The sequence below is a fragment of the Melopsittacus undulatus genome (assembly GCF_012275295.1).
Source record: "Melopsittacus undulatus isolate bMelUnd1 chromosome W unlocalized genomic scaffold, bMelUnd1.mat.Z SUPER_W_unloc_4, whole genome shotgun sequence".
Taxonomy (NCBI): Eukaryota; Metazoa; Chordata; class Aves; order Psittaciformes; family Psittaculidae; genus Melopsittacus; species Melopsittacus undulatus.
In genome coordinates, this window is record NW_022993946.1 from 975,191 (window position 1) to 1,047,279 (window position 72,089).

At 45.8% G+C, this 72,089-nt stretch overlaps 1 protein-coding gene and 1 pseudogene across 1 annotated transcript; both read left to right on the plus strand.

Annotated features, from left to right (window-relative positions):
* Positions 1 to 26,097: 26,097 nt before the first annotated feature.
* Positions 26,098 to 33,526, plus strand: LOC117438262 (zinc finger protein 276-like). The gene is given in 9 exon segments (XM_034073779.1): positions 26,098 to 26,108; positions 28,060 to 28,080; positions 30,989 to 31,069; positions 31,403 to 31,513; positions 31,587 to 31,662; positions 31,898 to 32,015; positions 32,269 to 32,304; positions 32,307 to 32,349; positions 32,757 to 33,526. Coding segments are annotated over 9 exon segments (783 nt in total). The 3' UTR covers positions 33,043 to 33,526.
* Positions 33,527 to 65,071: 31,545 nt separating this feature from the next.
* The window catches only part of LOC117438263 (ankyrin repeat domain-containing protein 11-like), a 103,679-nt pseudogene continuing 96,661 nt past the window's right edge, over positions 65,072 to 72,089 (plus strand).

The window sequence follows — 72,089 nt, forward strand, 5'->3', positions numbered from 1 at the left end:
GGTCTGAATCCTGCAAGATACAGTGGGTGTCTTGCAGAAAAGGTTTTGAGGATTTCAAAGGTATGTGCTGCATGAAAGTAATCTGACCATTCTGAATCAATCCATACTAAGCTGGGAAAACTGCAGGAGAATATGCAAAAGCTTAAAATTGTTGGAAGTGGATTGGATAAGGAGTTACTGGATGGTTCAGATATACTTAACCAAGGCCTTCTCCAGGTAACATGGATAGGTCTGTCATAAATAATAGAGTAAAAGAATTTACTCACTTTATAGAAAAAGGGGAAACTGATACACGGGTAACCAATGTACAGGGAGGTAATACAGAGAAATTGTATAAGGGAGTTAAAAGAATTCCTATGCTTAAACAAAAGTATTGTCTGTCCTAAATACCTGCCATTGCCATCTTGCCAAGGCATTGATTACTGCTGGAGGGGAAGAAGCAGATGCTAATTCTACTGACAAAAGCAGATGAAAGGTCCTGCTGATAAGCCAGGGAGAGGCAGACTGGGCGATCAAGCCTTAAGACCATGACAAAACCACAAATGTTTGGTCCTATTAATAAGCGGCAGGAGAAGCAGACTGGGCGCCGACTAACCCTAAGTCCATGTCTGAAGATTAAAAGGTGTAAAGGTTAAAAAGAGGGAGACTCATTTACTTCATCCTGAAACCCCTGCCCATGATCAGAAGGGGCCCTGCGCAAGTGCAAAGGACCTTCTGGCTCATTATAATACGAAGGGGGGATAGATAATACATATGTATAGGCGGATCGGGTGAGCCCAGGTTTTCGCTGTATCCCAAGTTTTGGGAGCCAGGACGGACCTGCTAGGGGGGCAGGTGAAGGGTAAGCGAACCCACCAGGTTTCTGCTGTATCTCAGATTCTGAGAACCGTGAGGAGAGTAAGCGGAACCATAGTGTGAGTGAGGGATCCCATGTGTAACTTTGTGTTTCTGTGTGACTGAGACGTAGCATAGCTACAAAGCGAGTGTGGAGTCCCGGTCCGCGGTTCCGTGTCTCCGCGAGGAGAGCGGCCGGAGACGGACGAAGCGTCTATATTTTTTTTGTACCTGTGTGTCCTGTCTGTGAGCGGGGGGGCCTGGCTGCCCCTCCCGCTGTCCTGTCTGTGTAACCCTGTGTGTGTCCTGTCTGTGAGCAGCTTAGAAAAGGGCGTAGGGGGAGTGTCCGGCTGCCCCTCTCGCTGCTTTTTTTCTGTCCTGTGCATCTTCTTGTGTGTGTACAGCCATTAAATTATAGATACCCAATCGGTAATTCTCTGAGAACAGAAATAAAATGATTATTTTGTGGAAAAAGCCACAAAAGTTCTGGGAGGTTAAAAAGAAAAATTGGGAAAGGGTTTGTAAAAAAAAAAAAAAAAAAAAAAAAAAAAAGTATCAAATAAAATTTGAAGAGGCATGATTGTAAAGGAAATTTTGCTGTAACCGAAACTATGATCTAACAACAGGGGAGCCGATCTTCAGAACCCAGAGATATTATTGTACTGACCCCCTTAAAAAATATCATACAACTTGTGTGTAGGTGCTCTCATTTTCATAAGTGCATTTGCAGAGCACTGGGAAAGAGAAGCTATAGAGATTTGTAAAAGATTGGCTGAAATGGGAGCCGGTCAAGACAAGGAAATTCTGAAGAAAAGCCCATTGGGTTACATTTTGGCACATTGGAAAGAACTGAGAGGGTTTTCTGGGGCCTCTGTAAACAAGAAAACGTTGGTAAAATATTATAACCAATGCTGACCTTCATATACTTTGGAAGATCAGGAAAAATTACCTAAAATGGAACTTTGAATTATTATACATTGTTATAATTAATGTTGTTTTTGAGGTGATAAGGAAAATGGAATGAAGTAATGTATGCAGATATGACAGAGTGCAAAATTAATATACCTCTTCCTGATCCCTTAATTTTGGATTTGGAAAAGGACAGGAAAAACTAAAAGCTAAAGAGATGTTGTTCAGATTGTGATACTGGGGAAAGATGTTAAGAAGTTAAGATGTTAAAAGGAGGAAGCTCGAGCAGCTCCTGTGTTTGAGCATGGAATGGGTGCCGGGATAGGCAAACAAATGGAAACAGACATGTTGATAGATGGGACTGAAGGGTTGTTGGATAAATGTGGACTGGGAGTAAAGGAGGAAACATGGAAAGTGGATAAAAAGAAAGCGGTTGCTTTAAAACTGGTGGAGAAGGAATGTTGAACAGAGGTGGGGGAGTAGGCTCTTCTGTGGAACCGGATCTGTGTGTGTGCTATGGGGAATCTGGACCCTGGAAGTGAGACTGCCCTGGAGGGGAGTGCCATGGGGCTGCTGCAGTGAATGAATTAGAACTAGAATTACATAAAAGATGAAAAGAAGAGAGTTTATCCCTGTGAAAAACTAAAGAATAAGGTATTGTTTATTAAGATATATGTTAGGTATATATATATGTTAAGCCCAATATAAAGGTTAGACAACAAAAGATATGAAATTGCTTATGCACACAGTTAACGGACACAGTTTATGCAAGATAAGGTAAACCACAATCGCTTACACCAATTAAACCAGAAACCGTTTATGCAAACATAAGATGACCACAAGGTGTTACAGAAACTGGCTTGCAAGATGTTCCAGGAACTGGCAGAAATAAGACAAACCACTCCATATAAGGACATAAATGAAGGGTCAACTATGGAACAAAGGAGGAAGACTTCTTACTTCGGCCTCACCGACCACCGAGAGGCAGAGGTCGACCCCCTAGCAACAGCTGAAGCATGCGCAGAGTACCTCAACTACGTCATGAACACGGAAGTAAAAGATGTATAAGGGAGGGCTTTTTGAACTGCTCAGCACGGCAGTAGGCGGAGCGCAGACTCCCCTGCCGTCCAGCGCTGTCTTTGCTCATATTCTACTTGCTATAATTAATAAAATTCTAATTGGATTATGATCCGTTGTGGTCTCAATTTATAACATCCCCTCGTTGGGAGGGACCATTTCTTGTTCTTTTAACTACAGAAACGGCGATAAGAGCTGCTGAAAAAAGGTGGACACATGCGTCTCGAGTAAAAGGACCCATAAAAAAAATGGAAAGTTGTGACTGAACCCAGAGACGCCAAGCTGACCCTCTAGAGGACTTGGATAAGTAACTGAGAGAATTCATATTGACTCCTGTAAATCTGATATGAGAAATGAAGATATAGTTGAAATTATTTTAAGAAACCATAGGATAAGGGCCAGTATTAGTCCATGTCCTCCTATATGCAAACACTGCAATTTGTATATTAGACCTAAGTGTCCCAATTGTTTGAAGCATATTATTACTCATAGGAGAGACCATGAACAATTTTTGAGAAATCAATTACAGTTCTTTTTGCATTCAGTGTGAAATTACCACCTCGTTGGAACAGTTGTTGTGGGTCAAATACTACTGTCATAGTAGCCGACGGGGAATATACCTTTAACCTACCAGAGAGGGCAAGACCGGAGGGAGTCGGTGCTGCAGCTGAAAAGGTCTGCCGAGGGCTGCAACCCCTGGGGCTGTGACCGCTGAGCACTATGATCCTGACCGGACCTCTTTTGGTGTCGGTTCTGATAGGAACCATATGAGAAGATGCGGTGGCTTTTAAAAACATTCACAACAACTATAGTTGAATGTATTACCACAACTAGATGAAGGAGAATAACCTCTAAAACCTTGGTATATCACACTGTTTATGAATGCAAAGGAACAAAGATAGGCAGTTGCATATATAATCAAACCCAGTATGAATTGTGTCAGGAAAAACAAGCAAAACTGTGTGTTATGATCCAAAGGAACTTCCAACCTTGTATTGGGGTAGAAATGAGAACAAATTCAGAAGAAGGGAAATTAATTGGAACAAGTGAAGTTATAACCAATTTGAGTACCTCACTGCCAATGATTTTTGATGCATATGATATTATAGATGAGGATTTAGATACTAATTGTGGAAGTCTAGAATGGAGGCAGTACTACAGTAGCCAACCAAAATATATTTGCCCAGGTGGATACCAATGTCATATAAATCCTGATTATGTACCTAATCAAACAGCTAGGTATCAGTCATCACACCTCTGTGGAAGAAAAGGATGGTCTTGTGTATGCTGGGATACTGCAGGCTAGGGATGTGATTATCAATGTAAGACTTTACAAGCTTCAATAGCAAGAATACAAACAAACAATAACTGTACAACCCGTGCCTGCAATCCAATAAATTTAACTCTCATAGATTTGAAAAAAAAAAAAAAATGGAAACAGAAGCAAGTAACTAAAATTGGACTTAAAATATATGGAACTGGGGAAGACCCAGGTGTGATTATTAGTATTAAGATAAAAAAAAAAAAACTGGAGTCCAATATGAAATTCTCACAGTTGCTAAAAATCTCCTTGTAAATCTTGCTGAAAATATATCTAAAGCATTGAATGTAACTAACTGCTATGTTTGTAGGGGAACTAACCAGGGAAAGAGATGGGCCTGGGAGGCAATGGAGAGTAATATAAGCGACCCTACAATCTGGAAAAATCGAAAAGGAAACAAAAGGAGACAACAATGGATCTTGCAAATGGGTATAATCGGAAAAAGTTGTTGGCAACATTTAGAAAATGGTGTAAAACCAATAGGAAATTTACTTTGTGAAGGGGGTTATATGTGGAAGAGAGCAAAGAAAGACTGGGGAAGATGGGGAAATCCCATAGAAATAAATCACCAATTCAGTAACTGGACTAATGAAACTAACATACCAAACAGTTGGCCTACTCCAAATGGATATTATTGAATCTGTGGTAAAATAACTTTTGCATTTTTACCCCAAAATTGGACAGGTTCATGTATATTAGGAACGATCAGACCTAATTTCTTCTTATTAAGAAGAAAACAATATAAAAGAGAGTTACAAAATGGAAAGACAATGAGTGGCCACCTGAATGAATAATCTATTATGATTTGGCAACTTGGGCAGAAGATGTATCCTGGGGATACAGAACTCCTATATGTATGTTGAATAGAATTATAAGGTCACAAACTGTGGTAGAAATAGTAGTAAATAAAACAGAAAAAGCATTAGGATTAATTGCAAAGCAAAATACTAAAATGAAAACTGCAATATATCAGAATCGTGTGGTTTTAGATTGCCTGTTGGCTCAAGAAGGAGTGGTCTGTGGAAAATTTAATCTTAGTGATTGCTGTTTAGGATTAGATCTATTGTTCTTAAAAGAAGGAGGGTTATGTGTAGCTCTCAATGAAGAATGTTGTTCTTTTGCTGACCATACTGGAGTAGTCCAGGACACCATGTCTGAACTCCGGAAAAGGTTAGATCAACGTAAGAAAGATCGTGAGGCGGGCAGGTCATGGTATGAAAACTGGTTTAATGTTTCACCTTGGCTAACCACTTTGTTGTCCACTTTAGCAGGACCGCTTATCATGTTGATTTTGGGACTTATATTTGGGCCTTGTATATTATGCTATATTTTACACTTTATTAGGGAACGATTTGACATAGCTAAACTGCTTATTTTAACTATGAGGTCTGGGGCAAATTATAAGAGTGTATCTATTGATAAGGATGAAGATTGTTGTGAATATATTATGTCACGTAGGGGCTACACTGATTGTAATTGTGAGGTATTACCCTGTGAGTGTTCTGATAAATGTTGGGATTGTAGAAAAAGGTTTATTTGCAGTGCTGAGAATGAAAGCAGCATCTAATAAACAATAATAGGATAAAAAGGAAAAGGGGGGATTGTGAAAAACTAAAGAATAAGGTATTGTTTATTAAGATATATGTTAGGTATATATATATGTTAAGCCCAATATAAAGGTTAGACAACAAAAGATATGAAATTGCTTATGCACACAGTTAACGGACACAGTTTATGCAAGATAAGATAAACCACAATCGCTTACACCAATTAAACCAGAAACCGTTTATGCAAACATAAGATGACCACAAGGTGTTACAGAAACTGGCTTGCAAGATGTTCCTGGAACTGGCAGAAATAAGACAAACCACTCCATATAAGGACATAAATGAAGGGTCAACTATGGAACAAAGGAGGAAGACTTCTTACTTCGGCCTCACCGACCACCGGGAGGCAGAGGTCGACCCCCTAGCAACAGCTGAAGCATGCGCAGAGTACCTCAACTACGTCATGAACACGGAAGTAAAAGATGTATAAGGGAGGGCTTTTTGAACTGCTCAGTACGGCAGTAGGCGGAGCGCAGACTCCCCTGCCGTCCAGCGCTGTCTTTGCTCATATTCTACTTGCTATAATTAATAAAATGCTAATTGGATTATGATCCGTTATGGTCTCAATTTATAACAGTACTTAACCTTGTGCTGGGGCTGAGGCAGCACAGGGGCACTGGAGAGAACCAAACTGTCCAGACCAGCACCCAGCTGCTCCTGAGCCAGCCCTGAAGCAGGGATTTGGGGGATTCCTGGTTTTTTTGGGGGGATTTTTTTCCCCCTGGGCAGCCAGCAGCTGGACAAAGCAGACACTAAAAGCACCACCAGGTTTGCTCTGAGCTGGATCAGTGCATAAAACGTATGGGCTTCACCTCAATGGCCTGTGCATGCTGCAGCTGGCTGCACTTCAGCCTGTGTTTACCCCAAATCACCTCAGTTAAGAAACAGCCAAAGTTGTTCAGTGGCCTTTGCCTTAATGGCTGCAACCAATCACCCTCTCCAGTGGTGGCCACCAAGGAGAAACAGCAGGACCAGTTCTGCCTGTATGCATCACAAGCCAGGCGGCTCTTCCTCCAAGATGGAGGAGAACCATGAGCTCCAAGCACCCATGTGCACCCAGGCCCGTGGCTGAGGGTATGCCGGGAACAGACTGGCTGTGCCAGCCCAGAAATGAGGGGTGGAGGAGTGTCGTGGTTTAAATCAAGTCCCCCTACTCCCGGAGAGTTAGGAAGAAGAATCCAAAGAATGTAGCCCCCACGGATTGAGATAAAAACGGTTTAGACTAAATCTGCACAGTTCCCCCTCTGTTTCCCTTCCCCCCCCCCCCTCACCTTCCCACTCCCGGAGGGATGGGAAGGAGAGCCGGAGGGATACAACTCCCACGGATCGAGGTAAAATCAGTCCAGCAATCAAGGTATAACAGAAATAACTACCGGTACCAATAACAAATCAATGTTAGAGGAGACAAACAGGGAGAGAGAATACGATACCACCAGCCGCCACGAGGCCAGCAGCCGGAAGCCCCAGAAAGAGCTTCCCGTTGCCTCCCCGAGCTCAGCCCGGCGTGTTAACTCCTTCCCTCCCAGCCAGCTTCCAGTCCCCTCCCCGAGCAGGACGTGCTGTGGTATGGAATACCTCCCTGACTAGCCCAGACCAGGCGCCCTATCTCTCCCTCCTCACTGGCAGAGCATGAGCTACTGCTGAACCCATGACAAGGAGGAATCTTTCTGCTCTGATGTAGGAAATAATGGAATCCAAAAGAAGTAAGGGGTCAAACCCCATCACAGGCTGGGAGGTCACCTCCTGCGGGGAAGAAGAAAGAAGGGGTGACGCTGCATTACCAGCAGTAGAAAGCACTGAGGCATGGGGATGGTTGGACCACCCAGACAGCCCTGGTGGAGTGCAGTGCCCAGCCTGCCCATGCATACACCCCATGGATGTTGGTCTCCAGCCATGCCATGATGGTTGGGTCCTTCCACAGGGAGTGAGTCCTTCCCACATAGAGGGATGTCAGCTGGTTCAAGGCAGGAGGCTGGCTATGGGAGATAGTTGTTATTCAGGGCATTCTCCTCCTTCCTGCCTGCAGGTCCCTGTGTAGGCTGGCAAGGGCTCATCTCCTCATCATGCTTTGGCGTGAGAACACAAAGAGAGGAATCGCAGGCTCCCTGCCTTACTATTTTTGTCTACCTTCACCAGTTTTTCTGCCTCTGTCTATTTTTGGATAAGCACAGCCATGAGATGAAAGTTAACTTTGCCTTGACCCAAGGGGGAGACCGTTCATGTGTTTTAAGAAGACCACATGTCAGGGAAATCCAGACTGGTAGGAGACAGCCTGCCCTGAGAGCACACACATGTTCCCTCTCACTACAGGTACAAGTTTTGATATGAACTTCTGACTCATCCACATTAAAGTGAGGTGGGTCTATTAGCTTTATATGGTGGCCATTATAGAAAATAATTACCAAAGCATCTAAGAGCCTACTCAGGAAAACCAAATATTCTCCTATGCAGCTTTGTAACTCCATTAGCTGCCTGAGCAAACAAAAGCCCCACTACCAGCATGATCGATTCCTTCTCTTTACTGAGAACATCTCCGGGGCTTACCTTACCTGAGAATTCAGCCTGAAAAAGGAATGATTTGTGACCCTGGCATCAGGCTGCATACTGCAGTGATCCAACAACGGCATAAGAACTGCGGGAGAGTCAGACAGCTCATTGTCAATGGCCTGGTGAGGAGCACCATGGCATGGCCAGGGATACAAGGAGACAGCTCCTGTCCAGGGGGCAGCACCCCACCAGGGCACTGTTCCATGTGAGGTGGGTTCGAGGATGCTGCTGGGGTTTGTGCTGTGTTCTGATCTCTGTGGATGATGGAAATGGATCCAGAGTAAACAAAAAAGAACAAACTTTATTCCCCCCTGGTGCAATAAGGTGCGATTTTCTGCACTTAATGCTGCTGGCCTTTGAACTTGAACAAGAGTTTTATTTTAGTCACCATGACAAAAAATACAGTTTCAGCCACCACAAACTAAACCTCTGTTCGAGAGCTGGTTATTCCTGCCTATAAAGACACACCCTCCTCTGGGCCCAGAGGGGCTGTGTATCTCCTTTAATGGAAAGCAGCACCAACTGGATGGAAGCGAGAGAGACAGGCACCCATGGAAAGCACATCTAAAGCTGAGCAGTGCCTCGGAAGGAAAGCCAAGAGAGACTTGCTGTCTCTGGTCTGGGCAACCCTGGGGTGAAACATTTTCCTGTTCCAAGACTCTGGTACTCATCTTCCCCCAACTTGCACGCCCGTGACCATCGCTAGTAAAGGGGCATCAGCTGCTCTGTGGAGGGCTCACGTGTGTGAGGTGCCCTACACAGTTCCACCACACTCTCACCAGCCCTGCCAAGGTGCAGAAAGGCTGAATACCACCACCACCACTGCTTCTATGGGAGGGCGGTGAGGCGTTGGCACAGGTTGTCCAGAGAAGCTATGACTGTCCTATCCCTTGCAGTGTTCAAAGCCAGGTTGGATAGGGCTTGGAGCAACCTGGTCTAGTGGAAGATGTCCCTGCTTGTGGCGGGGGTTGGAACTAGATGAGCTTTAAGGTTTCTTCCAATCCAAATCAGCCTGTGATTCTACCTGCCACCACAGCTGGCCTGCCCAAGAAGTGTCACACTCCGAGTCAAGGCTCCCATCTCCCACAGACAGAGGTGAATGCCATTTCCAAGTGATTTGGAGGAAACTCCAGGAACAAACTTGCCAACAAAGTTTTCAAGCTGACAAGCAGGTATTCTTTATTGCGGCGCCGGGAGACACAGGGGATAACTCCTCCTAACGTGTGGCTCTCTATTGCTACACAAGCCATCCTTATATAGTCCCTGGGCATACATACATAGTCATGAGGCTACGTATGGATTACGTTATTTTCCAGAAAGTTCCCCACATGCGCACAAAAATGTGGTGGTGGTCTCTGAGGGTTGTTTACTTCTTCCAACAATCTTCATCACTTCTGGCAGCCTTTGAAGCATGTGCAGTAGATGCTTATACCAGTGTAATTGGCTCGTTAGCACCAGAGACATAATAATCCTCCTATCCTCCTACTTATCAGTTAGTTTAACTGTAGCCCATCCTGGACCCCTGCCATTCCCAGATACTCCTTATCCCTGCGTCCTGTTCTTCTAGACTGTTTTTCTTAAAACTACATCAACTATAACGATTTATCTTGTGCCAGTATGTTCTCTAGCTGTACTCTATTTTTTTTTCTATGTATCATGCACCTCAGTAATTTTCCACTGCTACTGTTACAAAGCCATCATACTTAACATTGCTTAAAACTAATTCTAAATGTTTATATATTCCATTTTGTGATTTTGTGTTCCCCTTGTTTCACAAGCCACAGGAAAACTTCTGCCTCTGCATTTGACAGGCTGGAATGCAGCCTTAGCTCTCACAGAAGGAGAGAGTGGCGAAGTCTAAGAGAATGGACTTACCGCTCGGGAAAAAATGACCAATGCAACCCGAATGAGCTGGGAAGCTCGTCTCATCACTGCTGAGCTCGTCTGATTTCACCAAATTTCATTCTTGGGATGATGGTCGGAGGGAAGTCAGGGCCAGTCGCTGATGACCTGAAGACATCTAGTTGTTGTGCTATAAAAGTTCCCTTCAGTGTGTCAACCAAACCACACAGCTTGGTGTCATCGGCAAACTTATTGAGGGCGCACTCAATCGCACTGTCCATGTCACCGACAATGATGTTGAACAAGACCAGTCTCAGCACCAGTCCCTGAGGGCCACTACTCTTTTCCAAATGGACATTGAGCCATTGACCACAACTCTTTGCATGCGGCCATCCAGCCAGTTCTTTATGCACCGAGTGGTCCATCTATCAAATTGATGTCTCTCCAATTTAGAGACAAGGATGTCATGCGGGACAGTGTCAAATGCTTTGCACAAGTCCAAGTAGATGACGTCAAACTTCTCTACCCCTGCCCAACAGTTCTGTAGCCCCATCATAGAAGGCCACCAAATTGGTCAGGCAGGATTTCCCCTTAGTGAAGCCATGCTGGCTGTCACCAAGTACCTCACTGTTTTTCATGTGCCTTACATGCCTTCCAGGAGAATCTGCTAGAATAGAATGGAATAGAATAGATCATCCATTTTCTCTTCTTGAAAATGGGGGTTATATTTCCCTTTTTCCAGTCGTCGGGAGCTTCACCTGATTGCCATGATTTTTCAAATATGATGGCCAGTGGCTTAGCAACTTAATTCGCCAGCTCCTTCAGGACCCGCAGATGGATTTCATCAGGTCCCATGGACTTGTGCACATTCAGGTTCTTAAGATGGTCTCAAACCAGATCTTCTCGTACAGTGGGCCTAAGATCTTCATTCTCACAGTCCCTGCAGCTGCCTTCCAGGACTTGGGTGGTGTGGTCAGAGCATTTGCCAGTGAAGACTGAGGCAAAGAAATCATTAAGAACCTCAGCCTTCTCCAAATCCTATCAAATTGATGTCTCTCCAATTTAGAGACAAGGATGTCATGTGGGACAGGATCGAACACTTTGCACAAGTCCAGATAGATGACATACTTGACCTCTTTGCTTTCTATATTTATACTGGACAACCCAAACAGCCACTTTTTCTGCTGCTGTTTGATAAGTGTCCAGTTTATCAGTTAGTAATTGATTTTGGCATTGTAACATAACCATTTTTTCCCTGCAATTCACAAACTTGTTTTTCCAAATGCATCTCCTCTCTCTACATTCTCTCTTTCCGTTGATGCTTCTTTCAGTATGCAGCCAGGAGAATCCAACCCCGTCTGCTGGGAAGCCCCATTGCAGCCAATGCCAGGAGTCTCAGGTAATTGGGATAATTCCTACACGATGCATCCACCCATAGGTGAGGTTTCTCCCATAGCCACAAGAGTGTCCTGCTTTTATACCCTTAGAAAAACAACTGGCTTTATGCCAGATCTCTAATTGTTTACACGTGGGCCTGTGCAGTTTCTCATGATCTCACCATTGTCCACTCTGAGAGCATTGGCCAGGCATCCCAGTGCAGCCAAGCATGAAGGTTATAGAACAGCTGCACACCTGTGTTTTTCTGCCTCTTTCCGACAAACAGTCATGATGAACATAACCATATATACTCTGCTGAATACACTGTAACAAACGACATCATTTATTATGGTTCTCAGTCATGAGAGGGAATCAACTCCCAGCTAAGTTCCCATCCATAGCAGAATATCAGGTACTTCTTGTTACTCAGTTGCCTTTGTTCAGGCACTTCTCTTGACAGCTCAGACAAATGTTACTAACCCTGGAAGAACAAACAGGGAAAGTATCATCATCCTTGTTTTCTCGCATCTTTTTCTCCTTATTACTTCTGTAAGCCAGCCCCAGGGCCAGGCACTTTGTGATGTTGAAAAGGCCATTCAGATACTTGAAAAGACAAGGAAGATACCAACATCTGTGACAGAAGCCAGGTACTGCATGCTTTTCACCTCTTCCAGGTTTTAGCTGAAGTAGTAATAATAATAATGATAAAAAAAAATAATAAAACCCAAGTCCAAATCAAAATAACAAAACAAGAAAAATCGAGGGTATGAGCAAAGGAGGTTTGGGGAAATTAGAATAGTTAGGGTTGGAAGGGGCCTTCAGATCATCCAGTTCCAAACCACCTGCCATGCCCCTTCCCATGTTGTTCACTTCCTCAATAGTCATCTAAATACAGGTGCCGTGGCTTAAGCCCAGCCAGTAACTCAGAACCACGCAGCTGCTTGCTCACTCCCCCCACTCTTCCTCCCCCCGCCCCAGCTCCTGGAGGGATGGGGAGGAGAATCGAAAGAATGTAACTCCCACAGGTTGAGATAAGAACAGTCCAGTAACTAAGGTATAACACAAAACCACTACTGATACCACCAATAATAATAATGATAAGAGAAATAACAAGGGAAGAAAATACAACTGCTCACCACCTGCCCACCAATACCCAGCCCGATCGCAGCAGCGATCTCGCCCTTCTGGGTAACTTCCCCCAGTTTCTATACTGGGCATGACGTGCTGTGGTATGGAATACCTCTTTGGCTAGTTTGGGTCAGGTGTCCTGTCTCTGCTTCCTCCCGGCTTCCCCTCCTCCCTGGCAGAGCATGAGACTCAGAAAAGTCTTTGCTCAGAGTAAACATTACTTAGTAACAACTAAAACCATCGGTGTTATCAGTGTTGCTCCCAGGCTGAAAGTAAAAAACACAGCACTGCACCAGCTACAAAGAAGGAGAAAAATGACTGCTACTGCTGAAACCAGGACAGTATCCACCCCTTATTCCATACCATTCATGTCATGCTCAGATCCCACATTTTTCAATATACCATCACTCTTGTCTCATATATATACACATCCCCACACACACAAAGAGAGATATCATTCCTTAGTACATACACCAATCTCTATAAAGCTGCTGAGTTCATCTGGTCCAAGATGTTGGGCTCCATCTCTTGTAACAGTCTTTCAGAGCAGGAGAGGCGGTGTGCAGTGTTGGATTGCTGCCTGCTGATGATACTGCAGAACTCGTCTGTTTTCATCAAAGTTCATTCTCTGTTGGGATGATGGTCGGAGGCAAGTCGGGGCCAGTCGCTTGTGACCTGAAGACATCTAGTTGATGGGCTATAAAAGTATTACATAGCAGGAAACAGCATAGAATTGAGTTCATTGGCTGTTTTCCCCTAAAATGAAATCCCCTTGAGGTACACATCAGATTTCCCCATCTTCCCGCAATACTCACCAAGTATATCTGGGTCCCTGAGCAAAGCCAATCCCACGAGTGGGTTTGCCTGTGCCTGAAGCAGGAATAACCCAGACTGTCTTCCCCAGCAAATTATTTATATGCACCTGTCATGGTTTGAGCATGTTTTGAGGGTGTTTTTGTTCAAGGTTTTTTCCAGCCAGGGGGAGTCTGGGAGGAAGGAGAGACAGGACACCTGACCCAGGCTAGCCAATGAGGTATTCCATACCATAGCACGTGATGCCCAGGATGCATACTGGGAAAGAGAAGGCTGGAGGGGTGGAGCTCTGGAGAAAAATGGAGGAGGGAGCACATGGTGCTCGGCCGGGCAGGGTGGAGTGAGTTATGGGTCGGTGGCTGGTGGGGTGTTGTATTCTTTTCACTTGCTGTTTGCTGTATCATTATTATTTGTAGTAGCAAATGGCAGTAGGGGTTTTGTGTTATGCCTTAGCAATTAAACCATTCTTATCTCAATCCGTGGGGGCTACATTCTTTGGATTCTCCTTCCTAACTCTCCGGGAGTAGGGGGACTTGGTTTAAACCACGACATTTTTTTGGCGCCCAACGTGGGGCCCGAGGGATTGAGATAAGAACAGATCTGAGCGGATTTATGGTCTCTTGTCACAATGCTGATTTATTGGCTCTTAGAGGTTTTTCTCTGGATCTCGCTGTTTCGGGATTTTACCGGGTACTTGGTGTATGGATTGGATGTGTTTGTGTTTGTGTCGGAGGCTTGTAATACGGTGGGGCTCCGGCAGCAGGGGGGGATGGACGTGGCCGTGGACTTGGACTTGTACCAGGCCGTCCCGCTGCTCTTCGCCGTCCTTGTCCTTATCCTCGTCGTCGTCTGTGTGGAGCTGCGTGAAGCCAGGAAGAGCGGCCCCGGGAGCTGCCGGCAGCTGAGGCTGCCAGGGAGAGCGGCACGGGGAGCCAAACGGCTCTGGCAGAGCAGCGGGAACAGGCGGGGGAGGAGCGGAGCAGGGCGGTAGCTGAGCAGCAGGATCAGGCAGAGGGGAAGGTGAGTCCCGCGGCCGTTCCCGACCCTCCGACGGCCGAGAGTGTCCCCCGGAAGTCGCCCGCCGACCCCCAGCAGGATGCAGGAGACTACGCAGCACTTCCCAGCAAGGCAGTGGAGGAACCGAGTCCTGCTGCCGTTCCGAACCCCGCAGCGGCCGAGAAAATTCCCCGGAAGTCACCCGCCGAGCCCCAGCAGGATACAGGAGACCACGCAGCATTTCCCAGCAAGGCAGAGAAGGAAGATCCGGACTCGGAGAAGAGAAGCTGGTGGTGGGAGAACTGGCAAGCAGGGCAGCTACATCAGCCCCAGTGACAAGTGCAGCAGCATCATTTGAGAGTTCTGATGGTTATGAATGGCTTTTGGGTGCCCTTGGGACCTGCCTGCTGATTGTGGGGATCGGCATGGTGGCACACACACAGAGTGTGTTCCATCCACAACCATTTTGTCTGATCCCAAAAGTTAAGCAGAGTCAGGTCTGGGTCTTGTCTAAGGTTAGACAAGTACATAGGAGCACCAGGAGACTGTTCCCAAGGCTGGACAGTCATGAGTGGCAGGGCATGTGGGACAGTATGGCCAGGTATCTGATCCACTGGGCCCCTCCAGTGCTTTGGAAGCATTGGAGGTGGAAGGCAGCTGTATGGAGTCCCCAGCAGCAAGCTGTAGAACTGCTAAAGGGGACGGTGAATGATTTTGAGCCTGTTGGGCCCAGATACTTCAGGCCATCAGTCCAGAGATGCAACATAGAGATGTCTCATGATCGAGGGGTGGACTTAAGAGTGATTGTGTATTGGAAATGTGAGATCTGGGCATGACGTGAATGGTATGGAATAAGGGGTGGATAATGTCATGGTTTGAGCATGTTTTGAGGGTGTTTTTGTTCAAGGTTTTTTCCAGCCAGGGGGAGTCTGGGAGGAAGGAGAGACAGGACACCTGACCCAGGCTAGCCAATGAGGTATTCCATACCATAGCACGTGATGCCCAGGATGCATACTGGGAAAGAGAAGGCTGGAGGGGTGGAGCTCTGGAGAAAAATGGAGGAGGGAGCACATGGTGCTCGGCCGGGCAGGGTGGAGTGAGTTATGGGTCGGTGGCTGGTGGGGTGTTGTATTCTTTTCACTTGCTGTTTGCTGTATCATTATTATTTGTAGTAGTAAATGGCAGTAGGGGTTTTGTGTTATGCCTTAGCTATTAAACCATTCTTATCTCAATCCGTGGGGGCTACATTCTTTGGATTCTCCTTCCTAACTCTCCGGGAGTAGGGGGACTTGGTTTAAACCACGACAGCACCACAGGAACTTTATCCTCTTCTAAAATACCTAAAATTCTGCCTGGGCTGAGCCAGCCCTGTTGGCAGATCCTCTGGTGCTGACCAACCAGGTGGCTTTTGGTAAATGTGTATCCCAGTGTTTGAAAGTCCCACCACCCATTGGTCTCAGTGTAGTTTTTAACAGCCCATTGTACCCTTTGATTTTCCCAGAGGCTGGTGTATGGTAGGGGATGTGATATATCCACTTGATGCCATGCACTTTGGCCCAAGTGTCTATAAGGTTGTTCCGAAAATTAGTCCCATTGTCTGATTCAATTCTCTCTGGGATATCACCACAAAATCTGTTTCTTAATGCCCGGGATACTGTTCTGCTGCGGAATGGACTCAGTCAGAGATCAATGTGATCAGACAAAAAGCCATTTATTGCAAAGCATTAACTCCTTATATACTATTGCTTACACACACCTACAGCAATTTGGCATATCATGATTGGATACTTGTCTTGAGGACCCTTAGTGACTAACACATAATTGGTTAAGCACAGGTGTGAGAACTTGACCTCGAATGCTTGCCAACAGTCCACAGTTCTCATAACTCAGTGAATTCCAGCTTCTTCTTATCTTGCTTGCTTAGGCTTCCTTGGGCCTCCCACGGCCTTGCTGTATCCCTCGGAGTTATTCAGAGCTCATGTACCAAATATCCATTTTCCTGTGAGAACACTGTCTCCACATCTCCCCCTTTTTAGTTTTATTAAAAGTTTTTTACAATTTGTTGTGTCTGCTCTATCACTGCTTGACTTGTGTAACATAACAACCCACTACTCTAGGTAGCATTATTTCAGTAAGATTAGTCTGATTTGAAGTCACTTGAACCTTTATAACATGTGGCATACCAGTGAATCCTACACACCATGTAACAGGACTAATGAGGATTTAACAGATGTGCTCAGTATACTTGTCCATTATTATTATTATTTGTAGTAGTATTGTCAGCAGTGATTTGTGTTGTGCCTTAGCTATTAAACTGTGCTTATCTCAACCCGTGGGGGCTACATTCTTTGGATTCTCCTTCCTAACTCTCTGGGAGTTGGGGGAGCAAGGGGGGAGTGAGTGAACGAGCTGTGTGGACTTGGTTTAAATCACGAAAGCTACATACCTATAAAATCCCTTCCTCTTATCTTTAACATCCCTACCCAAGTTTAGCTCTAACTTGGCCTTAGCTTTCCTAACCCAGTCCCTAGATTCCTGGGCAACATCCCTGTATTCATCCCAGGCCACCTGTCCTTGCTTCCACCTTTTATAAGCCTCTTTTTTCCTGTGAATTTTTCTCCGCAGCTCCTTACATTCGACTTCATCTGGATCTGCGGATGCATTCCCTGCATCTGGCCGGTGATAGATTGTCTTTGTAAGGGCTGATTAACTCAGACACTGATCGCCTTTCTCTAGTGTGGTCTAGTTGGCTGAATGACTCATAATATCATCCTTGTATGGAAACCTTTCTTTCACAGCTGCCAAAAGCCACCTCCGAAGGCTGAAGGACCGTTTCTCTTTTGCAATTGCTATGTCAGTTCCCCCTTTCCTAGCAAGGGATCCCAGGTGCTTAGCTTCCCTGCCTTCTAGTTCATGACCGTCAGCCCTGTTGTCCCAGCATCAGAGCAACCAGGTGAGGATGTGCTCCCCTGGTTGACGGGTAAAATCTTTTTGCATATTCTGTAGCTCAGTTGAGGTCCAGGGTCGAGACGTCACCTATTATTATTCTTCCTCTGATTCAAGTAATAATAAGTCTTGGTCAGATGCTGTCCCATGTAGTAAGTGCACTGGTTCTTCATCTTTCTTCTCTGTATGGGTTGCTTTCTGCTCCTCTTTTTTGCTTTTCGTCTTGCATACAGATATTGGCACAAATTTGTCCTCTGGTTTAGCTGCAGTGATTATCACTGTGGTTGGAGTGGCTGCAGTATCTGTTGTTGGGGTTGGTGCAGCCTCTGTGCTTGGGGTTTGAGTTGCACCAGCAGCTGCACTGTCTGTTGCTTTCACAGATTGAATAGCTGCTATACTTTTCACTGGGACTTTGTGTAGCTGCTGTGCTTGGAATTGGATTAGCTGCATTGTCTGTTGTAGTCAGAGTTTGAGTAGCTGCTGTACTTGTCACTGGGATTGTTGTAGCTGCTGTATTTGGAATTGGAGTAGCTGCATTGTCTGTTGCTTTGCCATCAGATCCAGAGACGTTTTTTTCTCTTTGAAGGTGCTGGATAGTGTTGAACTATCTGTAAGCATAGGCCAAGCCTATGTTTACTATCTGGGGCTCTGTAAGCATAGGCCAAGCCCCAGCACGTTGCCATGATTTGTCCCTCTCTGTTATGACCAGGATGACAACACATCTCATTTAAGTGTTTTACTAGTTTTTCCGGATTTTGCACTTGTTCAGTGGTGAAACTCCAAAGCACTGGAGAGGCCTACTGGCCTAGATACTTGCCCATACTATCCCACACACCCTGCCACTCATGACTGTCCAGCCTTGGGGAAAAACTCTTGGTCCTCCTATATCATCAGCTAACCCTAGATAAGACCCAAACCTGACTCTGCATAACTTTCACGATCAGATGAAATGGTTGTGGGTAAAACACACTCTGTATGTGTGCCAACATGGTGATCCCCATCACAATCAGCAGGCAGATCTCGATGGTACCCAAAGGCCATTCAGAACCTTCAGAACTCTCAAATGATGCTGTAAATAGTCTGGGGGCAGAGCTGGGAACCTAAGGGTTCTTCACAGGTTGACCACCTGAGGAGGGGAAAAAAGATGTGTAATTGCTATACAAATCTATTATATACCTCCCAAAGTATAGAGGTGGTGACCACACTGGGAACACAAGCCAGATTAGTTTCATAATCAATGAGTCTATTGTATTACAAGTCATTGCCATGAAGTACAGTGAAACAATAACCCTAGCCCAGGCGCCCCAGCTGATAAACCCAAAAATAGCAAATACCAGCTGTAAGTAAGGTATGACATGCTGAAACTCTGAGATAAAGAGCAACAACTTTGAGGGCCAATAAATCAGCATTACGATACTGACTATTAATCCGAAACAATGAATGCTTATCACAAATATGATTAGACACACTCTGGTCAGATCTGTCATTATCTCAACCCTTCATGCCCCATGTTGGGTGCCACAAATAACTGTCATGGTTTAATCCGATCTGGTAACTCAGAACCACACAGCTGCTCGCTCACTCCCCCCCTTCTTTTTCCCCTGTTCCCGGAGGGATAGGAGGGAGAATTGAAAGAATCTATCTCCCAGGGACTGAGATAAGAACAGCTCAGTAACTAAGGTATAACACAAAACCACTACTGATAGCACAATAATAATAATGATAAGGGAAATAACAAAGGATTAGAATACAACCGCTCACCACCCGCCGACCAGTACCCAGCCCGACCCTGGCAGCAATCTAGCCCTTCCGGGTAATGCCTCCAGTTTATATACTGAAACAAGGGGAACACAAAATCACAAAATGGAATATATAAACCTTTAGAATTAGTTTTAAGCAATGTTAAGTTCAATGGCTTTGTAACAGTAGCAGTGGAAAATTACTGAGGTGCATAATACATAGAAAAAAATAGAGTACAGCTAGAGAACATACTGGCACAAGATAAATCGTTATAGTTGATGTAGTCTTAAGAAAAACAGTCTAGAAAAACAGGACGCAGGGATAAGGAGTATCTGGGAATAGCAGGTGTCCGGGATAGGCTACGGGTAAACTAACTGATAAGTAGGAGGATAGGAGGGTTATTATGTCTCTGGTGCTAACGAACCAATTAAACTGGTACAAGCATCTACTGCACGTGCTTCAAAGGCTGCCAGAAGTGATGAAGATTGTTGGAAGAAGTAAACGACCCTCAGAGACCACCACCACAATTCTGTACGCATGCGGGGAGCTTTCTGGAAAGTGATGTAATCCATACGTAGCCTCATGAATATGTATGTGTGCCCAGGGACTATATAAGGATGGCTTGTGTAGCAATAGGGAGACACACGTTAGGAGGAGTTATCCCCCGTGTCTCCCGGCGCCGCAATAAAGAATACCTGCTTGTCAGCTTGAAAACTTTGTTGGCAAGTTTGTTCCTGGAGTTTTCTCTGAATCAGTACTGGGCATGATGTGCTGTGGTATGGAATACCTCTTTGGTTAGTTTGGGTCAGGTGTCCTGTCTCTGCTTCCTCCCGACTTCCCCTCCTCCCTGGCAGAGCATGAGACTCAGGAATTCCTTGGTCAGAGTAAACACTGCTTAGCAACAACCAAGAAGACTGGTGTTATCAGTGTTGATCCCAGGCTGAAAGTCAAAAACACAGCACTGCACCAGCTAGTAAGAAGGAGAAAAGTGACTGCTACTGCTGAACCCAGGACAAGAGATTATTTCTGTAAAGAGTGAAAAGGCATGTGTACACCTACAAAAGTCCACAACTGTGATTATAATTAAAAAGAAAATTAAAGAAATTGATAGTTATTTTCTAAACTGATCTTGATTTGTCTGTGGTTATTCATGGTAACATGAATATTTCTTATTTGCAGGAGCCAAAATTACTCTTGTAGTAATGAGGTGGCATTACACATCTTTGGCATTGTTAATATTTTGCTATATTTATTTTCTCTCTCAGTATTTTCATGCGACCATATTATATTTCTTGGTTCCTTCCTGCTTTGCTCAGGCCACGTGTGGTTAGTATTTGGTTTTGGCTTCTTTTTTTTTGATCCTCCCATTTAGGTGTGTCTTGTGTGTGTAGTTTGCACCTAACATGCCTCTTTTTCTATTGCAGCTCCCTAAAACCCCAGATGAGTACATAGCTTTTATAGACTCTTTAAAGAGGTATTGTGACTTCCCAGTGTTATTTTTTGTGTTTCTGGACTTTTCTTGTCAGAACATTTTACTTCATATTATATTATTGGAGGCTTTGATACCTTGCTTGCAGAAGGCTGAGTCCTGGCTAACCCTCTTGGTAGAACTTCATAGCCTGGCTCATGGTGTGCAGGTTGTGGAGGGAGTAGTTTATTTGTATAGATGAATGTCTTCAGTTCTAGTAATTAGTCCTCTAGCCACTGTGAAACCATTAACTAGGGGTCCCATGCAGCCCTCTGGCTGCAGGCAGGATATATTTTTATGCAAACTTTGGAGGATATTGCTGAATATAAAATTTGACAGGAAGATGAGCACCCCTGGGAAAGGCTTCTCTCTTTGGGAGAGAATATGGGAGAAATGGAAGATGAAACTGAAATGTTTGTTAATGCTTTATGAGCTGCTCTTGAGGCACACCAGGATAGCACCCCAGGGGAACACAGTCCCCCTCAGAATTCATGCTTGCCCTATATGCATGTTCATAAATGCTTTTCTTCATTGCAAAAGCAGCAAAGTAGCTTTACTTTAAATCCAGTAATTTCCCTTTAACCTATCATGAAGAAAAAATGTTTGTGACACTGCCTACAAATGAGACATTTTGTTCTGCCTCATCAGTCAATTCTGGCTCTAAAATTAAAGACTGGATTGCTGTTTAAAGTTGAATTTGTGAGAGAAGCATCTGAGTTCTGAGGGAGCCTCATATATGTTTTTAGTATTGAGTGCATGCTCAGCACGTGTCAGAGGTCAAATTTTGGTCTTCATCACAGCATTTTAGACGTGTGAATACTGAATGTCGCAACTTATTCTTATGTGATCTTAGACAAGTGTTATATATGGAATGGTTATTAATGCATGTGTTAATATATATAGTACTGGTTTTGTGTAGCGTGTGTTACATGTGTATAACACTTGCTATGAAAGCCTTGGATATAGATTTCTGGCCCTCGTGTCAGATGAGGATGAAAAAATGCTTCAGATGCTCTGTATCCTTAGAAGCCTCTAATTACATTTCATAGCACAGCTGTTGTTTGGGCTTATATTTAATAAACCTGAAGTTTGAACATGGTTGTGTAGTATAATAAATGTATTTTTGTTTTTTTGGGGTTTTTTTGTTACAGAGCTGATAAAGTACCCTCCAACTTGTATTCCATATACATGCAAACCTGTCATGCTATGAAAGATAAAATGTCACAAGGTAAAAAATACAACATTTACTTATAGATCCATTTGAAGAAAAGTTAATTTTTTCATTGATGGCTTTCCTGAATTGAAAACTTTCAAGTTACGTCTGACGAGGCCTTTAATCTATACGTAAATATGTGTATGTTCTTTATGTCTTGCTGATGTATTAAGGAGTTCTCTTATAATGACTTTCTCTGCCTATTCTGCTTGAGTGGGATTTTTGCAGTCCTTGTGGAGCTCTGTGCTGAGGCTGCAAATGATGCCTGAGCTCACTGATTTAAATCTACCTCACAGATATCTCCATGAATCAGCATTTGCATTTTGAATGCTCCTCAGGTCTGGCTAACCTAGGGTGTGAACCTGCTGTGTCAATCCCTTGCATAATGGCAATGTCTCAAATCATCATGGTCCCCTTAAGAATTGATTTCTATGTATGACTGAGCTCTGGGGAAACAGGAGGGGCTAGGAATGGAGTCAGTGTGACAGGGATTGTATCCCACAGTTCAAAAGTGTTTGGGTGGGAGGGCCATGCTAATTTCAGGGCCCATCACTGTAGCCACATTACTGGTGCAGTGTGTGTCAGTGTAATAGATATTTAATGAGCTTTCCCATCTCTTTCAGCAAGTGGACATTTCGGATGAATCTTAAAATGGGCAACATCCTCACCACAGGTTTATAGAAATAAAAAGGTCAGGCTGGTGAGCAGGGAGCATTCTCAGAGTGTGACAGAGATAAGTGTGCTCTGTGTACAGAAATGAATCTGCAATTGACTCCTCCTTAGGGTACTTTGGGCCTTTGAAGCTTTCTGGAGATGCTTGAGAAGTGTGACAAAGCAGTCCTGGAGCACTGCAGATGTGCAGCAGCCCGCCTTTGGAGGTTCTCCTGGCAACCAGTGGGGACGAAGGATCTGGCCTGCTGGGTTGTGATCAGCAGGATCCCAACGGGCAGCCAGGGCTCTGCAAGAGGCCTTGAATTGCCTGTGACCTCTAGTGGCACTGAACTGTGTCACCTGCATCCTGATTCGCCTGATATATGTCCCCTCCCAACCCCTATGTCCTAATCCTGTCTGTAGGGTTCTTTCACAGAGACTAGATCTAGGACAGGATCAAATATTAGTCAGCTCTAAGCCTGTCCTGTTCATTAATGCTCACTCTTGCACCTAAAGGTGACACAGCAGACTCCTTGTTGCCTTGCAGTGTGTTTATAATGATTATTAATTTTAAGCTTTGTTATTTACTTCTCTTGTTCATGGCTGAGTTATTTCTGGCCCACATACAAGATTCTGTTCCTGCCTAACCAATTGTAGGGGTGGTTTTTGGGGCTGCACTGTGGCAGCTTGTTGCTGATGGCACTCTTTCTAGTGGTGAAAGGAATTTCCTTCTAATTCTTCTTGTAAACAAAAATCAGAAGAGAGGAACACGTAGGATCTGGAAATGCAGCATGGAGGAGAAGCTGATGATGTAATATTCACGCTGTAATGTCGGTCTCTGAATTTTGAGACCGGTTCAAGTCTTTTGAGGACAGCAAATTATTCTGTGAGGGGCAGACCACTAAAGCAAGTAGGAAGAAAATTCTGAAAGGAGAACTCTTTTATCTCTTGCCTTTTAAAAACTGACTTCCTTTCTGCAACTAGGTGTAAACTCATAAATGATTAATCAAATAGCACATTATGAATGTGAAACCAAAGTTGTTTATGTGGCAGATTGACAGTTTGGGGATCTGCTATAGCTTATAGAAAAGTTAATACTTTTTTTTACAGAAAATGTATGCAGAGGATGGTGAATGCATTTTATGAACTGATAGAATATACAAAGGTGAGGATAATGTGTTGCATTTCTCTTACTTGTCTAGATGGATTGCAAGTAGGGAACAGCCATTGCAAAGAGCCTGTGGAGCAGTGAAGGCTGACCTGACTAAACTAAGGGTGCTGATCGTGGAGCAGGCTAAACATGAAGGTATGCAAATTACAACTACCTGTAACTGACTGTTACAAAAGCTGCGTTAATAAAACGTGGCTAATGCTAGCTAAAGCAACAGCAGTAGTTACTTGCCACTGGCACGTTAAGATGGTATGTTTTCATATCTATATAATCCATCCTGAAACAAGGGGAACACAAAATCACAAAATGGAATTTATAAACCTTTAGAATTAGTTTTAAGCAATGTTAAGTTCAATGGCTTTGTAACAGTAGCAGTGGAAAATTACTGAGGTGCATAATACATAGAAAAAAAATAGAGTACAGCTAGAGAACATACTGGCACAAGATAAATCGTTATAGTTGATGTAGTCTTAAGAAAAACAGTCTAGAAAAACAGGACGCAGGGATAAGGAGTATCTGGGAATAGCAGGTGTCCGGGATAGGCTGCGGGTAAACTAACTGATAAGTAGGAGGATAAGAGGGTTATTATGTCTCTGGTGCTAGCAAACCAATTAAACTGCTATAAGCATCTACTGCGCGTGCTTCAAAGGCTGCCAGAAGTGATGAAGATTGTTGGAAGAAGTAAACGACCCTCAGAGACCACCACCACAATTCTGTACGCATGCGGGGAGCTTTCTGGAAAGTGATGTAATCCATACGTAGCCTCATGAATATGTATGTGTGCCCAGGGACTATATAAGGATGGCTTGTGTAGCAATAGAGAGACACACGTTAGGAGGAGTTATCCCCCGTGTCTCCCGGCGCCGCAATAAAGAATACCTGCTTGTCAGCTTGAAAACTTTGTTGGCAAGTTTGTTCCTGGAGTTTTCTCCGAATCAATCCAGCAATGAATATATATAAAAATGTCTGACCTATTTCCCATGCTTGAGATTGAAAGTTCAGGTCTCTGTAATGATCATTTGGTACCACACTGATCTTTGCCAAGATGGACACCCTCATGCCTGGGGCTCATCTGGTGACCTGGGCCCCCTTTTGAAGTCTGTTTCCTTTCTGGTATGAAAAACTGTTCTCAATGTGTATTGAGAATACACATTGGGAAAAAAATACTGATGCCTTCTAAAACGAAGGTGATAATAATTGTGGTCCAGCTAACTTTTTTTTTCCTCTTTAAAACTTTTGGTAAAATACTTTGAGCTCTGATCAGTCAGAGTATATATTTCACTTGTTCTTCTTCCTGCTATGTGGAGTTGTAAATCTTTTATGCCTTTTGTCCCAGTTCTCCTCTTGTTAACTTTCCTGCAGATGTGCCAGCACATAATTGCAGTGATTTCTGGCAAGGGTCTTGGGTCACAGCGGTGATGAGAGAGAAGCTGCTACTTTGAATTCTTCAATTCAAGTCGACATTTCTGCCCCCAGTCTGGAACCTTGACATCAGAGCATAAGTACAGTCTTCCCTAGTGTGAGAAATGAGGGACCAGGTGGTTAAAAATGCATCTGAGTCGTACTGTGTAAAAGGCTGCTATGACTGTGGAGAACAGGCAGTACACTGTCATGGTTTAAGCCCAACCAGTAACTCAGAACCATGCAGCAGCTTTCTCACTACCCCCCCCCCCCTTCCTCCCCCTGCTCCCAGAGGGATGGGGAGGAGAATAGAAAGAATGTAACACCCATGGGTTGAGATAAGAACAGAACAAGAACTAAGGTATAACACAAAACCACTACTGCCACCACCAATAATAATAATAATGATGGTAAGGGAAATAACAAGGGAAGAGAATACAATCGCTCACCACCCACCGACCAATACCCAGCCAGACCCCAGCAGCGATCTCGCCCTTCTGGGTAACTGCCACCAGTTTATATACTGGGCATGACGTGCTGTGGTATGGAATACCTCTTTGGCTAGTTCGGGTCAGGTGTCCTGTCTCTGTTTCCTCCCGACTTCCCCTCGTCCTTGGCAGAGCATGAGTCTCAGAAACATCCTTGGTCAGACTAAATATTACTAAGCAGCCACTAAAAATATTGGTGTTATCAGTGTTGCTCCCAGGCTGAAAGTCAAAACCACGTCACTGCACCAGCTACTAAGAAAGAGAAAAATGACTGCTACTGCTGAACCCAGGACACCCATGGGGCAGAAATGCACATGGAATGCACCATCATCATATGCCCCCTCATCGGCAACAATAACCTGGCATTACATAATGAAAGGATTGTTGGGGTGAGTAACTCAAGAGAGGATGCCTTCAACACCTGAGTGGGGGGAAGCTCAGCTTCCAGGAACCACCTTAAGAACCTCAACGTACACAAGTCCATGGGACCTGATGAAATCCATCCATGGGTCCTGAAGGAGCTGGCAAATGAAGTTGCAAAGCCACTGGCCATCATATTTGAAAAATGATGGCAGACAGGTAAAGTTCCCAACAAATGGAAAAAGGGAAATATAACCCCCATTTTCAAGAAGGGGAAAATGGATGACCCGGGGAATTACAGACCAGTCAGTCTCACCTCTGTGCCTGGCAAAATCTGGGAGCATATTCCTCTGGAAGGCATACTAGGGCACATGAAAAACAACAAGGTGTTTGGTGACAGCAGGCATGGCTTCACTAAGGGGAAATCCTGCCTGACCAATTTGGTGGCCTTCTCTGATGGGAGTACGGAAATGATGGACAGGGGTAGAGCAGCTGACATCGTCTACCTGGACTTGTGCAAAGTGTTTGACACTGTCCCGCATGACATCCTTGTCTCTAAATTGGAGAGACATCAGTTTGATAGGTGGACCACTCGGTATATAAAGAATCGGCTGGATGGCTGCACGCAGAGAGTTGTGATCAACAGCTCAATGTCCAGCTGCAGACCAGTAACAAATGATGTCCCTCAGGGATCCGTGTTGGGATCAATCTTGTTTTAACATCTTTGTCGGTGACATGGACAGTGAGATTGAGTGCACCCTCAGCAAGTTTGCCAATGACACCAAGCTGTGTGGTTCGGTTGATACGCTGGAGGGAGGGTATGCCATCCAGAGGGACCTTGACACGCTTGTGAGGTGGGCTGATGCCAACCTCATGAAGTTTAATCATGCCAAGAGCAAGGTCCTAGACCTGGGTCGAAGCAATCCCAGGCAGAGGTTGGGCTAAAAGGAAATTCAGAGCAGCCCTGCGGAGAAGGACTTGGGGGTTTTGGTCAATGAGAAAATGAACATGAGCGGCCATTAAAAGGAGCATGACCAGCAAGTCAAAGGAGGTGATCCTGCTCCTCTACTCTGCTGTCATGAGACCTCACTTGGAGTATTGTGTTCAGTTCTGGTGTCCTCAACATAAAAAAGACATGGAACTGTTAGAACAAGTCCAGAGGAGGGCCATGAGGATGATCAGGGGATTGGAGCACCTCCCATATGAAGACAGGCTGAGAAAGTTGGGGCTGTTCAGCCTGGAGAAGAGAAGGCTGCATGGAGACCTCATAGCAGCTTTCCAGTATCTGAAGGGGGCCTACAGGGATGCTGGGGAGGGACTCTTCATTAGGGACTGTAGTGATAGGACAAGGGGTAACAAGTTGAAACTTAAACATCAGAGGTTTAGATTGGATATAAAGAAGAAATTCTTTACTGTTAGGGTGGTGAAGTACTGGAATGAGTTGCCCAGGGAAGTAGTGAATGCTCCATCCCTGGCAGTGTTCAAGGCCAGGCTGGACAAAGCCTTGGGTGATATGGTTTAGTGTGAGGTGTCCCTGCCCATGGCAGGGGGTTGGAACTAGATGATCTTAACGTCCTTTCCAACCCTAACTATTCTATGATTCTGTTATTCTATGAACCTCAACTCAGAGGCAGCAGCGACCGAGAAAGCCTTAAGTCCTCCACTGTCCCTGGAGCTGGAAGCTCAGCTGACGCCAGCAGGTGACTCAGAGGGGGCGGTGCCAGGTGGTGTGGCACCAGACCTGCCTTGTTAAAACCCCTCCCCAGGGAGGGTGAGCTATTAGGAGTCCCACCACATAGTTCGAGTGGTGTCATGGGTTCAGCAGTAGCTCATGCTCTGCCAGTGAGGAGGGAGAGATAGGGCGCCTGGTCTGGGCTAGTCAGGGAGGTATTCCATACCACAGCACGTCCTGCTCGGGGAGGGGACTGGAAGCTGGCTGGGAGGGAAGGAGTTAACACGCCGGGCTGAGCTCGGGGAGGCAACGGGAAGCTCTTTCTGGGGCTTCCGGCTGCTGGCCTCGTGGCGGCTGGTGGTATCGTATTCTCTCTCCCTGTTTGTCTCCTCTAACATTGATTTGTTATTGGTACCGGTAGTTATTTCTGTTATACCTTGATTGCTGGACTGATTTTGCCTCGATCTGTGGGAGTTGTATCCCTCCGGCTCTCCTTCCCATCCCTCCGGGAGTGGGAAGGTGAGGGGGGGGGGAAGGGAAACAAAGGGGGAACTGTGCAGATTTAGTTTAAACCGTTTTTATCTCAATCCGTGGGGGCTACATTCTTTGGATTCTTCTTCCTAACTCTCCGGGAGTAGGGGGACTTGATTTAAACCAGGACAAGTGGGTATGTGAGCGGAATGGTCAGCACTCACTTTATGATCCGGACCCTGTCTGGGAGCTCTGCTCTGGCTGCTCCGGCAGTGGGCAGCATAGGCACCCAGACAGAGCCGATGAGAGAGGAGGCTACAGCCTAGAGTTCGGAGTGGAGAGAATGCCTGCACTGATCTTCTGAGGCGAAGGTGCACAATGGGCAGGGCTGCACTCAGTACTCCCTGGTGGAGGTCCTCCTACAGCAGGTGTCTGAGCTGTGGGACCCTGTCAATAGGGAAAAGATGTCAGGGAAGCTGAGAGGAAGCAGGACTGCTTGCTTTGGGCCCAAATTGCAGGGGCTTCAAATATCCATTGTAGCTCATGGAGGAAAGAAGGAGGCTGTTAACACAGGAAGCTGGGAAATATTAGCAAACAAAAAAACAACAAAAAAAGGAGGAAGAGGACAATGAAAAGCAAGGGTCTTCCTTCTAAATCTGATGTCCCCACCCAGAACCACTTTGCAGTTCTGCGGGGGGCTAACGAGGAAGCACACTCACAACATGAACAATTGGCTGATGCACTGGTAAAGAAGTTCACTACTGGTGCTGCCAGGAAAAAGCAGCAGGTCATAGTAGTAGGGGACTCTACTTTGAAAGGCACAGAGGCACCCATCTGTTGGCCTGACCCAGTCTCAAGGGAGGTGTGTTGCCTATCAGGGCCATGGATCAGGGGTGTTGCAGAGAGGCTGCAGTCCCACTGACTATTGCCCACTTCCAGTAGTCCATGTGAGTGCTAGTGATATAGACAGCTGTAGCCTGGAGAACATAAAGAAGGACTACCGAGCCCTGGGAGAGGTGGTTAGGGGCTCTAGAGTTCAAATACTCTTTTCATCAATTCTCCAGGTTAAAGGGGAGGACCTTAAAAAGGCTAGGACAACTGGCCAGGTTAATAAATTGTTAGAACAGTGGTGTCATAGTCAAGGGTTTGGTTATTTAGATTTAGAACACGGGACCCAGTTTAAGAGGCCAGGTCTACTGGAGGCTGGTGGAGCTGGTCTAACAATGAAGGGGAAGAGCAGTTTTGGTAGGAGGCTTGCCAGGCTGGTCAAGGATGCTTTAAACTTGATGTGTTGGGGGAGGGAGGCATCACTGCATTCCAACACTCCCAGTCAGTTGCCACCACCTATAATGAATGCTGGAGCCTCTCCAGCCAATGAGCCGGCTTCATTTGGAGCTCGGCTCAGATGCTTCTATACAAACGCCCATAGCATGGGGAACAAAAAAGAGGAATTAGATATGTGTGCACTTCTACAGGGATATGATATCATTGGTATCACAGAAACATGGTGGGATGGCTCCTATGACTGGTGTGTTAGAATGGAAGGTTACAGGCTTTTTAGAAAAGACAGGCCCGGTAGGAGGGGAGGGGGAGTTTCCCTTTATGTTAGGTATAGGCTGAAGAGTATGGAACTCTCTGGGGACAGGTGAGCAGTCAACAGAGAGTTTGTGGGTCAGGGTTAAAGGGAGAACAGAGATGGGAGGCATAACTGTGGGCATCTGTTATAGACCGCCTGATCAAGAAGACTCTGTGGATGCAGCACTCTACAGATAGGAAAAGCCTCACACTCACAGGCCCTTGTTCTCATGGGGGACTTCAACTACCCTGATATTTGTTGGAGGGATGGTACAGCCCAGCACAAGCAATCCAGGAGGTTCCTTGATTGTGTGGAAGACAATTTGCTTGTGCAAGTAATAGAGGAGCCAACAAGGAGAGATGCCATGCTTGACCTCATGCTCACCAACAGGGAAGGGCTGATTGTAAATGTGATACTCCAGGGCAGCCTTGCCTGTAGCGATCATGAGATGGTTAATTTTGAGATCCTCAGGGCAGTGAGAATAGTGTGCAACAAGCTCACTGCTCTGAACTTCAACATAGCAGACTTTGGCCTCTTTGGGAATCTGTTTAGTAAGGTTCCATGGGACATAGCCCTAGAGGGCAGGGGGACCCAAGACGTCTGGGGTTGAAGGATCACCTGCTACAAGCTCAGAGGGTTGAAGGAGGAGGGCCAGGAGACCTCCTTGGATGGATAAGGAGCTGCTGAGGAAACTTTGAGGGAAAAAAGAGGCTTATAAAAGGAGAAAGAAGGGACAGGTGGCCTGGGAAGAATACAGGGATGTTGTCCGGGAAGCTAGCGACCAGGTTAGGAAACTTAAGGCCCAGTTAGAATTAAACTTGGCTAGGGATGTGAAAGGTAACAGGAAGGGATTCTATAGTTACACTGCAAATAAAAGACAAACTAGGGACAATGTAGGCCCCCTCCAGAAGCTCTCAGGAGAACTGGCAATCCTGGTTTTGGAGAAAGCTGAAGTTCCTAGTGACTTCTTTGCCTCTGTGAATGCTCCATCCCTGGCAGTGTTCAAGGCCAGGTTGGATGAATCCTTGGGTGATATGGTTTAGTGTGAGGTGTCCCTGCCCATGGCAGGGGGTTGGAACTAGATGATCCTGAGGTCCTTTCCAACCCTAACTATTCTATGATTCTACACGACCCATGTGGCCGAAAATTACACGGAGTACACCATCAACATATGCCCACTCACTGGCAGGATGCTGGGGAGGGACTCTTCATTATGGACTATAGTGATAGAATAAGGGGTAACATGTGAAAACTTAATCAGTGGAAGTTTAGATTGGATATTAGGAAGAAGTTCTTTCCTGTATGGGAGGTGAATGGGCTCTGGCTACAGTTCCAGGTAATGGTTTACCCAGGGAAGTTGTGAATGCTCCTTTCTCTCAGGGACTTCTTGAATGATGATGAAAACGAGAAGAGAAACGTGCAGTCTTCAGATGATTCCTTTGAGCCTTACCCTGAGAAGAAGTAAGGGTCTCGCAGTGTGGTGAGCAGAGCACTCCATGGGTGAGCGGGAGGGCTGGTCCCATGCTCCACAGTAGGCTCTGCTCAGCTAACACTGTGTTCCTTTGGGGCTTCCATTTCTTGCATGTTCCTGCTTGGAGGTCACAGTGATGCCCGTGTTCTGTGAGCTCCCCTTCAGGCCTGAACTCATTCCTCAGTTCTAGGCCCACAGCTTAACTTGTGCACATGCTCCTTCTTTGCCAAGCATCAGGCAAAGCTGTCAGACACTCGGGGCCAATTAGGTGGGAGGACTAAAACCAAGACTGAGTATTAAACCACTGTCCTTGTTCCTTGGAGGATTTCTAGCAAGAAAAGCAATGTCAAAGAAGTAAAGAAGGCAGAAGAGCCCAAAACAAGGAAGAAGCCACGGCCTAAGCCCGGCTGGAAAAAAAAGATCAAGTGTGAGAGGTAATAAGGAGGCGGGTGGCTGGGCATTGCCCCTGCTCAGCACGCTGGCTGACGGCAGGGCTGTGCTTCATAGGGAGGAGCTGCCAACCATTTACAAGTGTCCTTACCAGGGCTGCACAGCTGTCTACAGGGGGGCTGACGGCATGAAGGTGAGTCAGGGTTTGCTCCTTTCCCAAACCTATAGCTTTTTTGTACTACAGAACCACTTCCACATAAGGAGAGGGTCCCTGAGATTTAATTCATTGCCTTGCTCTGCGGGAGGCAGAGTCCCTGGTTTCTCACAGCACTGATGCATGAGCCTGCTAAAATGGTTTTTGAGGCATTCAGGTTTTTGGCTGGGGAAAATACAACCCAGTGCTTAAAAGCTTTGTCCTTTCTTTACAGAAACACATCAAAGAGCATCATGAAGAGGTACGGGAGAGGCCCTGTCCTCATCCTGGCTGCAACAAGGTGTTCATGATTGACCGGTACCTACAGCGGCACGTGAAGCTCATTCATACAGGTGTGTCCTGGCTGGTGACAGGCATCACAAACACCCAACACTTGATTGCACAAGGCTTGTAGGTGCCGTGGCAGAACTCTGTGTGGGGTTTAGAACTGTCTGCCTTGCCTGTAAATCTGGAACAAGCCATTGTGTGGGGGATGTGAGGCAGAGGGAGGAATTCAGAATCCAGCAGTAAGCATGGGCAGCTGCACATGTGCGTTTCCTGTACTAAGAAATAAGCAGAATTGATGACTTCTGTTTTCCATTGCAGAGGTACATAATTATATCTGTGATGAATGTGGGCAGACCTCTCAGTCCATCAGATGCGGCACTCAGGAGCAAAGCCCCTTCAGTAAGTGCACACCAACCCTGCCTTCATAGCTGAGAACAGGGTAGTGAAGTTCTGCTGAGCCCTCACAGTCACTGACCTTAGCCCAGAGTGATTCTGTGACATAAACCCTGCGCATAGGTGGCAGTGTCCTGGCTGAATCACTTTAAATGTTCTACAATGTGCATCCTGTTGTTGAGGAAGTTTTACACATCCTTCTGATCCTGTTGCCCTTCCGAGTTCAGCAGGGGAGTGCTCAGCTACCACCAGCAAGCTGCAGGCCTGAGGAGTGAATCATGTTGGGTGACTGGGGTGGTTGTAGGAAATACTACAAAGCTGTGGCTGTCTTGTGGGCTTATTCAGTGCAACAAAGAGCAAGTGCCACAACCATGGCTTCAGGCTTAGTGCTGAGCCCCTGTTTTGCCTTGCAGGTGTGAGATCTGTGGTTTCCAGTGCAGGCAGCGAGCATCGCTCAAGTACCACATGACCAAACACAAAGCTGAGACAGAGCTGGAGTTTGCCTGTGACCACTGTGGGAAGCGCTTTGAGAAGGCCCATAACCTTAATGTTCACATGTCCATGGTGCACCCTCTGATCCAGGTTCGGGAAAAAGCTAAGCCATTGGAGCCAGAGCCCATTCTCCTCCTAAATACTTCAGGGACTTCAGAAAGTCAGGTGGTAAAGCCAGAAGTGACTGCACAGCAGGAGCACACCTGAGGGGGATGGGGAAGCTTTCCCAGTCCAGCCCTGTAGAAACCATATGGCAGAGCAGAGACTTTTAATCTATGTTTTAGTCTCCCAAAGAACTCGGTGAAATTAGCTTCAGCTTGCTCAGAAAAAGCTTGTCTTCATGTTGTGATTATCCATGCTCATTCAGCAGGATTGTACTGAGTATCTGTCTAACCCCAGGGGAATGGATGTTCAGCAGCATCCCTTCATGGTCTCCTTTCTCCCCATGCATACTTTTGTAGAAACAGACTGTTCCCTGTCTGCAGGAGCTGCTGCTGCCTGTACAGAATTGGCCAGACATGGCTCTAAGAGTACATAGGACAGTGGAGTGGACTTCAGGCAGACTTTTTTCTGGATTAAAAAAAAAATATTCCCAAAATGAAGTCTAAACTGAAATTTGTAACCTACTTTTTATCGCAAAAAGAGCTTCATGGTTATGCTTGTAATAAATTATTACAAAAGTAATGTGAAAGGAACAGCAGTAGTGAAGTAGGTAACACCTTATCTGGTCCTTCAGTCATAGGCAGTGTGTTTTGCACTTGCTGGGCCATGTGCTGCCTATTGCCCTGCCTGTCCCTCAGAAGAGATCAGCTCTTTGTCCAGCTCCATGGCTGCATCGGGCCTCAAGACATGCAGGAGGGTGGCTCCCAGCTCTGTGTCAAGTTCCTCACAGGTGGCCAGTAGTTGGGGGAAGAGGGTGGGTAGCATTAGACCTGCTCATGTTCCTCAAAGGAAGGCCAGAACACGTTGCTGCTTCTCGAAAGTGTGGGATTTGTGGGAGACTTTAACGCCTGCCTCTTTGCTGTGCTTGATAATTTCTCTCAAGACTAAGCATTAAGCAGTGGGAGCGAGACTGTGCAAGGGCAGTGTTTAATGTTGCTGAGAGAGCCGGAGCCTGTAGTCCAGTTGAGGGAGGACATGGCTATAGCAGTGGTTGAGCAGCAGGTGTCCTCCACCGCTCCCAAATGCGTTACAAAAGCGCACTGAGTGTGTCACAGTTCCAGCACAGGAGCAGTGCCCAAGAAAGGCTACATGGGTTGGGAGAAGGGGAAGGCAGGAAATCTCAACACACCAGTTGTGGATTTCCAAGGCTTTGGTCAGGGTATGGTGGGATTGCACCAAGCAGAAACTGCCAGGCCATGGGGATCACTTCCAAGGAAGGATCCTCCTGGAGAACAAGAAGTGAAACAGCCAGTCAGGGTCTCAGTTTCTGCCTTCAGAAGTGAAAACAGGAACCGCTAAGCCGTACCGAAGGGCTGTTCACAAGTTAAGCAGATCATTACAGCCACCCTGAGATCCTGTACAAGTAAGGTAGTTTTGGGCAGCAGCTTCTCTAAGGCCCGAGGAAGCTGCCTGCCTGCCAAAGCAGTTGCACAAGCTCCCTGTGCCTTGTATGGCAAGGGGGGAAGAAGGGGGATGCTGCAAGTGGCAGAAGGGATAAAGAATAGGATTTGTGGTTCTCTTTCAAGACAAAAAAAAAAATAAAAAAAAGACTGTGCTTAAGGCATGTGCTCTGTAGGGCCTGGGCTCTGGCCCACTTGGTCAGATTGCAGCAGGTCTTTCCCTTCCACAAAGAGTGGAAGCAGCTGGATGTAGAAATCAAGTGCCACATAGAGGAAGGTCTAATGAGTGAGCAGCTCATGGTGAAAGCATGGGGTAAGGCTAGAGGAGGTCACACATTCCAGATGTTTTCCTCCCTAATGACTTTTCGTCCAGACTCTACCAAAGGCAAACTATGAGAACAACTGATTATCTTTCACTGGAATCTGCTCTCTGATCCAGTCTGTAGGTGACTACACAAATGGCTGCACTTCAAAGCTGTGAAGACAGCAAAGGGACAGAAACAGGTATTCAGAGGCAGGAGGGTGCTGTTCCAGAGTTCAAGGATTCCAGGCGAGAGAAAATGAGAGACAAATAGAGAACTCTCAACTAGTTTATTAATATAGGGAAATATAGAGATAATAAAGGATACAGTCAAGGATACTTCTAATGTTTGGTTATCTTACCAACCCCAAGGACGCTGTAAAGACGATCAGGAAACCAGCTCTGAGAATCATCCTTGCAGTGCGAGGTGGCAGGCTCAACCTTAGTGGGCATACCCTCAGAGGCAGCGTTGACCTGGGTGGTATGAGGTTCTGCCTCCCCCCCATCGCACGAGGCTCGGGCTTTTATACTGACAAAAATGCACACTCATTCCAACGCAGGGGGCCAGCCTACGTTGAAAGAAGTGGCCAGCTATATCTAGAAAGGTGTCCAAGGGTTGAGACTTTTCTGGGTATTTCTAAAGCGGAAATTTCCAGGTAGGAACCAAAGCAGGACTTTCTGGGGAGGAGCCAAAGCAGACAAACAGTACTTTTCTATCTTTGTGTGTTGCACCACGGACCATTATCTATTGTCCCTGACACATTCCACCCTGTGGTCTGTGGTTAGAACACACAAATATTTTACCATCCGTGCTACAGTTTTATATAGTATACTGTCTATAAGGGAATGGATTAGCACTAAAAGACAAGGAACATAAAATATATAAAAACCCAATACGTATTACCACTAATAATGCAACAGCTTTTTGCAGCTAGTCCCAGCCCCCACATCCATCTCTGAAAGGGGTTCCACCTGGTGTTTTCTGCTAGCTGGTTATTGAGGGTCTTCAACTTTTGTATTTATGCATGTATTGAACTGGAGTTGTCACTTAAATTCATACAACATACCCCGTCAAAGTCTTCACACCCATGCAAATGTACTGAAAGCAAAAAAAACAATCGCTGTCCTATTTTGTTTTGCACGATCAAGGGGACGAGCACTTTGGCTTCGGTTCTTCACAAATTGTTAACAAGTCTCTAGATGACGTGGAGGAAAAGCAAAGCAAAGCGGTGATGTCCAGGCTCCAAAAACAAGGTTTCATCAATGCATTGGCCAGATACAGTGGGAGTCTTGGGAACCTGGAAATAGATACTGTTACTTCCAAAGACACAGTCCTTGTCTTTTTTTATCCCCTTCTCTGCTTAAGAAATCTTAAATCACACAAGAGCAGCTTCTTGACTTTAACCTTTGAGAATAGAAGATTGAGATATGATAGTTATTTATTATATTATTATTTATAATAGTTACTTATGCTAATGATGAAACCTGCTTTAGATTGAGCAGGGGATTTGGACTAGATCATCTCTCATGCCAACCACAGGCTGCTTGGCCTGCCCTTCTCTCCTGGATGGCCCTCTTATAACAGCAGATGCCATCCCTCGCATCAGGGTCTGGCATGGCATGTGCCCCCATGTCCTGGGTTTAGCAGTAGCAGTAATTTTTTCTTCTTAGTAGTTGGTGCAGTGCTGTGTTTTTGACTTTTGGCCTGGGAACATCACTGACAACAGCAATGGTTTTAGTTACTGCTCAAATGTTTAGACTGACCAAGGACTTTGTGAGTCTCATGCTCTTCCAGGGAGGAGGGGAAGTCGTGAGGAAGCAGACAGGACACCTGACCCAAACTAGCCAAAGAGGTATTCCATACCACAGCACGTCATGCCCAGGATGTAACGGAGAGTTACCCGGAAGAGCTAGGGATTGTGGGGTTGGTCGAGGTTTCGGTCGGTGCTTGGTCAGGTGGGGTGGGGTGAGTTATCGGTCAGCAAGTGGTGAGGTGTCATATTCTCTTCACTTGTTATTTCCTTTATCATTATTATTGGTGGTAGCAGTAGTGATTGGTGTTATACTGTAGTTATTAAACTATTCTTATCTCAACCCATGGGAGCTACATTCTTTTGTTTCTCCTCCCCAACTCTCTGGGAGTTGGGGGAGGAAGGGGGGAAGTGAGTGAACGAGCTGCATGGCTGGGTTTAAACCCCGTCACCCCACTGCTCAGTGCCTGCTGGGTTGCAGCCAACAGCAGAACTAAAGCTTCTTCTTGGTGGCAAACGCAGAGGCCAACCCAGTCTTGCCCTTGACTGTAGTAGGAGGCATTTGGCCAACCTCAGTCCTTGCACCTCGTTGTCAATGCAGAGTTTCACCTGCCTCGTCCAGTAACAAGTCGCTACTAGGGCAAAGCACACACAGATTTACATTAGCAGTATTACTACAGGGTGCAGCAATGTGTTGAAGTTGCTGATGGCAGCGGGGGACCAGCCAAAAATATTTCTTACCACTGGGGTTCTCCCACCCTCTTAATTTGTTCCATTACCTGCTTTATAACACTAATATCGTATTAGAATCTTTCTAGCTTTTGCCTTAGCATTTTCTAGCAGCTGCTGTAAATTTGCATGCTCTAACATCTCTTTTACAAGTGACAAATCTAAACAATACAAGGTGTTGTTTCTTATTAGCGACTGGCTAGTAAATACAGGTGGTTTTATACACAAAATCACAGCCTCTAACAATAGCTACTTTACAAGCACACATATTCAAGTAGTTACTTTTCAGTTGCCCTCAAGTGGTTTTGCAGTCATTCATTTTTCTCTTTGTCTATCTCATTCCGCTCGGAGTATTCACAGTCAGCTCCTGCAGGTGAGGCATCGAGTTCTTCACCTTGTCTGTCCAGCTCATGGTATGGCTTGACAGACTTTGCAGGCAGCCACCACAGGCCTGTAGGTAGGAGGACACAAACATACCCCCTCCCCCAGGTTATTAGTTATTGAGAAGACCGGTTAAAGTATTTCATAGAATCATAGAATAGTTAGGATTGGAAAGGACCTCAAGATCATCTAGTTCCAACCCCCCTGCCATGGGCAGGGACACCCCACACTAAACCATATCACTCAAGGCTTCATACAACCTGGTCTCGAACACTGCCAGGGATGGAGCATTCACAACCTCCCTGGGCAAGCCATGCCAGTACCTCACCACCCTAACAGTAAAGAATTTCTTCCATATATCCAGTCTAAACCTCTGCTGTTTAAGTTTCAACCCGTTACCCCTTGTCCTATCACTACAGTCCCTAATGAATAGTCCCTCCCCAGCATGCCTGTAGGCCCCCTTCAGATACTGGAAGGCTGCTATGAGGTCTCCACGCAGCCTTCTCTTCTCCAGGCTGAACAGTCCCAACTTTCTCAGCCTGTCTTCATATGGGAGGTGCTCCAGTCCTCTGATTATCCTCGTGGCCCTCCTCTGGACTTGTTCTAACAGTTCCTTGTTCTTTTTATGTTAAGGGCACCAAAACTGCACACAATACTCCAAGTGGGGTCTGACAAGAGCAGAGTAGAGGGGCAGGATCAGGTCTTTTGACCTGCTGGTCACACTCCTTTTGATGCAGCCCAGGATACGGTTGGCTTTCTGGGCTGTAAGAGAACACTGCTGGCTCATGTTCATTTTCTCATTGACTAACACCCCCAAGTCCTTCTCCGCAGGACTACCATGAATTTCCTTTTAGCCCAACCTGTAGCTGTGCCTGGGATTGCTCCCACCCAGGTCTAGGACCTTGCACTTGGCATGGTTAAACTTCATGAGGTTGGCATCAGCCCACCTCACAAGCGTGTCAAGGTCCCTCTGGACGGCATTCCTTCCCTCTAGCGTATCAACAGAACCACACAGCTTGGTGTCATCGGCAAACTTGCTGAGGGCAAGCTCAATTCCATTGTCCATGTCAGTGACAAAGATGTTAAACAAGACCGGTCCCAACACCGATCCCTGAGGGACAGCACTCGTTACTGGTCTCCAGCCGGACATTGAACCGTTGACCACAACTCTTTGAGTGCGACCATCCAGCCAGTTCTTTATCCACTGAGCGGTCCACCTATCAGAGGCATTCTGATGAAAAAGGAATTTGAAGCAGCTGCAGAGGTGAACTGCACATTGTTAACAGTAAAGTAGTTTGCTATGTCATTACCCACATTTAAAGGGACAGGCAGGTTGGAATGCGACCTAATATGACCAATAAAAATAGAATAATTACTGAAGCAGCCATTACAGAAGCCCTATGAGCTTCTGCTCCGACATCTTGTCAGTAGATGAAGAGGAGCTTGTGTGCTGCTGGAGGGCAGAGGTGTCTGGCACTGCTGTGCTTGACCTTGTGCTCACCAATAGGGAAGGGCTCGTTGGAAATGTGACGCTCCAGGGAAGTCTTGGATGCAGTGATCACGAGATGGTCGAATTCGAGGTCCTCAGGACAGTGAGAAGAGCGTGCAGCAAGCTCACTGCCCTGGACTTCAAGAGAGCAGACTTTGGCCTGTTTAGGAACCTGCTTAGCATGGTTCCATAGGATATAGACCTAGAGGGCAGGAGGGCCCAAGACACTTGGTTAATATTCAAGGATCACCTGCTACAAGCTCAGGAGTGTTGCATACCGACTAGAAGGAAGTGCAGCAGGAGGGCCAGGAGACCCCCTTGGATGGATAAGGAGCTGCTGAGGAAACTGAGGGAAAAAAGAGGCTTATAAAAGGTGGAAACAAGGACAGGTGGCCTGGGATGAATACAGGGATGTTGTCCGGGAATTTAGGTACTGGGTTAGGAAAGCTAAGGCCCAGTTAGAGCTAAACTTTGCTAGGGATGTGAAAAGTAACAGGAAGGGATTTTATAAGTATGTAGCAGCTAAAAAACAGAGTAGGGACAACGTAGGCCCCCTCCAGAAGCCTTCGGGAGAACTGGCTCCACAGAGTTTGGAGAAGCCTGAGGTTCTGAATGGCTTCTTTGCCACGGTCTTCACTGGCAAAGGTTCTGACCGCACCAACCGAGTCTTGGAAGGCGGACGCAGGGACTGTGAGAATGAAGACCTTAGGCCCACTGTAGGAGAGGATCTGGTTTGAAACCATCTTAAGAACCTGAACATACACAAGTCCATGGGACCTGATGAAATCCATCCGCGGGTCCTGAAGGAGCTGGTGAATGAAGTTGCAAAGCCACTGGCCATCATACTTGAAAAATCATGGCAGTCAAGTGAAGTTCCTGATGACTGGAAAAAGGGAAATATAACCCCCTTTTCAAGAAGGGGAAAATGGATGACCAGGGAATTACAGACCAGTCAGTCTCACCTCTGTGCCTGGCAAAATCTGGGAGCAGATTCTCCTGGAAGGCATGCTAAGGCACATGAAAAACAACAAGGTGCTTGGTGACAGCCAGCATGGCTTCACTAAGGGGAAATCCTGCCTGACCAATTTGGTGGCATTCTGTGATGGGGCTACGGAAATAATGGACAGGGGTGGAGCAGGTGACATCATCTACCTGGACTTGTGCAAAGTGTTTGACACTGTCCCACACGACATCCTTGTCTCTAAATTGGAAAGACACCAATTCGATAGGTGGACCACTCGGTGGATAAAGAACTGGCTGAATGGCCGTATGCAAAGAGCTGTGGTCAACAGTTTAATGTCCGGCTGGAGACCAGTAACGAGTGGTGTCCCTCAGGGATCGGTGTTGGGACTGGTCTTGTTTAACATCTATGTCAGTGACATGGACAGTGGGATTGAGTGCACCCTCAGCAAGTTTGCCAATGACACCAAGCTCTATGGTTCGGCTGATACGCTGGAGGGAAGGAATGCCATCCAGAGGGACATTGACACGCTTGTGAGGTGGGCTGATGCCAACCTCATGAAGTTTAATCATGCCAAGTGCAAGGTCCTACACCTGGGTCGGAGCAATCCCGGGCACAGCTACAGGTTGGGCTAAAAGGAAATTCAGCACAGCCCCGTGGAGAAGGACTTGGGGGTGTTGGTCGATGAGAAAATGAACATGAGCCAGCAGTGTTCTCTCACAGCCCAGAAAGCCAACCGTATCCTGGGCTGCATCAAAAGGAGCATGACCAGCAGGTCAAAAGACCTGATCCTGCCCCTCTACTCTGCTCTTGTCAGACCCCACTTGGAGTATTGTGTGCAGTTCTGGTGTCCTCAACATAAAAAGAACAAGGAACTGTTAGAACAAGTCCAGAGGAGGGCCACGAGGATGATCAGAGGACTGGAGCACCTCCCATATGAAGACAGGCTGAGAAAGTTGGGACTGTTCAGCCTGGAGAAGAGAAGACTGCGTGGAGACCTCATAGCAGCCTTCCAGTATCTGAAGGGGGCCTGCAGGGATGCTGGTAATGGTCTCTTCCTTAGGGACTGAAGTGATAGGGCAAGGGGTAATGGGTTCAAACTTAAACAGCAGAGGTTTAGATTGGATCTAAGGAAGAAATTCTTTACTGTTAGGGTGGTGAGGTACTGGAATGGGTTGCCCAGGGAGGTTGTGAATGCTCCATCCTTGGCGGTGTTCAAGGCCAGGTTGGATGAATCCTTGGGTGATATGGTTTAGTGTGAGGTGTCCCTGTCCATGGCAGGGAGGTTGGAACTAGATGATCTTAAGGTCCTTTCCAACCCTAACTATTCTATGACTCTATGATTCCATGTTCACAGATGTACATGTGGAGTCAAAAGCAATACTTATTAACTGCTATGGCTCAGACCACATTGTCACTTTATAAGGGGGGTTTCCTTGAACCCTTTTTATTTGCTCAGCCTGTCAGTGTCCCAAGAAGGATGAGACCCTTGTGTCTGATAAGCCTCTCTGTGTCCCATTGTATGAACCCTACTGTACAGCCCACTGTATTGGAGGGTAATTCTTTTAACCTATTCAGGAAGCCACGCTGACAGCATCACTGAATCAAATCCCTTATGTGCTGTTGATAGCACACTGGCTGCAAAACAAGCTTGAAGCAATGCAGAAAAAGTGAAAGGGTTAATATCAATAAAACAACAACAGGATGAAACACTCTCTTCAGACTTCCCGTAGCTGTGGGTGACTATCTGAAGAGAGTGTCCCACCGCTGATGTTCTCTGTCTTTCCTCACTTTTTCCAGAATTTGGTGTATCTTTTCTGAATCATGATGGACAGTAATCAGAGTCTTTTCATCAATTTTCTTGAGCTTGCTTCAATAGTCATTTCAGATATTCATTCCAATAGGGGTAGGCAGCAGATGTCAAATCAGCATGTAATTAGACTATAATAGGAGCTGAATAAACACTCCTCAGGCTGTTTCCCAGCCTGACCTTGCACCCCTGCACACAAATACTCCGTGGCCTGCTCCAGACCCAGGTGCACTATGAAACAAGGGGAACATAAAATCACAAAATGGAATATATAGACCTTTAAAATTAGTTGTAACTTGAAGTTACTTAGACTGGATATAAGGAAGAAATTCTTTACTGTTAGGGTGGTGAGGTACTGGAATGGGTTGCCCAGGGAGGTTGTGAATGCTCCATCCCTGGCGGTGTTCAAGACCAGGCTGGATGAAGCCTTGGGTGGTATGGTTTAGTGTGAGCTATCCCTGCCCGTGGCAGGGGGGTTGGAACTAGATGATCTTAATGTCCTTTCCAACACTTTGTATGATTCTATAATTTCTCTAAGTGTTTTGTTTGGTTGGTTTTCTTTTTGGGTTTTTTTTTTCTTTTTTTTTCCCTGCCACCCTGATGCTGCTTGGGTGGCAGCTAATAAAGTTTGTTGTTGCACTACCCTTCTCACGTCTTCACTTAGCAGTTCTTTTTTCAACCGATCTGTTCCTTCTAGTCTTGGATTCACCCCCAGGTTACTTTAAACACACTAAGCAGGGCTCCTCCCATGTGCCCAGCATGTTGCAGGAACTCTTTTTAGGCTTTTTTTGCGGTGTCTCTACAAACTGCCCTCAATATTTCAATGGATCTAGAGGGCTTTTTTTTTTTTTTCCCCACTCCATGGCTCTGGCCCCACCTGAGGGGTTTCCCACCTATCCCACAAAGTACTCCACGGCTCTGGTGTCCATCCTGGCCTTTCCACCGCTGGAGCGATGGGAGCCAAATTGGAGGGCAGTTTCTTTTGAACATAGTTACCCAACCCTATCAAATAACTAAGGGGCCTCACTGCCTTTTTACACCCCCCCCCTTTTTTTTCTTTCTTCAAGTGGCTCACCCTGCTCTGTGATGGCTACAAACGCTAGCCTACTCAGCAGCAGCTATAAATGCCTGCCAGCAACCGCACTTCTGCTTTAACTCTTTCTTGCCTGGAATGTTAATCTGCTACCCATTAAAAACTTCTATGCAAGCCCAATAACAACAACAACAAAATACACAGTACACCATCTCTTGGTGTAGCTACACACTCCACTGACCAAGCTCTGCCCTCAACATACACACACACACACACAAGGGATCTCACAAGCACGCTCCACACAACTACAGCACTTGAAACACAAAATCCAGACAAACAGTACCCACTAAGCGGCCCCACGTACAGAACGTGGCGCAATCCGGTAGCTGTGCATCCTCACTTCATAGTAATAGGTGATATAACCTGGTACCGGTGTAGTCTGCTACCAGGCCCCACTAATTCTTGTTATACCCAACTATTTCCCTCACTCTCTCTCAGACCCGGAACCCCATCATCATCGCCATTTATGTTCCAGAGTTCAAGGACTCCAGGTGAGAGAAAACGAGAGACAAATAGAGAACTCTCAGCTAGTTTATTAATATAGGAAAATATAGAGTTAGTTGTCGTGGTTTAAAACCAAACTGCCCAGCTTGTTCACCCACTCCCCCCCTTGCTCCCCCAGCTCCCGGAGAGTTAGGAAGGAGAATCCAAAGAATGTAGCCCCCACGTGTTGAGATAAGAACGGTTTAATAGCTAAGGTATAACACAAATCATTACTGTCACTACTACTACAAATAATAATGATAAAGGAAGTAACAAGTGAAGAGAATACAGCATCTCACCAGCCACTGACCCATAACTCACCCCACCCTGCCCGACCAAGCACCAACCGATACCTCCTCCATCCCCCCAGAGCTCCATCCCTTCCAGATTTCTCCCAGTTACATCCTGGGTATGACGTGCTATGGTATGGAATACCTCTTTGGCTAGCCTGAGTAAGGTGTCCTGTCTCTCCTTCCTCCCGGCTTCCCCTCCTCCCTGGCAGAGCATGAGCTCAGAAAACATTTGAGCAGTAACTCAAAACATACTTGCTATTAGCAACTGTTCTCAGCCCCAAAGTCAAAACACAGCACTGCACCAGCTACCAAGAAGGAGAAAAAATGACTGCTACTGCTGAACCCAGGACAATAGTAAAGGATACAGTCAAGGACACTTCAACCCCAAGGACCCTGTGAAGACATTCAGTATGATGAACACATAAATGTATTGACTTTCACAAATCACAGGTGTCGCTATGCGGATATAACTGTATGAGTTAGCAAAAGCAGAAAAAAAGCTCGCTAAAGACACAGGATTAGACAACAAGGTCATAGAGTCATAGAATAGTTAGGGTTGGAAAGCACCTTAAGATCATCTAGTTCCAACCCCCTTGCCATGGACAGGGACACCTCACACTAAACCATATCACCCAAGGATTCATCCAACCTGGCCTTGAACACCGCCAAGGATGGAGCATTCACAACCTCCCTGGGCAACCCATTCCAGTACCTCACCACCCTAACAGTAAAGAATTTCTTCCTTAGATCCAATCTAAACCTCTGCTGTTTAAGTTTGAACCCATTACCCCTTGCCCTATCACTTCAGTCCCTAAGGAAGAGACCATTACCAGCATCCCTGTAGGCCCCCTTCAGATACTGGAAGGCTGCTATGAGGTCTCCACGCAGCCTTCTCTTCTCCAGGCTGAACAGTCCCAACTTTCTCAGCCTGTCTTCATATGGGAGGTGCTCCAGTCCTCTGATTATCCTCGTGGCCCTCCTCTGGACTTGTTCTAACAGTTCCTTGTTCTTTTTATGTTGAGGGCACCAAAACTGCACACAATACTCCAAGTGGGGTCTGACAAGAGCAGAGTAGAGGGGCAGGATCAGGTCTTTTGACCTGCTGGTCACACTCCTTTTGATGCAGCCCATGATACGGTTGGCTTTCTGGGCTGTAAGAGAACACTGCTGGCTCATGTTCATTTTCTCATCGACCAACACCCCCAAGTCCTTCTCCACGGGGCTGTGCTGAATTTCCTTTTAGCCCAACCTGTAGCTGTGCCTGGGATTGCTCCCACCCAGGTCTAGGACCTTGCACTCGGCATGGTTAAACTTCATGAGGTTGGCATCAGCCCACCTCACAAGCGTGTCAATGTCCCTCTGGATGGCATTCCTTCCCTCCAGCATATGAACGGAACCACACAGCTTGGTGTCATCGGCAAATTTGCTGAGGGCGCACTCAATCCCACTGTCCATGTCACTGACAAAGATGTTAAGCAAGACCGGTCCCAACACCGATCCCTGAGGGACAGCACTCGTTACTGGTCTCCAGCCAGACATTGAACCATTGACCACAACTCTTTTGAAAGTGGCCAGATGTCTTGAGCAAAATGGAGTCACAAAGCAAAAGAATTTGTAAAGGTAAAAGAAAGGGGGGGGGGGTTGATATGAGGAAAGCTAGTGCCTGGAAAACAGGGTTAAAGTACTTTTAGCCTAACTTAGGTCGAAGGTAAAGAACAATGTTTGTGTTGTAAGTCTGTGGAATTTAGTGGCCCCACTAAGCATGAATAAATGATTTCACACCATCCTTCTACTTATCAGTTAGTTTAGTGACATTGCCTCCCAAACATCTGCTAGCTTGGGATACTCCTTGTCTGCCCGTCCTGCAATAAATTTTGCAGGAAGGTCACACTGTTCTAAATCTTTGCTAGCTATCAGAAGAATTACAGATATGGCTGTTTTCATCTAGTTTTGTGATTACTGGGGCATCCAGCTGTGCCAAAAGTGAAAAGTACACCGCGAGGAAGACTGCTTGCTTCATCTTGAAGACCCCTACTCACAAGAGGAAGACTGCTTACTTCATCCTCAAGATCCCTGCCCAGGATCACCGGAGAGCAGTGCGCAGACACCAAGAGGAGACTTATGATAATAAGTTCCTGGAGCTAGTTATAATATTCCCTGCCTATATGTGGGAATTATGAATATGCATATAACTAATGCAATAGCAAAAGTATATAAACCTGTAACAAATGCTAATCAGTGTGCCTCTGGCTACGGTCATGCGCCCAGCACTGTTGCTTTTGTTTTATCGACTATGTCCCTCAATAAAACCCTGTTATTTCTATTAGAGGAGTGAGCTTGTATTTCACAACTGGGGGCTCGTCCGGGAGAAAACCTGCCTTGCTTCCATGGGCCTAGGGGAATTTGCTGATTTCAGCAGTTTTCTTCCTTTCTTCTGGTCTCGTCAGTGTTTGCAGGTTATATCATGGGCAAAGAAAGGGGCTTATAAAGCAAAAGCGGGGAAGGGCTTCCAGGGAAACCACGGTCGCCTGTAATTCACATGCACAAAGACCTGGACAACAAAATGGACTGTAAGTATTGTTAGGTTAGGTGGGAATATGGGGGTGATCGGTGTGTGAATGAGACATGAACCGGGTCGCCTGGATCTGTGAAGCAACTGTGAAGTCTTTCTAACATTGGTTTCAATCTCCCGTGAGGGAATTGGCCGGTGAAGAGACGAAGTGAACGGGTAACTGAAGAAAGGCCCCCCAGGGTATAAGTATGTGTCATGGGTTCAGCAGTAGCAGTCATTTTTTCTCCTTTTTGGTAGCTGGTACAGTGCTTTGTTTTGACTTTGGGGCTGAGAACGGTTGCTGATAGCAAGTATGTTTTGAGTTACTGCTCAAATGTTTGGTTTTGTCCACGGCCTTTTCTGAGCACATGCTCTGCCAGGGAGGAGGGGAAGCTGGGAGGAAGGAGAGATAGGACACCTGACCTAGGCTAGCCAAAGAGGTATTCCATACCATAGCATGTCATGCTCGGGGAGGTAACTGGAAGTTGGCCGGAAGGGGGGGGGGGGAGTTAGCTCTCTTCCGGGTTGTGCTCATTTTGGCGGGTGGTATCGTATTCTCTCTCCTTGTTTATTTCCTCTATCATTGTTTTTATTAGTGGTAGCAGTAGTGATTTGTGTTATACCTTAATTACTGGATTAGTTTTTATCTCAGCCTGTGGGAGTTACATTCCTTCGGTTCTCCTCCCCATCCCTCCGGGAGCGGGGAGGGAAAGGGGTGAGTGGTGCTGCGGGAGACTGAGGTGGGGTTTTAAACCACGCAAGCTGTGTGGATTGGTTTTAAAACACGACAGTATGGGACAAGGGGCAGGTAAGCCGAGTCCCAGGAAAGAAAGGGAGCAAGGAAATGTCCGCCAAAACACCCCTGGACAGTCCACTGGGGGTTATGTTAGCTAACAGGCAATATGGCTCAGGTACAAAAGGAAGGACAAGATAAAGAAATTCAACAGGAGGAGATACAAGACTAGGGGTGTCAGGGGCTCTACCTCCTGGGGAACATCAGGTAAAGGGGATACCTATAAGTCATAAGGAGGCGTCCTAGGTGAGGTAAAGAGCGCAGGTGCTCACCCCAAGGGTTGGTTTGGTACAATTTTAACTGTACTAACAGCTTTACGAACCTTTGGAAGGTAAACAATGGCTTGAGATTTATGTGTTACCAATTACTGGCTTAGATGACATTCTGTGTGAAGTGGGTGATTGAGAGATGGGCCCTTGTGTGAATGATTGTTTTGTGTGAGTGAGATGTGGCATAGCTACAAAGCGAGTGTGGAGTCCTGATCCATGGTTCTGTGTTCTCCACAAGGAGAGCGGCTGGAGACAGATGAAGTGTATATGTCCTTTGAAATTGAACCTATTGTTGAGTTTTGGTGTCCTGTCCACCGTAGTGTTGTGTATAAACCAATTTTTGTCTTTGAATGTTTTGTTTCTGAGGATAAAGTGTGGGGGAATTTAATCAGGATTTTTTGTGTGCTAATTGCCCAGGAAATCGGTCCGATTGGGACTGGATTGAATGTTTGGGCGAATTAGTACAAGTAATTTGAGAGAATGAAAGAACCAATAGAGAAATATAGGGGTTAACTGTCAAAGTAGTGTACGAGCTCCTTGGCGCGGGGCTTAAACTAGCCCTTGCCCTATCTGTCATCACTGTAGTTTGTATATCCAAGCTAAGTGTCCTGCTTCGTCGCAATATATTCTCTCTTTTGGTCAGAGACAAGAGGTTTATTTACAGAACTGTTTGGAATTCAGGTGTATCCGTTGTGGGTGCAGCACTCCGTTATACCTTTTACTCTGGGTAAAATGTTATTGTTGTAGGGCTAACCGTATCATATATCGTTAATGGATTACATTGGGAGGACAACAGAGTGGGGGAATTCTCAGAAAGAGCCCGTTAGGTTGCATTTTATCTCATTAGAAAGATATAGGAGTGCCATCAGGCGAAAGTGTGAATAAGAAAACCCTGATCAAATACCGTAATCGATGGTGGCCCTTATATAAATTGGGAGATGGGGGAAAGCGGCCCTTCAATGGAACTTTTGAACGATAATACATTGTTACAATTGATGTTGTTTTTAAAGCGACAAGGCAAATGGGATGAAGTGATGTATGCAGTTATGTTTTTCACTTTAAGAAACCACCCGGCATGACAGACACAATGCAAAATTAATATACCTCTGCCAGATCCCTTAATTTTGGCTTTGGAAAAGGACAGGGAAAAACAGAAAGCTAAGCTGGAGAGATGTTGTTCAGCCTGTTATATTGGGGAAAGATGTTTAAAGTTAAAAACAACGACAACAATAACAAAAAACAAACAAAAACAACAACCACAAACCCAGAGTAATCAGGAAGATAGGTTGGAAAGTTATGGATCACAGATACCTCTAAGAGAAGCACCCTCTGCATCTGTCCTATCTGATATTGATAAGGAGGAAGAGATTGCTGTCACTGGCAACAAGCAGCAGATCCACATTCAGAGTTAAGAAAGGGTTAAACCAGAAGTGCTGTTGCAGAGGCAGGCATCTGCAGCCCCTGCAGAGCAGGGTGAGCAGCTGTGAGGAAAAAAAAAAAAAAGAACAGGGAAAACCAAGGGGGAAAGGAGGGGAGCTCGCGCAGCTCCTGTGTTTGAGCATGGGATGAGTGCTGAGGCAGGCAGACAAGTGGGAACAGACATGTTGACAGATGGGACTGAGGGCTTGCTGGACCCTCACTGGACAAACCCTTTTATTTGTATGAAGCAATATTAATTAATAATGATGATTTAACATTAATGGTGGACAAAAGTCTAAACCCTGCTTAGTTCTTATATGGGTAGCAAAAAGAAGGTTTGACCCATAACTGTTTAGAAGTTATATGATGCCAGACCAAGATTCGGGAGGATTTAACGGAACAGGCTCTCCCAGAGGGTGAAGGAATATATGTTGACGGATCGTCTAGATGTCTGCAGGGAAAAAGGATATCAGGGTATGTGCTAGTTAACGGAGAAAAGACGCAAATCACTGAAAGAGGGAAATTACCCTCAGGTTGGTCTGCTCAAACATGTGAGCTATATGCTCTGAAAAGAGCTTTAGAATACCTAGCGCATAGGAAGGAAACTATTTATACTGATTCAAAATATGCATTTGGTGTAGTGCACACCTTTGGGAAAATTTGGGAAGAACGGGGACTTTTAAATTCAAAAGGGAAGGGGTTGATTCATGAAGGGCTTATCTTGGAAGTCTTGGAAGCATTAAAAATTACCTGAAGAAATAGCTGTAGTGCATGTTAGAGGACATCAGAGAGGAATGACACCTGAAATAAGGGGAAATAATCTAGCAGACCAAGAAGCTAGAGATGCAGCAGAAAATGGAATTGAGAGAGTCATGTTGGTTCTGTTACCTGAGGAAGAGGAATTGGAGATTCCAAAATTCAGTGAGTCAGTAGAGAGAGAGTTGAGTAAAATAGGAGGAAAACAAGATCAACATGGGAAATGGAAACTCCCTGACGGGAGGCAACTCCTTAATAAACCACTGAGCAGACAGATATTAGAAAACATACATCAAAAGACTCATGGGGGCACACAAGCCCTATGTGATCACTTTTTAAGGGAGTATGGATGTATTGGAATTTTTGGGTTAGCGAAACAAATAACTGATAAATGCATGACTTGCCAAAGAGTGAATAAAAAGGTTATAAGAAAATCTAACTCCGGGGGATGTGAACTGGCGACGCGGCCCTTTCAAAGCACCCAAACAGATTTCACTGAACTCCCTCCTGTGCAGAGGTGGAAGTTCCTATTAGTAATAGTAGATCACTTAACTCATTGGGTGGAAGCAATTCTGGTTGTCAGGGCTACAGCAAATACAGTATCAAAAACTCTTTTGGAACTAATTATCCCTAGATATGGGATGATTAGCAGAATTGACTCAGATAGGGGAACACATTTTACATCAAAAATTGTACAAGTAACCCAAGCCTTGGGGATAATATGGGAATTGCACACCCCATGGCATCCTCAAAACTCGGGAGCAGTGGAAAAAATGAATCAAACCTTGAAAACAACGTTAACTAAACTAATGATTGAGACCCAAATGTCCTGGGTAAAGTGTTTGCCTTTAGCATTGTTACGGGTTTGAATGCAACCCAGATAGGATTAGGGATATCTCCTTATGAAATGACGCTTGGATTACCTTTTATGACAAGCCAAAAGAAGACCACTACTTATGAAGGAGAAGAGGCGAGTGTCAGAAGATATATCAGCACAATAGCTCAGACTCTGGAACATTTAAGATCAAACGGATGGAATCCCCAGACAATGCCTTTAGACTTTAAAATTCATAACATTAATCCCGGGGAGTGGGTATTGATTAAGACCTGGAGAGAGCAATCTTTAACTCCACAATGGGAAGGTCCCTTTCAGGTATTGCTGACAACAGAAGCTGCAGTCCGGACCAGAGAAAGAGGAAAAGTATATAAACCTGTAACAAATGCTAATCAGTGTGCCTCTGGCTACGGTCACGCACCCAGCGCTGTTGCTTTTGCTTTATTGACTTTGTCCCTCAATAAAACCCTGTTATTTCTATTAGAGGAGTGAGCTCATATTTCACACCTGGGTGGCATGAGGCTCAGGCTTTTATACTGACAAAAATGCACACTCATTCTGATGCAGGGGGCCAGCCTACTTTGGAGGAAGCTGCTAGCAATATCTAGAAAGGTCTCCAAGGGCTGAGACTTTTTCAGGGAGTTCTAATGCGGAACTTTACAGATAGGAACCAAAGCTGAACTTTCTGGGGAGCAGCCAAAGCAGGACTCTCCAGGGAGGAGCCAAAGCAGACAAACATTACTTTTCTATCTTTGTGTGTTTCACCAAGGACCATTATCTATTGTCCCTGACACAAGTGCTTAGGGCAGGCAGCTGTGGGGAGAAACTTGTCATCTTTGCTCCTTCGTTTAATAGTGCTAAATCATTTGGAAACTAAAGTTCCTCCTTGCTGGGGACCCTTTCTCCTGTGAAATACTATGTACATTCCCAGCCCGAGGAAAAATATTATCTAACAAATGTGAAATGCTACAAAAAAAGAGAAGAGAGAGAGGAGGTTCTTGCACTACCTGGGAGGTGTAAAGTCTGGACAGGGAACTGAAAATAGTAGGTCATTCAGGTAGAGAAATAAAAGCTATTGTAGTGAAAAGGGAGATAATGTCAGTTAGAGGGAAATGCAGGTTTAATCTGGTCAGAACAGAGGGCTTTCAGCAGGCTCTGTCTAGGATGTCACTGATTCCTTCCTTCTGGCAGAGTAAGCTACCAGCCTCCACAGTACCAGTACAAAGCATTTTTAGGCAGCAGACCGAGAAGATCAGGCACATTTAGTGTCAGGAGAATTTCCTCAGGGCTGAATTTACCTGTGTTGCTACTTTTGCTGAGATGAGATCCGTGAATGAGAAGAATAGCAGAGAAACAAGAAGCTGCAAAGAGTCCACCTGTATCCATGGTGGTGACTCAGAACTCACATTTTCCCATTGGGTAATAACATTTCACTGAGTATGTTCCCAGGACAGACCTGGATAAACTACAAGCACTGCTGTTCCTCCCAAGTGAAGGCAGTGTGTTTGGAGAGGACAGCCTGCAGCCTGACATTGTTCATTGCTTCTAAGGGTGAATTCCATACCAAATTCACTGTTCTTGAAGTCAGATAACAGATGACAACTTCTCCCAATGAAGGGAAAACTGAGTGAGCTACCACAGACATAAACCTGGTGCACAGCCGGTGTTGGTCCACAGCCGGCATGCCACCAGCAGATGCAAGTGCATCGTAATCCTGTCCTGACATACACTGGTTATCACTTTTCTGGATACCTACTGCACAAATCAAAAGATAATCTTATTTGTGTTGGTAATCCAGTTGTAAATCTAATTCTCCTTTCTTATCTTTGTCTGAGAAAGGAGGGGACTGAGCCAGACAGCACTTTCCATGGACAGTAGGTCTGCACATGCATAGTGGTCAGGGCAGGGAAAATGACAGTGAGAGACCTTTCCCTGGGATCCTTGGTGTCTCAGCCCCAAAAGGCAGCTAATCCCACAACACTCCCCTTTTTGACAGAGATTTGACCCTTAAGGATGTCACCTGAAGGCATGCAGCACCTGACCAGTGCTGTGCATGGGACCAAGTCCCCACCAGAGAGATCTGTGCAATCCCACTGATACCTCATGTCCTGGGTTCAGCAGTAGCAGTCATTTGTCTCCTTCTTAGTAGCTGGTGCAGTGCTGTGTTTTTTACTTTCAGCCTGGAAACAGTGCTGATAACACCAATGGTTTTAGTTGTTGCTAAGTAATGTTTATTCTGAACAAGGACTTTCTGAGACTCATGCTCTGCCAGGGAGGAGGGGAAGCCGGGAGGAAGCAGAGACAAGACACCTGACCCAAACTAACTAAAGAGGTATTCCATACCACAGCCCGTCGTGCCCAGTATATAAACTGGGGGCGGTTACCCAGAAGCGCTAGATCGCTGCTGGGGTCAGGCTAGGTATCAGTCAGTGGGTTGTGAGCGACTGTATTCTCTTCCCTTGTTATTTCTTTTATCATTATTATTATCTGTGGTAGCAGTAGTGGTTTTGTGTTATACAGTTATTGGACTGTTCTTATCTCAACCCGTGGGAGTTACATTCTTTCGATTCTTCCCTCCCATCCCTCTGGGGGAGGGGGAGAAAAGGGGGGGATTGAGAGAGTGGCTGTGTGGTTCTGGGATGCTGGCTGGGCTTAAATCATGACAGTTCCCTGTGGCACCCAACATGGGGCACAAAGGGTTGACATAACGACAGATCTGACCGGAGTGTGTTTAATCATATTTGTGATAAGCGTTTATTGTTTTGGATTAATAGCCACTTGTCACAATGCTGATTTATTGGCTCTCAAAGTTGTTGCTCCTGATCTCAGAGTTCCAACATGTTGTACCTTACGTTGTACCTTACTTATAGCCAGTATTTGCTGTTTTAGTGTTTATCGGCTGAGGGGCCTGGCCTAAGGTTCTTGTTTCACTGTACTTTATGGTAATGACCTGTAATACAACAGACTCGTTGATCATGAAATTGATCTGGCTTGCATTCCCAGTGTGGTCATCACCTCTATACTTTGGGAGGTATAATAGAAGTGTTTAGCAATTATGCATCTTTCCTTTTGCTTTCCTCCGGGGGTCAACCTATGGAGGAGATATTCCCTCGCACCCTCTGCTCCCCTACCAGGCTATTTACAGTGGGAGTAGATTCTGGAAGAGTTAAAGATCCTGAATATCCTTTCACTGCCCTTGAAAGCACCCTGATCCTCTTGCTGGGAACCAGCTTGTTGCTGTATATGTTTGCTGCTGTATATGTATATGTTTTGCCTACTGCGTGACCACCCTGAGAACTCCCGATCTTGTACGATCGTGGAAGCTAAGCAGGGTTGGGTTTGGGCCTTGTCTAGGGTTAGACGACAATATAGGAGGACAAAGAGATTTTCCCCAACGCTGGACAGTAATAAGTGACAGGGTGTGTGGGACAGTATGGGAAAGTATATAGTCCAGTGGGCCCCTCCAGTGCTTTGAAAGCGTTGGAGATGGAAGGCAGCTGTATGGAGTCCCCGATGACAAGTTGCAGAAACTGCTGAAGGAGATGGTGAATCGAGTCAGTTTGCAGAGGTGAAAGCCATTCAGCTGGCCTTGGACATTGCTGAACGAGAAAAGTGGCTAGTACTTTATCTCTATACTGACTCACGGATGGTGGCGAATGCCCTGTGGGGGTGGTTGCACCAGTGGAAGCAGAGCAACTGGCAGCGCATAGGTAAACCTATTTGGGCTGCTGCACTGTGGCAAGATATCGCTGCCAGGGTGCAGAACCTGGTGGTGAAGGTACCCATGTAGATGCACATGTACCCAAGAGTCAGGCCACTGAGGAACACCAGAACAACCAACAAGCGGATAAAGCTGCTAAGATTGAACTGGCCCAGATGGACTTAGATGGGCAACATAAGGGTGAATTATTTTTGGCCCGATGGGCCCATGACACTTCAGGCCATCAGGGTAGAGATGAAACATACAGATGGGCTCGTGATTGATGGGTTGACTTAACAATGGATTCTATTGCTCCGGTTACTCACGACCGTGAAACGTGCTGCAATTAAACAAGCCAAGTGGTTAAAGCCTCTTTGGTATGGAGGACGTTGTCTGAAGTATAAATATGGGAAGGCATGGAAATTGATTACATCACACTCCTATTAACATCACACTCCTGTTATCTAAACAGTTAAAGCCTCTTTGGTATGGAGGGCGATGGCTGAAGTATAAATATGGGGAGGCCTGCCAGACTGATTATATCACTTTCCCACCTACCCGCCAAGGCAAGCGCCATGTGCTTACCATGGTGGAGGTAACCATCGGATGGCTGGAAACATAAGCTGTGCCCCACACCACTTCCCGGAACACTATCCTGGGCCTTGAGAAACAGATTTTGTGGCGACACGGCACCCAAAAGAGAACTGAGTCAGACAATGGGACTAATTTCTAGAATTACCTTATAGACACTTGGGCGAAAGTGCATGGCATTGAGTGGGTATATCATGCCCCCTGCCATGCACCAGCCTCTGGGAAAATCAAAGGGTCCAATGGGCTGTTATAAACTACACTGAGACCAATAGGCGGTGGGACTTTCAAATATTGGGATACACATTTACCAAAGGCCACCTGGATGGTCAACACTGCAGGATCTGCCAACAGGGCTGGCAGTCAGAACTTTTACATACTGTAGAAGGGGATAAAGTTCTGGTGATGCACAAAAAGAATTTGCTGGGGAAGACAGTCTGGGTTATTCCTGCTTCAGGTACAGGCAAACCCTCTCATGGGATTGCTTTTGCTCAGGGACCCGGATGTACTTGGTGGGTTGTCGTGGCTTAAACCAAATCCTCACAGTACTCTCACTCACTCCCCCCCTTTCTCTCTCAACTCCCGGAGAGTTAGGAAGGAGAATCCAAAGAATGTAGCCCCCACGGGTTGAGACAAGAACGGTTTAATTCCTGAGGCACAACACAAATCACTACTGCCATTACTACTAAAAATAATAACGATAAAGCCAATAACAAGCGAAGAGAATACAACACCCCACCAGCCACCGACCCATAACTCACTCCACCCTGCCCGGCCGAGCACCGCGTGCTCCCTCCTCCATTTTCCTCCAGAGCTCCACCCTTCCAGCTCTCTCTCCCCGTTGCATCCTGGGCATCACGTGCTATGGTATGGAATACCTCATTGGCTAGCCTGGGTCAGGTGTCCTGTCTCTCCTTCCTCCCGGCCTCCCCTCCTCCCCGGCAGAGCACGTGCTCAGAAAAGGCCTTGAACAAAAACACCCTCAAAACATGCTCGCTATCAAGCAACTGTTCCCAGCCCAGAAGTCAAAACACAGAACTGCACCAGCTACAAGAAGGAGAAAAAAAATGACTGCTACGGCTCAACCCATGACATGGGTAATGCAGGAAGATGGGGAAGTCTGATGTGTACCTCAAGGGGATTTCATTTTAGGGGAAAACAGCCAACGAACTCAATTGTATGCTGTTGCCTGCTATGTAGCACTTTTATAGCCCCCCAAGTAGACGTCTTCAGGTCACCAGTGAAACAAGGGGAACACAAAATCACAAAATGGAATTTATAAACCTTTAGAATTAGTTTTAAGCAATGTTAAGTTCAATGGCTTTGTAACAGTAGCAGTGGAAAATTACTGAGGTGCATAATACATAGAAAAAATAGAGTACAGATAGAGAACATACTGGCACAAGATAAATCGTTATAGTTGATGTGGTCTTAAGAAAAACAGTGTAGAAAAACAGGACGCAGGGATAAGGAGTATCTGGGAATAGCAGGTGTCCAGGATAGGCTGCGGGTAAACTAACTGATAAGTGGGAGGATAGGGGGATTATTATGTCTCTGGTGCTAGTGAACCAATTAAACTGGTATAAGCATCTACTGCGCGTGCTTCAAAGGCTGCCAGAAGTGATGAAGATTGTTGGAAGAAGTAAACGACCCTCAGAGACCACCACCACAGTTCTGTACGCATGCGGGGAGCTTTCTGGAAAGTGATGTAATCCATACGTAGTCTCATGAATATGTATGTATGCCCAGGGACTATATAAGGATGGCTTGTGTAGCAATAGAGAGAGACACACGTTAGGAGGAGTTATCCGCCGTGTCTCCCGGCGCCGCAATAAAGAATACCTGCTTGTCAGCTTGAAAACTTTGTTGGCAAGTTTGTTCCTGGAGTTTTCTCCGAATCACCAGTGACTGGCCCTGACTTCCCTCTGACCATCACTTCAACAAAGAATGAACTTTGATGAAATCAGACGAGCTCAGCAGTGACCAGACCCTGGTGTCATCAGCAGGCAACAATCCAACACTGCACACCGTCTCTCCTGCTCTGAAAGAATGTTGCAAGAGATGTAGCCCGACATCTTGGACCAGAAGAATCCAGCACCTTTATAGGGATTGGTGAATGGTATGGAATAAGGGTTGGATACTATCCTGGGTTCAGCAGTAGCAGACCGATGTTTTCAGTTGTTGCTAAGTAATATTTACTCTGACCAAGGACTTTCTGAGTCTCATGCTCTGTCAGGGAGGAGGGGAAGCCGGGAGGAAGCAGAGACAGGAAACCTGACCCAAACTAACCAAAGAGGTATTCCATACCACAGCACATCATACCCAGTATATAAACTGGGGGGCAGTTACCCGGAAGGGCTAGATCACTGCTCAGGTCGGTCTGGGTATCGGTTGGTGGGTGGTGAGCGGTTGTATTCTCTTCCCTTGTTATTTCCCTCATAATTATTATTATTGGTGATAGCAGCAGTGGTTTTGTGCTATACCTTAGTTACTGGACTGCTCTTATCTCAACCCGTGGGAGTTACATTCTTTCGATTCTCCTCCCCATCCCTCCAGAAACAGGGGGAAGAAGGGGGGAAGTGAGCAAGTGGCTGCATGTTTCTGGGACGCCGGCTGGGCTTAAACCACGACACTGACCCTCCTCACTGCCCTGCGGCCTGTGAGCCAGAGCTCATACCCACCTTCCCGCACCACCACAAGTGGGCAGCTGCTGCCAGCATGGGCACAGAGATCCAGGCAATGCGCAGCAAGCCCTGAGCTCTGTCTCACAGGAGAGGCATGGCACATGCCAACTGGGATGGCTTTCCTTGACTGAACCGTGCCACAAGCTCCAGGCCTTACCAAGATGGCACCTGAGTTCATTTCCCCTCCCTGCCCCAACACGGGAATGGCCCATCTGTGGTGCTGAGGCGAGCACTGTGACTCAACCCTTGTACCAGTCTCCTGCCCCAGAGCTGGGCAGGCTCCAGTGTGGGGCACTGAAGGTGGGAAAGAGGAGAGACGGGGTGGAGGGACCCCCAGGACTCTACAGGGAGAGGTTGGAGTGCTGGTGGCCCTCAGCTAGTATTGGCTGCATGGGCTAACCCCAACTTTGCAATCGATAAAACCACCTGCCACTAGCTGAGAGTGAATTGCCTCATCCCTCGGCTCCACCTGGGACAGAAGCCACAGCCCTGCCCTGCTCCCCTTATGCCACAGTGATGAGAACAGCTCTGCCTCCTGAAAATGGCCTTAAGCAGAACCTGTCCCTGCTCTCCTATGAGGCAAGACTTTCTCCCACAGGCCCTATCCCTTCCCCAGGATACTGCTCACCCCAGCAGAGCAGGAAGATACCACCACACTGCAAGGCAGCTGTGCTTTACCGAGATGCATTGAGGCATGTACAGCAGGAGGGCTGGAGCAGGCTTCCACCACCCTGGGGATGAAGCAGAGCATGGCCTAGGCACTGCTCCCTCCCAGCAGGGCAAGTTCATTGGCCCTCAGGTCTAAGCAGTGGCTGGCCCCATCCCTTTGTGGGAACAAGGGGGTGGGCACAGCCAGCAACAGCAACACACTGCAGTGCTAGGACTGAGGGCTGCAGTCATCAGCATGTCCATATCTGAGTGCTGCAGCCACAGCCACTGTTAGTGCTTGCTGCACAGCTCCTGCCTGCGGTAGCAGCTGTGACAGGCCAGCCCAGCCAAGCAGGTGCTGGCACGCAGCTGCTGGCAGGTGGTGCAGCAGTAATACCCCCACACAGGCACAAGTGCACCTGGTAGCAAGGCAGCTCTGGGGCTTCATGGGGGGTGGCAGGGGGCAAGTCCTAGGGCTTCCCTGGCACTGGGTGGCTTCTGCTCCCTACAGCCAGGGCAGAGAACGGGCTGCTGGCCCCACCAAGGTCCTGCTCCAGTAAGAGGTGAGAGGAGGAGGTGTCCAGGTCAGGGTTGCCTGTGGAGGTCACAAGCTCCTGCCCAAGCTTGGTGTCTCTGCAGCAGTCCCAGCTCCTCATGGGCATGTCCTGAGCACCTAGCGGGCTGCCAGTGTTCCTCTGCAGCACTGTGGGTGCTGCATCATTGCCCTCCACGTTCTTGGAGCTGGTTTGCACCTCCTGGTAAAGGTCCACGAAGTCACTGCAGTTGGCAGCTGCCTTGGGCCACGTCCCTAGCTGTTGCAGCACCTCCACGCAGGCCTCCGTGTCCAGCTGCCATGTCTCCAGCCGGTCCTTGTGAGCACAGCTCACGGGTGAGCACAGCTGCAGCACCACATCTGCCAGGATCTTGCACTCCAGCTGGCAGGGGAAGAAGCTGCAGGCAGCGGCGAGCAGCTTGGGCACTGGGGGGGAGGGGGGCGGGAGACCATCAGGCGGTGCTGGTCATGCTGTTCATAGCCCAACCTGGCAAAGCTCCGCTCCAAGTGATACAGAGATAACCAATGTACAGGGGGGTAATACAGAGGGATTGTACAAGGAGGTTAGAGGAATTCCCTTGCTTAAACAAAAGTATTGTCTGTGGTAAATACCTAACGTGCCTACTAAACAATACCAAGGCATTAACTACTGATAAGGGGGAGAAGCAGACCCATAAGGGGGAGAAGCAGATGCTTAGTTCTACTGATAAGGGATAAAAGCAGATGCTTGGTTCTACTGATAAGGGATAAAAGCAGATGCTTGGTTCTACTGATAAGGGGGAGAAGCAGATGGTTTATGGCTTGGGCACTGACCAAACCCTAAGGCCATGTATGAAGATTAAAAGGTGAAAGGTTTAAGAAGAGGAAGACTCATTTACTTCATCTTGAAGACTCCTACTCACAGGAGGAAGACTCATTTACCTGCACCCAGGGGCATCAAGGACTCTTGTCCCACAGCACCCGAGGCTAGCACACACCCTCACCCACAGCACAGACCTCTGTCCCCACAGCAGCCTCCGGCACATACTCACATGGTCCTGCTCATACTTGAGGATGGCGTGTAGAGGGATCTCTGCTCTTGCTCCTCAGGGGTGAGGTCCATGCTGTTGGAGAACCTCCTGGGGGTGGAATGGCCCCGGGTGAGGGCACTGCCAGGGTGGCCCCCAGGGTCCCTGCTGTGACACCCCCCATACCTGTTGGCAGCCTCCTGCAGCTGCAGCCGCTGCTCTTCCATCTTCCATTGCATCTGGGCCATGGCAGAGTTAAGGCTCTAGAGCTCCTGCATCACTGCAGCACCCACCTGTTGACGCAGGAGTCCCGGACAACACGGAGACGATCAATGTGATCAAGCGATTGCCAAAGTTTATTCAGATACAGTGCTCCTTTTATACCCTTACACCCTTAGGTTTCTTACGTAACAGCCTTGGATACTGAGCTCTAATTGATTAGTCTAGAGGTTACTACCGTTTACAAAGCTAATGTTTATAACTTGTTATAATTGCGATTAAATACCTTACTCTAAAAATACAGTGGGAAACTACAACCTTGGCAGAGATCATTCTCTGTACGTTTTCAGTGGAAAATTACAGAGGCTTAACAAGACAATTGACCTTGCTTATGCCTGCCAAGAATCTTCTTTACAGTAATAAGGCTCAGGGTATTGGGATCGCTCACTACGTGGCCTTGGCTCTTTAAGAATTCCCACACCCACCACCCAGCACAACCTGCTGCCCAGCACAGCCCCAGCAGCCTAGGGGCTGGGCTCAACCCTTCTCCCACTTTCATCCCCCTGGTCAGCAGGCAGCAAGACAGGAGCAGGACCCCAAAAGCCTGTGTGGGATCGGTGCAGCCCAGGGATGGGGCACAGGTACTGGAACTGGAAGGTGTGGGGCTCTGCTGGAGCCCAGTACACCCTCAATGCTGGTGTCATGGATTAAACCCAGCTGGTAACTCAGAACCATGCAGCCAATTGCTCAATCCCCCTTGCTTCTTCTCCCCCCACTCCTAGAGGGATGGGGAGAAGAATCAAAAGAATGTAAACCCCAATGGTTGAGATAAGAACAGTCCAATAACTAAAGTATAATACAAACTACTACCACTAATAATAAGAAAGGAAATAACAAGGGGAGAGAATATAAAACTAAAAGGGGAAAAGGAAAAGAAAACAATAAACACAAGTGATGCACAATACAATTGCTCACCACCCACTGATCAATACCCAGCCTGACCTGAGCAGCGATCTGTAGCTCCCTCCACTTTATATACTGGGCATGATGTGTTCTGGTACGGAATACCCCTTTGGCTAGTTTGGGTCAGGTGTCCTGTCTCTGCTTCCTCCGAGCTTCTCATGCCCCTCCCTGGCAGAGCATGAGACTGAAAAGTCCTTGATCAGAGTAAGCATTACTTTGATGTGCGGATAGACTCCACAGCTCGTTAAAGTTGTAAAGTAGGTATGCTTTTATTCAGCGCTGAGGTGCATGGGGATAGCTCCTCCAAAGTATGCACACCTCAGGGTTGTTCTCCTTTTACATTTATTCTCTTAAGGTACACATATGCATTAGGTTACTCGATATGCCTATACATATTTATTATCTACCCTTGCTTTGTATTACAATGAGCTAGAAGGTCCTTTGCGCCTGAGCAGTGCCCCTTCTGGTCATGGGCAGGGGTCTCAAGATGAAGTAAATGAGTCTTCCTCTTAAACTTTTCACCTTTTAATCTTCACACATGGCCTTAGGGTTTGGTCCGTGCCAAGTCTGCTTCTCCCCCGCTTATCAGTAGAACCAAACATCTACTTTTATCCCTTATCAGTAGAACTAAGCATCTGCTTCTCCCCATCATCAGTAGTTAATGCCTTGGTATTGTTTAGTAGGCATGTTAGGCATTTACGACAGACAGTACTTTTGTTTAAGCAAGGGAATTCCTTTAACCCCCTTGTACAATTTCTCTGTATTACCCCTCTGTATATTGGTTACCCCTGTACCAGTATCGGTGACAGACTGTTATAACTGTGTTATTAATTGTGCTTTGTTTGATAGACTTTTAGTCTCTGTCTCTTTTTCAAGTGTTGTAACTGTGTGGAGTGTGTCTGTGGGATCCCATGTGTGTGTGAGAGATTGATAATGAAAAATCAGCAGAGTGATCATGAAGAAGAGTCCTTTAGGGTGCATTTTGGCACACTGGAAAGAACTGGGAGGGTCTCCTGGGGGCTCGGTAAATAAGAAAACATTGGTAAAATGTTGTAACCAATGGTGACCTTTGTATACTTTGGAAGATCACGAAAAATGGCCTAAAAATGGAACTCTGAACTATAATACATTGTTACAATTAATGTTGTTTTGAGGGAGCAAGGAAAATGGGATGAAGTAATGTATGCAGATATGTTTTTCACTTTAAGGAACCATGCGGACTGACAGACTGCATGCAAAATAAATATAGCTCAGCCAGATCCCTTAATTTTAGCTTTGGAAAAGCACAGGGAAAAACAGAAAGTTAAGATGGAGAGATGTTGTTCAGCCTGTGATATTGGGTGTTATTAACGAGTGAGCCAATCTCGTTTTAAAATGTAAATTTTATTAAATCGAGCAAGCGATAGCAGATAAAAAAACAGCGCTGGGTGCGCCGGGGAGTCTCCGCTCCGCCCAAGATGCACACCGGGTCTTTGAGAGGTTGTCCTTAGGGTTAGGGTTAGGTTCAAGGTTTCAAGGCTTCTCGGTTCAAGGCTTCAGCCAATCCTGCTGTTTCCTTTCGCTTGGATGTTGATGTGGCTCTTCTCCCCCTTTGTTGCTGGGGTCTCATCGTCGAGAAGTTTCGAGAAGTTCCCAGAGGTTTCGAGAAGCGTCCGTTACCAGCCTCATTATTATCGCAACCTCCATCCCTTATATGTTGCAACAAGATATAACTTCAAACTACCTAACCTCCCCCTCTTTTCCTTCTCATAATCTTGTGTAATAATACAACTGACTTCCCCTTTATAACTCACAAAGTAAAAAAAGAATATGGTTCCACACAGTGATAGTTACAGAGAATTTCTTAGAGTGTAGCAAGCAATATTTCCCTTTAAACCTCTTGATGAACAAACCCCACACATTACAATTTCCCCTTTTTCTTTTTTATCATTTTTGTTCATCAAATCGTCGTAGCACATCTTGGCTTAACAGCAATGAACTTTCTTGTTCTATAGGTTCATATTTAGTTCCTATCAGCATTAGGTGAGCTGCTTCAAGTCTGTTTCATACAATTTCTAATATTTCATTAAAAATACATGGTCCAAATGTTAATCCCAATATGATCAATATCAGGGGACCTGCTGTTGTTGACAGCAAGGTTGTATGCCAGAGAGATTGACTAAACCAAGATTCATACCAACTGCATTGTGCCTCTCGTTCTTTTTGTCTCTTTTCCAAGCCTTCTCGCAATTTGGTCATAGTGTCCCATACCACCCCTGTGTAATCTGCATATATACAACACTCTTCCTTAAGTGCTGCACATACCCCTCCTTGTTGTAAATACATTAAATCTAGTCCTCTTCGGTTTTGTAATACCACTTCCAACAGCGATCTAATGGATTTTTCTAAAGCAGTTATTGACTGGTCAATTTTTACCAGGTCCTCGTCTACTGCTATCCTTAGTGCTTTAAATTCTTGGCTTTGTTGTATCAATGAGGTTACTCCTGTGCCTACTCCCACGCCCCCTAAGATTATTAGAGTGGCTATTGTTAATGCTGTAAATGGTTCTCGTTTAGTCAGGTGGTGACCCTGAGTAATGTATGATTAGTAAATAAAGTTTTCAGGGTGATAAAAAATTTTAGGGACTATTGTTACATGAACACAAAAGTCTGAGGATTCATTAAAATGTTTTAACGATAGGCAAGGTGTAACTCCTATAGCGGAGTAAACCCACTTGGTGTTACTAGCTGGTAATAACCATTCTGCAGGTTTTTCGGGTCTTTTCAGCCCCTTCCTATCATTATTGGCACATAACCGCCTTTTGTGTTCTGGAATCTTTCGTATACACAAGCCTTTTCCCATCACTTGGGTTAATGTAATTCCTGGTTTTTCTGTGTCACACATACACTGTGCCTGGTTAGTACCATTTAAATGTCTAGGTTCCCTGGTTACTCCCACAGCCTCATAAAAGGGTGGTTTCACCCCATAACACAACCAACAGTGTTCCGTAAGATTTGGATTAGTTTTGTTCAACACCAGGTAACTAGCGTGCATTAACTTCCAAAGGGGGTTATTCTCAGGGGTTTCATTAGGGGTTGGGTTATTCCCAAGGGTTTCATCAGGAGTTTGGGTGATTCGAGTAATCTTCATTTCAGGAGTTATCATTATATTGTCTATCTCAGGAATTCTCGTTGTACTATCCATTGTTTCTCCGGCCAAATCATCAGTTAATACCTGGTTAGGGCCTACTGGCAGTGGATCATTTGGGACTACTTCCTTTTTTATGAGGATTAAACCGCCCTTATCTATCCCTGATTTCGTGTATCTCACTCCCCACACTCTTCCAATTATCCATCCTACCTCTCCAGGTTTGGTGACATTTAAGAAGAGGTATTTACAGTTTCCACGCCCTCCCCACCCTTGTGGTGGTCTGTACCCATATGGACCCTACTTAACCTTTAGGTATTTGTCTATACCACTACCCGGTATCCAACCAGGCGCTATGGTCTCACAACCCCAATAACTGCAGTAATATTGATTAGGGTAGTTACAATATCCCTTTCCAGGATTCGAACTAGGGTACATGTAGAATCCCAGGTATTCCCAGCATTGGGGTCTCGGGACAAGCTGACATAGAGTAGCATTAAAGCTTGGTTCTCCCGGTGTTATTTGGGTTGTGATAACCTGTTGATCTTCAAATTGGAGTAGTGTCCACTTGAAAGGTTGGTGGGGTTGGTAGTTCATTCCCTTAGCCCATGTTTGTGGTAGACATAAGTAGAACAAGCAGTATGTCTAGGATGTGCCAAAAAGGGTGGAATCCTTTCCACTTCTCTGTTGTTAATAGCTTTGGATTAATTGTGTTAATATTATCCCTCCAGTTAGAACCTTGGGTATATTTTCTGTAGGAGACTTTCAAGTCCCTTTGAGCACTGAGGTGGTTCTTCCAGTACTCCTGTGTAGCTTCAATGACAGGAGTCAGTTCTCCACAGTATTTTACCTCTCTACCTCGCTCGTCGACTCTGTTGCTTCGAGTCACGAGGGATAACATCTTCTCTGTAGCAGGGGTAGTCTTCAAGAGAGCTAGTACTATTTCGGGTGTTTGCCTCCGTTTATATAGCTCCCTTACCTGGTTCCTTTTTGGAGTAATAATTTAATATATTTAATTTATATATATATATATATATCTTAATATATCCTATTACCACCGTTCTCTGCACTCCTGCAGAAAACTGATTTCATACCCATCTCAAAATGTTATTGTTGTTATTACATATCCTAGTCCCCTCTATGTCCATTTAAACCTTCTTGAAGCTGATTTTCAGATCTCCAGGTTGTCTCACAACTTCCCAAGACTGGTCTGGGTCTCTGACAGGTCCTTTTACATGGCTTGCATGAGTCCAACCCTTCTCTGCCGTCCGGATGGCAGTTTCTGTGGTGAGTAAAACAAGATAGGGTCCTTCCCAGCGAGAGATTAATGGGGATTCCTTCCAAGTTTTAATTAATACCCTATCCCCTGGGTTTATAGAATTAATGTGCTGTCCTGGTTTGAGCAGTAGCAGTCATTTATTCTCCTTCTTGGTAGCTGGTGCAGTGCTGTGTTTTGACTTTCGGTCTGAGAACGGTTGTTGATAGCAAGTATATTTTGAGTTACTGCTCAAATGTTTGGTTTTGTCCAAGGCCTTTTCTGAGCTCATGCTCTGCCAGGGAGGAGGGGAGGCTGGGAGGAAGGAGAGACAGGACACCTGACCCAGGCTAGCCAAAGAGGTATTCCATACCATAGCACGTCATACCCAGGAGGTAACCGGGAGAGACCCGGAAGGGCTGGAGCTCTGGGGGGATGGAGGAGGTATTGGTCGGTGCTCGGTCGGGCAGGGTGAGGTGAGTTATGGGTCGGTGGCTGGTGAGATGTTGTATTCTCTTCACTTGTTATTTCCTTTATCATTATTATTTGTAGTAGTAGTGACAGTAATGATTTGTGTTATACCATAGCTATTAAACTGTTCTTATCTCAACCCGTGGGGGCTACATTCTTTGGATTCTCCTTCCTAACTCTCCAGGATTTGGGGAAGCAAAGGGGGGGAGTGAGTGAACGAGCTGGCCAGACTTGGTTTAAACCACGACAGTTCTTTTTGGCGCCCAACGTGGGACCCGAGCGGTTGAGATAACAACAGATCTGACAGGATTTATAGTCATTCATCACAATGCTGATTTATTGGCTCTTAGAGTTTTTCCTCTGGATCTCACAGTTTCAGGATTTTGCCAGGTACTTTGAGTATGGATTAGCTGTTTTCATGTTTATCAATCATGGGGCTTGGGCTAAAGTTTTAGTTTCACTGTACTTTATGGCAATGACTTGTAATATGGGGGGGCTCCGGCAGCAGGAGGGGATGGACGTGGCCGTGGACTTGGACTTGTAGCAGGCCGTCCTGCTGCTCTTCACCGTCCTTGCCCTTGTCTTCGCCTCCGTCTGCGTGAGGCTGCATGAATCCAGGAAGGAGCAGCCCCGGGAGCTGGCAGTGGCGGCTGAAGCTGCCAGGGAGAGCGGCCCCAGGAACCAAATGGCTGTAGCAGAGCAGCGGGTGGAGGCGGCGGAAGAGCGGAAAGAGGCAGTAGCCGAGCAGCGGGAGCAGGTTGGTGAGGTGTTGTATTCTTGGAATTATAAGCTCTAAAAAATTTTTTACCACAATTCGTGTCATTGCCTGGTGTCGTGGTTTAAAACCAAACTGCACAGCTTGTCAACTCACTCCCCCCCTTTGCTCCCCCGACTCCTGGAGAGTTAGGAAGGAGAATTCAAAGAATGTAGCCCCCATGGTTGAGATAAGAACAGTTTAATAGCTAAGGTATAACATAAATCACTACTACAACTACTACTACAAACTATAATGATAAAGGAAATAACAAGTGAAGAGAATACAACACCTCACCAGCCACCGGCCCATAACTCACCTCACCCTGCCTGACTGAGCACCGACCAATACCTCCTCTATCCCCCCAGAGCTCCAGCCCTTCCGGGTCTCTCCCGGTTACATCCTGGGTATGACGTGCTATGGTATGGAATACCTCTTTGGCTAGCCTGGGTCAGGTGTCCTGTCTCTCCTTCCTCCCAGCCTCCCCTCCTCCCTGGCAGAGCATGAGCTCAGAAAAGGCCTTGGACAAAACCAAACATTTGAGCAGTAACTCAAAACATACTTGCTATCAGCAACCATTCCCAGCCCGAAAGTCAAAACACAGCACTGCACCAGCTACCAAGAAGGAGAAAAAAATGACTGCTACTGCTGAACCCAGGACACCTGGGAGGTGGGAAATGCCTCTACAAAATGGGTTAAATGATCTACAGTCATTAAGAGGTATTTATAGTTACCAATCTTAGGCATTTCAGTAAAATCAATCTGTATTCGTGAAATGGGTCTTACAGCTAACTCGCGACCTCCTGGAATTGTTATTTGTTGATGTTGTTTGTTTACTTTTTGACAAGTTAAACAAGATCTTACTATTTTCTTTGCTATATCTTATATTCCTATACACATATACTGCAGGGCAAATTGTTCGACAAGGGCTTGGGTTCCCCAATGTGTTTTTTCATGTATTCTCATCATAATTTGGCAAGCTAAGGTCTTTAGAACAACTTGTCTCCCATCTTCTAATTTTCATTTTCCTTGTTGTTCTTCTAGACCCATTTTAGCCAATTTTTCTTTTTCTGCCTGAGTAAACTTATGTGCATCATTTATTTTCTCAGATTCCATAGGAGAGTTTTGCATTATTTTTATAACCCCTAGAGCTGCCTGTTTTGCCTCCATGTCTGCTAAATTGTTTCCTCTTGTTTCGAATGTTGTTTCTTTTTGATGTCCTTTTATATGGACTACCGCAATGCTTTCAGGTTCTCTCAGGGCCTGGAGGGTTTGAATTATTAGCTCTTCATGGATTAGGCCTTTTCCTTGAGAATTTATCAATTCTCTTTCCTCCCAAATTTTCCCAAAAGTATGTATTACACCATATGCATATTTGGAGTCTGTATATATCGTGCCCAGTCTATTCTTTAATAGTTTTGAGGCCTGTAATACTGCATATAGTTCACATGCCCGCGCAGACCAACTGGGGTTCAGGGGTCCTGACTGCACAATGCTAAATTTTTTCCCATCTATAATGGCATATCCTGACTTCCTTTTCCCTTCTATCACTCTTGAAGAACCATCTACAAAGAATTTTTTGCCCCCTATTAATTCTTCTTCCTCCAAATCTGGGTGTATTTTTATTTGTTCCTCTATATTATGTATACAATCATGTGATAATTCTTGAGTCAGTTCCCCATATAAAAATTGGGCAGCGTTTTGGAGGCTCATGCTTTCTAATTCCAATTTAGGAGAAGAAATTTTAATTCCTTCGTATTTGAGGAGCCTAGTATCAGTAATCCATTTGTCAGCCTTTTGTTGTAGTATTCTGTAGTATTCCCCAAATGTTGTGGGGTGATAATACCTTCAATTCCCCCCCGAATGTAATTTTTCTTGCTTCTTCTACCAGAAGTGCAGTAGCCCCCACGGCTTGTAAGCAGATCGGCCACCCTCTACTGACTGGATCTAACAATTTTGATAGATATCCTATAGGTTTTTTCCATCCAGCCCAATCCTGTGCTAAACCCCCATATCCAGTACCCTCGTCTACATTTACAAACGAATAAAAAGGTCTTTTCAGATCAGGTAAACTTAGGACAGGTGCATTGACTAAATCCTCTTTCAGCTCCTGTAACTGAGTCTCGTCTGATTCGATCCATTTTAATAGGCCATCTTTGGTTAATTTTGCATATAAAAACTTAACCTTTTTACTATAATCTTCTATCCATTGCCTACAATAACCAAGTAAGCCAAGCAATTGCCGTACCTGTCTCTTAGTAGTTGGGGCTTTTAGAGATAATATACCAGTAACTCTTTCTGGATCTAGTTTTTTTGTTCCTTTGCTGAGCCAGTGTCCCAGATATTTTACTTCCTCCTTCACAAATTGTAACTTTGATTCAGGTACTTTCAATCCTTGTAAACTAAAAAATTTAATAATCTAATACTTTCTTGCCAAACATCCTCCTCTTGTGCTCCCGCTAATAACAGATCATCAACATATTGTATCAATGTCACATTACTCCCCTTTTTGTATTTTTGTAATATCTGCTCTAAGGCTTGTCCAAATAGGTTGGGGGATTCTGTGAAGCCCTGAGGGAGAACTGTCCACCTTAATTGCTGTTTCCGATGTGTCTCAGGGTCTTCCCGTTCAAAAGCAAAGAAATCTCTACAGTCCTCCCGTAAGGGACAAGCCCAAAACGCATGTTTTATAGAATCATAGAATCATAGAATAGTTAGGATTGGAAAGGACCTCAAGATCATCTACTTCCAACCCCCCTGCCATGGGCAGGGACACCTCACACTAAACCATATCTATTACACTGTACCAACAGTCTTTGGGATTTATTTTGCTCATGATCGTATATGGTTTTGCTACTACAGGGAATCTAGAAACAGTTCATTTATTTATTTCTCTCAAGTCATGGACCAACCTGTATTTTACATCTGCCTTTTTCACAGGTAAGATTGGAGTATTAAAAGGGGACATACAGGGCTCCAACAGTCCCTTTTCGAGTAAACGATCTATTTCAGGTTTTAATCCCCACCGTCCCTCTTCCGAGAGAGGATATTGTTTGATTCTGACAGGTTTATCTGGGTCTCTAATTATTATTGTAAAGAGTTTGATATCCAATTTCCCTACTGTGTCAGGATTATACCATACTTCTGGATTTATCTTTTCTCTGTCTACTAATCAAAGGGGACATAATTTTACTTGTAGTTCCTCATTTAGAACTTCTAGACTAATTCCTAATTCTATCATTAGATCTCTTCCAAAAGATTGTAGTCTGCCTCAGGTACGAGTAGCAGTGACCCTACCCTAATTTTAGAACTTGTTTCAAACATCACATCTTTAATTACAGGCACCCCAAAGGGTTCCCCTTTTGCCCTTATAACTTGTGCAATTTCTGAAGATTTTTTACAGCCCCAAGGAAGTTTTTGAACAGTCGATCGCTCCGCCCCTGAGTCCACGAGGAACTCGATTTCTTGTTGCCGGAGACCCACTTCAAGTTTTATCAAGGGCTCTTTGGTCTCTCGAGTCCCCAGCAAATAGAGCCCCTGACCTCCTCAGTTCTCCTTCCACATTTTCTCATCAGCTATAAGCTTCCTACATTTACGTCTCATGTGGCCTTTACCCCCACAATAGAAACATGTCAGTTGTTCCCTCTCTCTTTCCCTGGGAGGGCCTTTGAATCCTTGATCCTGCTTATACTCAGGCTTTCTCCCGTATATTCCCCTTCCCAATTCCTGTTGTCCCTCTCTAACAGCCGCCACTAACATTCATGTTTGTCTCCTATGAGTTTCTTCTAACACTCTGGCCTGTCTCTTGTTTCTTCTTCTCGTCTTACATGTACCTTCTGAGTTTCTCTCAATAATTCATCAAGCCCTATAGCCTGCCAATTATCCAACTTTTCCAATTTCTTTCTAATATCTATTTATGAACTAGCTACAAATTGGGCCTTAATCAATGCTTGCCCAACAGGCGTGTTGGGGTCCACTCCTGAATACAGCTGGAAACTCTTTCACAAATGCTACAGCCATTCTGTGGGAGTTTCATCCTTTTTCTGATGTTCGCTAAAAGCCTTATTGATATTCTGGCCTCTGGGGACTGAGTCTCTTATACCTTGGATTATTATAGTCCTCAGATCTTGCATATGACCCCTGTGTATTTTGGTTTGGTTATTATAATTAGGTCTCTGTAGAGGCCATTTTGTATCAGCTGCGGGACCCTGTTGGTGTTGTTGGTCCCATATTCTCATACCAGCTCTCCTGATCATATCCCTCTCTTTGGCCGTAAACAAAATCCCCAGTATAGCCTGCAACTCTTCCCAAGTATATATATTAGGTCCTAGGAATTGATCTACTCTCTCCAAGGGATCCCCCCAAGGGATCTTCCATCAAAGTCCCCATTTCTTTCTTAAATTCCCTAGCGTCTGCTGAATTTAAGGGTACTGAAACATAACCCATTTCTGGGTGTGCCCCTCCCATTGATATTTCCCTTAAAGGTGTCATGGGTTCAGCAGTAGCTCATACTCTGCCAGGGAGAAGGGAGAGATAGGGCGCCTGGTCTGGGCTAGTTGGGGAGGTATTCCATACCACAGCACATCCTGCTCGGGGAGGGGATTGGAAGCTGGCCGGAAGGGAAGGGGTTAACATGCCGGGCTGGGATCGGGGAGGCAACTGGAAGCTGGCCAGGAGGGGAGGGGGGAGCTCTCTCTCTTCCGGGTTGGCCTCGTGGTGGTGGGTGTGGTGGGTGGTATCGTATTCTCTCTCCCTGTTTGTCTCCTCTAACATTGATTTGTTACTGGTACCGTTAGTGATTTCTGTTATACCTTAATTGCTGGACTGATTTTACCTCAATCCGTGGGAGTTGTATTCCTCTGGCTCTCCTTCCCATCCCTCCGGGAGTGGGAAGGTGAGGGGGGGGGGGAGGGAAACAAAGGGGGAACTGGGCAGATTTAGTTTAAACCACGACAGTTTTTGGCACCCAACGTGGGGCACAAACCCACGAAATAACAACAAATCTGACAGGATTTATAGTCATTTGTCACAATGCTGTTTTATTGGCTCTCACAGTTTTTTCTCTTGATCTCACGGTTTCAGGATTTTACCAATTACTTGTCATATATATTAGCTGTGTTAGTGTTTATCAAGTATGGGGTTTGGGCTAAGGTTCTGGTCTCATTGTACTTGATGTTAATGACTTGTAATACAATAGAAGCATTGATCATGAAACTGATCTGGTTTATGCTCCCGGTATTGTCACCAACTTTATATTTTGGGAGGTATATAATAGAAGTGCTTAGGAATTTCACATCTTTTTTCTCCTTCTCGGGTGTTCAACCTGTGAAGGAGACATTCTTCTATCCTCCCAGTGTTCTCTCCAGATGGTCTACAACATCATTTGAGGGTTTTGAAGTTTTTGAATGGCCTTTTAATACTGTTGAGACTTGTATGCTGATTGTGATGGGGATCACCATAGTAGCATGCATACAGAGTGTGTTTTGCTCACAGTTATTTCATCTGATTTCAAGCGTTAAGCGGAGTCAGGTCTGGTCCTGTATTGGGGTTAAACAACGAAATAGGAGGACCAGGAGATCTTCCCAGAGGCTGGACAGTCATGAGTGGCAGGGTGTGTGGGATAGCATAGGCAAGCATCTAGGTCAGTGGGCCCCTCCAGTACTTTGGAATTTTACTCCCGAACAAGTGAAGAATCCGGAAGAATTAGTAAAACAGCTAAATGAGGTGTGTTGTCGTCCTGGCCATACCAGAGATGGACAAATTACAGCAACGTGCTGGGGCTTGGCCTATGCTTATAGGGCCTTGATCGA